This window comes from Poromitra crassiceps, assembly GCF_964638095.1.
Source record: "Poromitra crassiceps genome assembly, chromosome: 11".
Taxonomy (NCBI): Eukaryota; Metazoa; Chordata; class Actinopteri; order Beryciformes; family Melamphaidae; genus Poromitra; species Poromitra crassiceps.
Window position 1 is genome coordinate 15,027,993 of NC_139643.1, and position 69,289 is coordinate 15,097,281.

The window sequence follows — 69,289 nt, forward strand, 5'->3', positions numbered from 1 at the left end:
TGGAAAGAATGACTAAATTTTTTGCACGTGTGTTCAGCCGGAGGTCCTGAACTAGTGTAGCGAATATCGCCTCATTCCGTTAAGCCATGCCAAGATGAGATCCAATCAGGGTCGCTCAGAAGGCCGGGGAACAGCTAATTTGCCATAGCATTGCAACGGATGGATAGAATGACTAAATTTTTTGCACGTGTGTTCAGGGGGAGGTCCTGAACTAGTGTAGAGAATATCGCCTCATTCCGTTAAGCCATGCCAAGATGAGAGCCAATCAGGGTCGCTCAGAAGGCTGGGGAACAGCTAATTTGCCATAACATTGCAGCGGATGGAGAGTATGACTAAATTTTTTGCACGTGTGTTCAGCTGGAGGTCTTGAACTAGTGTAGCGAATATCGCCTCATTCCGTTAAGCCATGACAAGATGAGAGCCAATCAGGGTCGCTCAGAAGGCCGGGGAACAGCTAATTTGCCATAACATTGCAGCGGATGGATAGAATGACTAAATTTTTTGCACGTGTGTTCAGCCGGAGGTCCTGAACTGGTGTAGCGAATATCGCTTCATTCCGTTAAGCCATGCCAAGATGAGAGCCAATCAGGGTCGCTCAGAAGGCCGGGGAACAGCTAATTTGCCATAGCATTGCAACGGATGGATAGAATGACTAAATTCTTTGCACGTCTGTTCAGCCGGAGGTCCTGAACTACAATGATAACCTTAAATGGAAGTGGGCGAGGCCAAGGGGCGTCACCCCCCACCCTTCTGAGATCAATTTAGATAGTAAGTAGCCCTGGTGGCATGTGGGCGAGCTGTGTGTGGGCTAGAAGGCTGACACTTGGTGGTCGTAGAGTAGCAGGGGGTGCCACAAACATACCAAAAGATCAGCCTTCTAGCCCTCACCTCTCTTGAGAAACAGCCGTGTTCACCCTGCATATGTTGGTGTACACCGCGCATGCTTTATCATGTAATATGTAAAAGCTTATATCTCAAAAACGACTCAGGCTAGCAGGCAGTTCCACCTGTGCCTCCCGCCTCCCAAGACCAGAGGCAGGCGTGCGTCCCGGCCTCAGGGTTAGCACCCCGGAGGGCGCCACCCACTTCACCGGTGCCCGCACCCCGGCTCAACATTTCACCCGTGCCTCGCACCTCCCATGACCGGGGTCAGGTCAGCACGGCAGCTCCAGAGCCAACGACGTAATGATGATGACACCGCCGTGACATCAGCGATGATGATGTCAGAGTTCACCTGTGAGGTCATCAGCGATGGCAGACGGTCTAGGCTGACTGTGATGGCAGACGTGACTTTATGAGGTCACCGATGATGTCATACCTCCCCGGACGTTGTGACATCACCAACGGTGTCATACCCCGAATGTGGGGGGGTATAAAAAGGTGTTGTTCTGTTATGATATGCTTCTTGGTCCTATTCCCCTTTCTGCAATCTGTAAGCTCTATACGTGGCTTCTGCCTTGCTCCTATCTGCCTGATATTTCATTAAAGCCTGAAAAGACATCTCTGTGGTTCTAATCGACCACTGCCCGTGAGCCCTTACCTAAGATCCGGCAACTTCACACTTCACACAAGGCAAGCACATAAACTTCCTTACAAACTGGTCCTTCGAGCCGGCGTGCGTACCGGCCTCAGGGTTAGCACCCCGGAGGGCGCCACCCACTTTACCGGTGCCCGCACCCCGGCTCAACATTTCACCCGTGCCTCGCACCTCCCACGACCAGGGTCAGGTCAGCACGGCAGCCCCAGAGCCAATGACCCAAACTACCCAACCCCCGGTTCCACTGCCCAGACAAGGGCAACGGCCATTGCCAATGCCACCAACACCCGCACCCAGGACACGTCCGCCAACAAAGGTCGCCGACCCTGAGCATGCAATAGAGTGCAACGGGCACGGCTCCGCCGAGCCCGCCACTGGGATACACCACACTCAGGTAGGCATGGCGAACGTTGGGACCAACAGCACGGGGCACAGTCAGCCGGCCGGCGTCAACCATTCCCACAAGATAGCCGGACACGACAGCTGGGACCCCCCCAGAGGGCGGGACCAGCCATCACGATTACCTATTCCCGGAATTCACCTCCTGGCCCTGCCCGGGCTCATGGAGACAACTCCAGCCAAGGCCTCTAGGGATGCCAAGAAGTCCGAGCAGAGGAAGCCAAGAACGGGCCCCAAGCCCGTTCCCCCAGAAAGAAGCGGCCACCCGGCTCCCCCTGACGGATCAAGCCACCCTGCTCCCCCAGGGGGAACCGGGGGGGGGGGGGGGGGGGGGCGACTACACTGGGAAACCTCCATGGGGAAACCGTCATGCCCTCCGTAAGGTCTGCAAAGTGGTGACCCAACATGGGGACCAGAGGCTGGACACATACGCCATAATGGACGACCGCTCAGAGTGGACCGTGCTCCTACACCCAGCAGCACAGCAGCTGGCCCTTACAGGCCAGCCAGAGGACATGCCTTTGCGGACGGTGAGGCAGGAGCCCCAGATGCTTCACAGGGCGGCCGTCTCCCTCATCGTCTCGCCGGCAATTTGCCCAGAGCAGACCTATCGCACGCAGAGAGCCTTTACAACACAACTTAAAATCAACTAAATATCAATGTCTAATGATATTAGAATTTAACCTTGTGTGGACGTTAATGTTAAAACGTTTAACAAACGTTGGATTTTGGTTACTTAACAACACAACATAAAATCAACATAATCTCAACATCTCATGATGTTTGGATTTTACGTCATATTGACATTAACATTGGGATGTTTAGAAGACGTTGGATTTTAGTTATTTTACTTAACTTAAAATCGACTAAATATCAACGTCTGATGATGTTAGAATTTAACGTTGTGTGGACGTTAATATTGCAATGTTTAACAGACGTAGGATTGTGGTTACTTAAAAACATATTTTAAAACCAACAAAATATAAACGTCTAATGATGTTGGGATTTTACGTTATATTGACGTTAATACTGGGACGTTTAGAAGACGTTGGATTTTAGTTTCTTTAAAACACAACTTAAAATCAACTATATATCAACGTCTAATGATGTTAGAATTTAACGTTATGTGGACGTTAATGTTAAAACATTTAACAAACGTTGGATTTTGGTTACTTAACAACACAGCTTAAAATCAACATAATCTCAACGTCTAATGATGTTGGGATTTTACGTTATATTGACATTTATATTGGGATGTTTAGAAGACGTTGGATTTTAGTTACTTTATAACACAACTTAAAATCGACTAAATATCAACGTCTGATGATGTTAGAATTTAACGTTGTGTGGACGGTAATATTACTACGTTTAACAGACGTTGGATTTCAGTTACTTTATAACACAACTTAAAATCGACTAAATATCAACGTCTGATGATGTTAGAATTTAACGTTGTGTGGACGTTAATATTGCAATGTTTAACAAACGTAGGATTTTGGTTACTTAAAAACATATTTTAAAACCAACAAAATATGAACGTCTAATGATGTTGGGATTTTACGTTATATTGACGTTAATACTGGGACGTTTAGAAGACGTTGGATTTTAGTTTCTTTAAAACACAACTTAAAATCAACTAAATATCAACGTCTAATGATGTTAGAATTTAACGTTATGTGGACGTTAATGTTAAAACGTTTAACAAACGTTGGATTTTGGTTACTTAAAAACACAACTTAAAATCAACATAATCTCAACGTCTAATGATGTTTGGATTTTACGTTATATTGACATTAATATTGGGATGTTTAGAAGACGTTGGATTTTAGTTACTTTATAACACAACTTAAAATCGACTAAATATCAACGTCTGATGATGTTCTAATTTAACGTTGTGTGGACGGTAATATTACAAAGTTTAACAGACGTTTGATTTTTGGTTACTTAAAATCACAACTTAAAACCATCAGAATTTCAACGTCTAATGATGTTGGGATTTTACGTTATATTGACGTTAATATTGGAACGTTTAGAAGACGTTGGATTTTAGTTTCTTTATAACACAACTTAAAATCGACTAAATGTCAACGTCTGATGATGTTAGAATTTAACGTTGTGTGGACAGTAACATTACAACGTTTACCAGACGTTGGATTTTGGTTACTTAAAAACACAACGTAAAACCAACATAATATAAACGTCTAATGATGTTGGGTTTTTACGTTATATTGATGTTAATATTGGAACGTTTAAAGACGTAGGATTTCAGTTTCTTTAAAACACAACTTAAAATCGACTAAATATCCACGTCTGATGATGTTAGAATTTAACGTTGTGGGGACGTTAATATTACAACGTTTAACAGACGTTAGATTTTTGTTATTTAAAAACACAACTTAAAACCAACATAATATCAACGTCTAATGATGTTGGGATTTTACGTTATATTGACGTTAATATTGGGATGTTTAGAAAACGTTGGATTTTAGTTACTTTATAACACAACTTAAAATCAACATAATCTCAACGTCTAATGATGTTGGAATTTTACGTTATAATGACGTTAATATTGGGATGTTTAGAAGACGTTGGATTTTAGTTACTTTATAACATAACTAAAAATCGACTAAATATCCACGTCTGATGATGTTAGAATTTAACGTTGTGGGGACGTTAATATTACAACGTTTAACAGACGTTAGATTTTTGTTATTTAAAAACACAACTTAAAACCAACATATTATCAACGTCTAATGATGTTGGGATTTTACGTTATAATGACGTTAATATTGGGATGTTTAGAAGACGTTGGATTTTAGTTACTTTATAACATAACTTAAAATCGACTAAATATCAACGTCTGATGATGTTAGAATTTGACGTTGTGTGGATGTTAATATTACAACGTTTAACAGACGTTGGATTTTGGTTATTTAAAAACACAACTTGAAACCAACATAATATCAACGTCTAATGATGTTGGGATTTTACGTTATATTGACGTTAATATTGGGATGTTTAGAAGACGTTGGATTTTAGGTACTTTATAACACAACTTAAAATCAACATAATCTCAACGTCTAATGATGTTGGGATTTTACGTTATAATGACGTTAATATTGGGATGTTTAGAAGACGTTGGATTTTAGTTACTTTATAACACAACTTAAAATCGACTAAATATCAACGTCTGATGATGTTCTAATTTAACGTTGTGTGGACGGTAATATTACAAAGTTTAACAGACGTTTGATTTTTGGTTACTTAAAATCACAACTTAAAACCATCAGAATTTCAACGTCTAATGATGTTGGGATTTTACGTTATATTGACGTTAATATTGGAACGTTTAGAAGACGTTGGATTTTAGTTTCTTTATAACACAACTTAAAATCGACTAAATGTCAACGTCTGATGATGTTAGAATTTAACGTTGTGTGGACAGTAACATTACAACGTTTACCAGACGTTGGATTTTGGTTACTTAAAAACACAACGTAAAACCAACATAATATAAACGTCTAATGATGTTGGGTTTTTACGTTATATTGATGTTAATATTGGAACGTTTAAAGACGTAGGATTTCAGTTTCTTTAAAACACAACTTAAAATCGACTAAATATCCACGTCTGATGATGTTAGAATTTAACGTTGTGGGGACGTTAATATTACAACGTTTAACAGACGTTAGATTTTTGTTATTTAAAAACACAACTTAAAACCAACATAATATCAACGTCTAATGATGTTGGGATTTTACGTTATATTGACGTTAATATTGGGATGTTTAGAAAACGTTGGATTTTAGTTACTTTATAACACAACTTAAAATCAACATAATCTCAACGTCTAATGATGTTGGAATTTTACGTTATAATGACGTTAATATTGGGATGTTTAGAAGACGTTGGATTTTAGTTACTTTATAACATAACTAAAAATCGACTAAATATCCACGTCTGATGATGTTAGAATTTAACGTTGTGGGGACGTTAATATTACAACGTTTAACAGACGTTAGATTTTTGTTATTTAAAAACACAACTTAAAACCAACATATTATCAACGTCTAATGATGTTGGGATTTTACGTTATAATGACGTTAATATTGGGATGTTTAGAAGACGTTGGATTTTAGTTACTTTATAACATAACTTAAAATCGACTAAATATCAACGTCTGATGATGTTAGAATTTGACGTTGTGTGGATGTTAATATTACAACGTTTAACAGACGTTGGATTTTGGTTATTTAAAAACACAACTTGAAACCAACATAATATCAACGTCTAATGATGTTGGGATTTTACGTTATATTGACGTTAATATTGGGATGTTTAGAAGACGTTGGATTTTAGGTACTTTATAACACAACTTAAAATCAACATAATCTCAACGTCTAATGATGTTGGGATTTTACGTTATAATGACGTTAATATTGGGATGTTTAGAAGACGTTGGATTTTAGTTACTTTATAACACAACTTAAAATCGACTAAATATCAACGTCTGATGATGTTAGAATTTAACGTTGTGTGGATGTTAATATTACAACGTTTACCAGACGTTGGATTTTGGTTATTTAAAAACACAACTTAAAACCAACATAATATCAACGTCAGATGTCGTCAGTATTAACCGTCAACCTGACGTTGACATTAGACGTTGGACTGACATTGGATTATGGTCACGGACGTCACGACCTCCATCCAACCAAAGATCAACGTCTAATGACGTTGTGTGCCAGCACGCACGCACGCACACGCACACACACACACACACACACACACACACACACACACACGCGCGCGCAAAAGTGACGTATGTGTCCAGCCATCTGGCCGAGTTAGAGCCGAAGTCCCGAACACAGTGAGAAAACCTCCCGAAGCTGCTGCTGCTGCAGCGGGGTGCATATTGTCCGGCCAGCCGACCGAGAGGCATGCGAGCCGGGCACAGTTGGGGTGTGTGAGGTGGCTGGCTGTGGAGGTGGCGGTTTCTCCTCCTCCTCTTTTCTCCCGCACAGCAGAGCGGACCCCAGGCTGCACACAGCCCGGCGGAGCAGAGCAGAGCAGAGCAGAGCAGAGCAGAGCAGAGCAGAGCAGAGCAGAGCAGCGGTGCTGTGCTGTGCTGCGGAGGAAGAAGGAGCCGCAGCCTCCCCCTCCCTCGAGTGAAGAGAGCGTATCACACAGCGTAGAGACACACACACACACACACACACACACACACACACACACACACACACACACACACACACACACACACCGAGAGAGAGAGAGAGAGAGAGAGAGAGAGAGAGAGAGAGAGATAGAGCGTGTCACAGCGCAGACAAGCACAGTGGGAGGGGAGAGGGAGACACGCATGCGGGAGCCACTCCCCACTGTGACGTAGCAGGCTTTTTCTTGTCAAATTAAAAGTCTGTTATTTCCTTCTGAAAAAGGAAGGTGTTTTTCTCCATATTTTTTTTCAAACTTTTTTTTTTTTTTTTTTAATGATGCATTAACTTTTCAAATGGACATAGGGACAAGGTTAAGTATACATTTAGCAAAGGAATTACCCTGCTCCATGCTCTTTAACAAACAGAAATCTTGTAGTATGTTGTTTGGCACTAGCCATAGTCTTAATCATGCTGTATCTTCTCAATTAGCCATTCACTTTACTGATGGGTCTCCACTTACTAATGTCGACAAATTTAAATACTTGGGACTTTGGATTGATTCAGAATTTTCTTTTAGGCCTCATATTGATTTCATTAGAAATAAAATAAATGCTAGTCTTAGAATTCTATATCAATCATCTAATTGTTTTACTCTCAAAGTGAGAAAACGTATTGTTCAACAGCTTTTATTTCCCATTATTGATTATGGGGATATCATTTATCAGAATACCTCAGATACTCATCTGCAGTCTTTAAATGTAGTTTTTAATAATATTTGTAGATTTGTTCTGAGGTGTCCTTACCGCACACATCATTGCTTCATGTATGATTCACTTAACTGGCAACCACTTCACTCTAGGAGACATTTTCATTGGTTACTCTTTGTTTTCAAATGCATTCACTTTAACTATCCGTCATACCTAAAACAGCTTTTAGTTCCATTTAGATCATCTTATTCACTTAGGCATACTCAACAACCATTTTTTATTGTCCCTAAAATCTCTAAACAAATTGGGAGACGAGCTTTTAAATTCAAAGCACCATCAGACTGGAATAATTTGCCTGACTCATTTAGATTAATTACTTCTTTTCATATCTTCAAGACTTCATTGTTTGTTTTTCTTAAATCAAGTTGTTCTTGTTTTTGATTGTCTGTTATTCTATGTCTAGTATATGTCTATATAATAGTCTATACTTAACTATGTGGGAAAGCCTCGTTTGTATTGATGTCTGTATAGATTAATTGATGCTTGGGATGGTGGGAGAGCATTTATGTGTGTATTTGTTAATTGTTTCGTTGAATGTTACCTTTGTTTTGTATTCCTGAAATGTTTCATGTATTGTGTTCGAGGACCCTCTCGTAAACGAGATGCTGCATCTCAAGGGGCTTATCCTCAGACAAAATAAAAATTTCTATATATAATCGAGTCGCCTATGAGGATGTAATCCGGGGGCGGAAAAATTATGCTAGGGGCCGGGGAGATGTTGTTGACATTAGCTAGGCTAGCTGCAGCAGTAGCTAGGCTAGCTGTGTTAGCATGGGCAGTGGTACCGGCTAGCTCAGGTGGGTTAGCGGGGCTCAGGTGGGGGAGAGAGGGCGACGAGGGGGGAAGGTGTCGGGCTCGCTTTTCTTGTGCCGGGGGTGACAGGGATTTGTCGTGCCGACATTTCCTCGATACTTTTGAGGGTACCTGGCCCCGCTCGGGGGGTTGCTGTGCCGTGTGGGCGTCCTCGGCTGCCGGGTTGGATAGGTCCTCCAGTGGGCTGAAGAAGTTGGACAGAGGAAAAGACCCGAAGCCTTGGATGTCCTCAGCAGGGGAAAACCGTGGGAGAGAGATCCTTCTTTGCTTCTGCTTTGGCACAAGAAGCTCCGTGGCTGTTGCCGCGTCGAGTGGACCTGCTGTCGCAGGCGGGCAGAGAGATTCTCCACCCATCCCCACGCAAGTGGAAGTTGGCGGCTTGGTTCCTGAATGGGAATGACTGATAGCCCAGGGTCTACCTATGAACGTGGTACAGACCATATAGAGTGCTAGAGCTAGCTCCACTTGCGCTCAGTATGCTTACAAGTGGCGGTCCCTCGTGCGCTGGTGTGCGGAAAGGGACCTGGACCCAGTGTATTGTGGCGTACAGCCCATTCTCTGCTTCCTCAAAAGGCCTGTACGAAGCGGGCCAGTCGCCACATAGTCCGCAAGCTTCGCCCCCAGACGAGGAGAGTCTTCCCTAAGTGGGACTTGGTTACGGTGTTGGAGGGTCTCTCGGGATCTCCCTGCAAACGATTAACACAATCAGTCTGAAACACCTTTCGCTAAAGACGGAGTGGTGTTAGCTTTGTCTTCCGGCAAGATAGTTGGTGACTTGATTGCCCTGTTGGTGCAACAGTCATGTATGGTGTTCTCTGATGATGGGCGCAGGGTCACGCTTCGCCCTAATCCTACTTACCAGCCCAAGAACATTAGGGCTGGCTTCAGGTCTATGACCATAGATCTGGTAGCGTTTAACCCTCCTTCCTCGGATCCGGAGAAGAAGAGGAGACTCCAGGCGCTTTGCCCCGTACATGTGAATAGGACGCGCATGATGCACATTTCTAACCAGTTCTTGGTATGCCATGGAGCTCAGGCTTTAGGTAAGCCTCTGTCCAAGGAGTGCTTGTCACACTGGATAGTGGAGGCCATTACTCTGGCCTACACTGCCACTGGAAAGATTCCACCGGAGGGCATTAAAAGCTCACTCTACACGAGGTGTTGTTTAATCTTGGGTGCTATTGCATGGTGTAACGGTAGAGGACATGTGTGCTGCGGCATCATGGTCAACCCACCACACCTTTGTGAGGTATTACAGACTTGACTTGGGTTCTGGTGACTTGTGACTTGTCTCTGTCTTGCACTTTGATGACTTGAAAAGGTTTCTAAACTCTTGACTTGAGATCTTGTGTTTGTGGAAATGACTTAAATTCAAAGTGATGAGATTTGTTCCAGCAGACGACTGAATTTAAATTCAGTTTTCTGAATTTGGATGGAAGGATTTAATTTATTGAAGTTAAAACTGATTGTAGAAATCAAACCCATGATGCTCTTACCAAGTTTTTATCCCATTAAAACCATATTGAAAGGTCAGATAGTTTCTTCAAGATCTTCAATTGACACTGAACTTTGTTCTGACTTGCATCTAATTGCATCTAATAATGTTTGTGCTTACCAAAAGGAAACCCATTAAAATCAGTTTGAAATGATGTAATCTAAGAGGCAGAAGGTTGAAACTCTTTATGACGAGGAGGGGGGAATTATGTTGGTGACATTTCTACTTCATTAGATAGTGGACAGTGGCAGAGTGGACAGTGGCAGAGTGGACAGTGGCAAAGTGGACATTGGCAGAGTGGACAGTGGCAGAGTGGACAGTGGCAGAGTGGACAGTGACAGAGTGGACTCTGTCACCATCATCAGCCAGGACCTAAAATGGGAGCTGAACATCAGAGCTCTCACCAAGAAGGCACAGCAGAGGATGTACTTTGTGTGGCAGCTGAAGAAATTCAAAGTGCCAAAGGCCACGATGGTGCACTTCTACACCTCCATCGTTGAGTCCATCCTCACCTCCTCCATCACCGTCTGGTATGCTGCTGCCACTCTAAAAGACATCAACAGACTTCAGCGCATCATCCGCTGCGCTGAGAGGATAATCGGATGCAACCTGCCATCCCTCCAGGACCTGCATGCAGCCAGGACACTGAAGGGGTCTCGCAAGATCATGGCTGACCCCTCCCACCCTGGCCACAAACTCTTTAAGACACTCCCCCACGGCAAGAGACTGAGGTCTGCCAAGACCAGAACCACCCGCCACAAGACCAGCTTCTTCCCAACCGCCATCAGCCTCACCAACAAGGCCCGGAAACCCCTTCTGCCAAGGGCCTCACCAACAACCCCCCCCCCCCACACACAAACTCACTACCTCCTCCTAAACTCAACTGAACTCCCCCCTCCCCCCCCCAATAAAACTGGAACTCATACTTTATCTAATTTAATGCCTGTCTAACTGGGACTGTAAATTCATGTAAATTCCCTGCACATTAATGCCTATTTAACTTAGCCTGTAAATTTCATGTACATTCAATGTAAACTCTTATTTAACTCTGACTGTAAATTCATGTAAATCCACTGCCTATTTAACGTCTATTTAACTCAGTCTGTAAATCTCATGTAAATCCAACGTAAATTCATATTTATCATCCACAGAACACTTCACCACTCATGTACATATTGTATATATTGACTCGATTTGATTTGATTTGATTGCACTTGCAACTTTGCGATTGTCTTTAGTTATCTTCCTACTTCATATACAGACACATACAGACACTAAGACAAATTCCTCATATGTAACTTGCATACTGTGGCAATAAAAGTGATTCTGATTCTGATTCTGACAGTGACAGAGTGGACAGTGGCAGAGTGGACAGTGGCAGAGTGGACGGGAGGAAGAAAGGGGAGGACGTGCGACAAAGGTCAAGGGTCAGATGTGGATCCATGACAACATGAGCGGGCTGAGGAAACCTGCTGAGCCGAGGCACCAGAGAGGCTGCTCACATCTCCACCACACATAACGTACGGACACATCCCCAAATAATCACATATATATCCAGCCGGGGCGGCAAGGGGGGCCTAAGCCCCCCCTGGAAATTTCTTTGGAGAAAAACAAAAACTTAATTTATAACAACTAAACTAGGCTAATACACAAATATTCTGAAGTTTATTCTAAAAATATAAATTAATTAAAAAAATAATCCACTGATCGATGTATTGGTGCTCTGTTCATCAATAGTAGCAGTGAAAATTCCCAGCCTCCTTGAACACAGCATTTACACACCTCCGTGGCTGTCTGGCTGGCTGGCTGGTCTGACCTAGTGTCCTCTAGTAAGAGAGTGGCGTCAGCGGAGGACCAAAATGCGAGACTGATTAGCCAATGAACAGCCAGGAATGGGTCTCGCGCTACTTTTGCATGCTAAAATACAGCCGATAATGTACAATTTGATTCATTTCAAGGGATGAAAAACCCTTTCAAAGTACAACACTGTCTATTTTGATGCAACTCGACAGTGCTGCTTTTTTTACTCAAGAGTTCCACTTTCTACTTCCTGAAAAAAAACTGGTCCATTGGAGTGAATGGAGATGTCGGAACTCTTCTATTATACGGCTCTGGTCTGACCCATGCGCTGCACCGGGCTGGCCCATTTTTTTATAGAGGGGTTCTCCCCCTCCTGGCAAGTGATTATGGCATGGTGTGAGAGAAGAACCTCCCCTCTGCTCTGCTCAAAGTGGCCTGCTCCATCTCAAAGCGTCTCAACCGCGGAAGTTCAATTTACTTACATACATCAGGTAAAATGGACATAAAACAAGCGTCTAGCGTTAGTATCGCGCCTTTATATTGATCAAGCCTTTATGTTGATGGCCATCACAAAGGAGATTTATTTTGCTTTGTACACGGACTGGACTGGACAGCACAGGATCGAGCGCACTGATGTTAATAGGTAGGCATGCAGGGCATGGAATTTATATTTGTTATACATAATGGCTTTGTTAAGACTGCGTTGCCTACTGTGCTGTTGTGTTTTTTGGCCACCATGCCGTGCTCATGCGTGTGGTGTGAATGTGTTTCAGTGGGGGATGGCGTTTCTCTGAGGCATGTGAAGCTGCTGTACGCATATCAAACCTATTGGACTGTTGCTGACTGTTACATAACTGTCGTTCTCCCATGAAAGTTTGTTGTTTTAGATCACAACTTCTGCATCGGAAGTGGGCGCCTCTTTCAGGCCCCGTTTGTGTGCTCAGTCTCAGGGCGGACACTCAGACCACAAGGCCACTGAGCTGGTTTTGATAAAAGTATCAAAACGCCTGTTGTCCAGCTCAGTCACTATACACTGTATACTATACAGCCTTGTCACTGGTGTGATTGTTATATAGTGCAGTCTATATGAATGGTTCTATTTCTTTTTACTCTGGCACAGACTATTGATGAATGGATGTGCCTGCATGTGGCACTGTTTATTTACATATAGCCTATATGCAGTGATTAGCCTAATTTGTCTCTAAAATATAGCACATTTTAAAACTTTTGTGTAACTTGTGAATATAAACTCTTGATTTACCATCTAAATGTATGTGCTGCATATAGCCTTGTGTAACTGGACTCATCAGTCTCAACATACAGTATGACATAGGGCTAAATACACAGTCAGTCTTCAGCTCATTGAAGCACTTACATGCATAATGTTGGGTTGGGGATTTGGCTCTCAATGGAAAAGCAGTGGGCCCTCCTTGATTAATAGGATTAAAAGGTCAGTTTTCTTCTTTGTGCAACTTTCATCCTCCCTCTGCTAAAGAAGTGCGCGAAATAATTTTGCATCTAAAGAATTCTGCTGAAGGGCATGATGGAATAAGATCCATTCTCCTAAAAGAAACAATTGATTACATAATTGAACCCTTAACTTACATCCTCTCATTGTCCTTACAATCTGGAGTTATTCCTCAGGATCTAAAAATTGCCAAAGTCATTCCAGTCTATAAATCAGGTGATCCTAATGATTTTGGTAATTACCGTCCTATATCGATTCTCCCTTGCATCTCAAAAATCTTAGAAAAACTGGTGTATACTAGGATCTCAAACCACCTTACTGTAAACAATATCTTATACCCACACCAATATGGTTTTCGAAAATGTTACTCTACTGAGCATGCTTTATTACAATTAGTTAATAATATATCTACAGCATTGGATGACAAGAAATTTGCTCTTGGTGTCTTTCTTGATCTATCCAAAGCTTTTGATACCGTTAATCATGGAACTTTAATCTCCAAACTAAATAGATATGGGGTTGATGATGTTGCTCTCCTGTGGCTCTCCAACTACTTATCTGATAGAGAGCAGTTTGTTTATATTAATGGTAGCTCTTCCAAGAAATCAAAGATTGTCTGTGGGGTTCCTCAAGGTTCTATTCTTGGTCCTTTGTTATTTTTGATTTACATTAATGATTTAGCCTCCTCTTGTAATCATCTTCTTCTCCCAATCCTTTTTGCCGATGACACCAATCTTATAGCCTCACATCACAACTTTAAATCTCTGATCCAGTGTGTCAATGCTGAATTGTCTATTGTCTCTAAATGGTTTGAGTTAAATAAGCTTACTCTTAATGTTTCTAAATGCAACTTCATGATTTTTGGCAATAAAAACAAATATTATGCCACAGAGGATGCTACAGTATTTATAAATGGAAAGCAAATTCCTCAAGTATTAAATACAAAATTCCTAGGTGTTATAGTTGAATGTAATCTAACCTGGAAAGATCATATTAATCTGGTATGCAGTAGATCCATGAAAACTATTGGAATACTGAGAAGGGTGCTCCCATTTATCCACCCAACTTCATATCTCACTTTATACTACAGTCTTCTTTTTCCTTATCTCAACTACTGCAATATTGTTTGGGCTGCAACCTTTTCTTCATACACTAGTAAATTACTCGTTATTCAGAAGAGATTCCTAAGAATAATTTCTCACTCTGAGTATTGTGAACCCTCTGCTCCACTTTTCAGACAGTACTCTTTATTGACAATTGACAAGTTAAATATTTACCAAACATGCATATTTATCTTCAAAATTCTGAACTGTAAGCAAACTCTTCCAGTGTCATTACTCAACCTCTTTAACCTCTCTTCTGACTTTCATTCATACCAAACCAGACATCGAGACAATTTTTATTGACCATACTGCAGAACATCTAAACATCAATATTGCATCACTTTCAGAGGTCCCCAGCTCTGGAATAACCTGTCCCTGCCACTCAAAACAACTACATCCTTGACATCCTTTAAGAAACTCCTTAAAGAGCATCTCATATTGTCCTCACCATCTATATGTTTCTCCTTTCATATTTTATTTTCTATTTAACCGTAACCTTAATTGTCAATGTAATTATTGAATTGGTTATGTAACATTGAATTATCCTGAATCATTGTGTTTGTTTTGATTATACATCTTTCTTTCTTTTTTCTTTTTTTTCTTTTCTTGTTTAATTGTCTTTCCTATAAACTGTAGAAATTAATGTTTTATCATGGGAGAGGGCTCTGAATAAGCCCACTGGGCTTCCTTTCTCTCCCTGCACTGTCTTTTATTTATTTTTGTGTTTTTGCTTGCCTTTTTTTTGTATGGTGCTAATAAAAAAATCAAATCAAAAAAATCAAATCAATAGTAGAGCCTAATTTACACCCTATCAATCATATTATTATTATTTCTTATATTAGGGGTTCTCAACCTTTTTACAGAAGTACCTGAGAAATTACCACCATATGAATGTATGAGAGGGAGGGGCCCCCGCATACCACCAGTGGTACCTGCACCACAGGTTGAGAAGAGAACCACTGTCTATTTATGTAGAAAAAGTTAGCCCCCGCTGTAAATATTTAAGCCCCCCCTTAGCCCCCCCAGCCACAATTGGCTGGAGCCGCTACTGGAATGTCACTCCAAGTTCAGGTAATAATCCAGATTTCCATATATGAATCAGTGTCTGCTTTCCTCTCCTGCACAGGAAGTGATGCGTTTAACATTTCCGGCTTGCTTGGAATCAACAGAAGAAGAGCTGTGTAGTCAGCATGAGCAGTGATAACCAGCATGACTGAACAGAGACACTCAAACTCCAATAACAGAAAATCAAAGCTCCTCCCACACTGTTTGATTGGCAGGTGATCTGTAGTCAAAAAACTCCTCATCCTCCACTCAATCTGTCTCACATCCTACAAAACACTTGTTTGTACTTTCACTGCTGTGCTTTGTCTCTGTGTCCCTGTACAGACAATCACATGATGTCGTCCAGTAACAGAATAGAGTGAACAGTCATTTGCTGCAGTGTGCTGCCCTCTAGTGACAGTAGCCTAGGTAAACCCAGCCCCCACGTGACCTGCTCTCTCAGTTCCCAGTCACTAGGGTCTAGCGAACGGGCCATTCAAATCGATTGCTGGGGCGATTGAAAGACCCACGCAGACCCGCAGCCAATGAGTGATGGCGTGACTGCCAACATCAGTCCTGCCGTGATCGGCCAATCAGAGAGTGCGTCTTTGTCAATGACGTGTAACAGCTGCAGCGGCTTAGCACGACCTAGCCGTTAGCATTTGGCCTCTCTAAAGCATAGCTCCCGAGCTAGCTACTAGCTATATGGCTAGCTATATGGCTATGCAACTACGTTGAGGAAATTCAAGTGAAAACAGTTAATGTTAATGTGGGAATCATGGTGGAACCGAATAAAAATGTTTTTGTTTGATACTCTATTCTGTTGTATTGTCATGTGAGAATGAAAACAGCTATAGTAATAGTACTTCAAAACAGTGGTTCTCAAAATGTTTCCACATAAGGATCCTTAAACTGAATAATGTGATGCTAGGTCTGTTGATCAAAATAACACCTATATCGAAATCGGATTTTAGCGGACCATACAAGCCGGGGCTTCAGAGCTGATCACCTGGACACATTTTATGGCGAAATTATCTGATAAACCTGTCTGTGCAGCTCTGTGGTGATCAGCTAATGTCTTCATAGCATTGTGATTATGATTTAATGCATTATGGAAGATAAACGCTGGTTTAACATAATTAAAATAATTGACGCTTCTGGGCAGTAGACCATTTGGGCATGGTCTCATGTGTATGGTTTATTTAGCCTACTAAAAGTCCAGAGGACTTGATGAAAACAAAGTGACAAAATATCCTGGCATCGGGTACACGAAAATTAACGTTATTAAATGCTGTAACGTTAACTGTAATTCTCATGTGTATTGTTTATTTAGCCTACTCCATCTCTCAGCCCATTTTGATGCTGAACCAAATGACCAGTCCGGCTGCAATGATTGATTTGTGAGGCAGCATATGCCAATGGAAGGCTGGGTAGCATTAGCTAACGTCATCCAGGCTACAGTAACATTAGGCTATTATAGTTATGAAACGCTGATTCAAACGTTACAATAATAAGACACAATAGGAGCCAGTTACCCTACTGTAGCTAGAGAGTAATTTCAGACCACCAGATATCACCATATTTATGTTATTAAATGCTGTAACGTTAACGGTAATTCTCATGTGTATGGTTTATTTATAAGCATTCATTGATTGAAGCAGAGTGCTGGTCGGTTAAGTTTCTCTGTAGTCATGTCCTCTGCTCCAATCTTCAGTTCAGTTTCTTCTGTCTCTCGTCCAGCAGCTGCAGATGTCATCATTATCCACGTTATTGATGATTATTTATAAAAAAATCTCATTGTGTAAATATTTTGTGAACGCACCAATAGTTAGAGAAGGAAACCTCTCTTTGCATTTTATTTTGTTTTTTAATAAAAGTAGGCTACTTGTGATATCTCACGTGGCTTTGATTCATCATTGCAAATTTAGCCCAATTTGTAGAAAATGCAGATGTGAACAGCTAGGTTTAATGACAAATATGGAATATCACCCAAGGAAATACCACGGTTTAATGCCAACAGATAAACCATACAGATTTGTTGTAATTGTGAACACAAATAAGGGAGCAAAGACATGGTTTTCAAGTATAACACAATGTACAACTTTTATTCAAAGACAGGATTGAAAAATATAGGTCACTTGTATTCACTTCAGACAAGACACTACGTTAAAGTCTGAAATTTACCTAGATTTGCTATAAGAATTGACATTTCAGCTTGTCACCTGATGTCATTATTAATGGACAGTACAGTAGTAAAGATTTTGAAAATTTTGATTAATCAATCCAAGTCAGAAACAACATGTGCTGTGAGCCTTTTAGAATTCAAAAACCTTACTTCCAACAATTAACTAGCCTGCACTAACTACTGCACAGTAACGTGTACAATTATTGAATCCAACAGTCTCGTTCTGGAGCGAACCCCTCAGCTGAATTCACATTGGAATATGATATCAAGGCTTGATAGATTTGATTGTACTCATACAGCAGTGTGGAGCTTAACATCTAGCTAGGTTGCATCTGGAATATGATCTGGATTATGTATAATATACAGTATAACACTACGCTCACTATGTCATGACATTCACGTTAACGCTATAGCCTCCAAAAATCTACTGTAGCTAGCTAGCGTCAGCTACATCTGTAACCACGCTGAAATGCGAGTGCATTAACGTTATTTCTAGCTAGGTCAAACACACCTTACCGTTATGAGTGTGGCCGTTTTTGATTAACATTAAGTCCACGATGATTTCCAGAGCTTGATTTGTTTTGAAGGTTTTGTCTGGTACTATTCAATATGATTTATGCAGATAAGACAGCGTGTCCCTGATAACTAGATCATATCACTGTATAGATGATGACTGTTCTTCACAGCCACAAATATCTCTCCAGATCTGCGGCCAGATCTGCGGCCATCTGCAGCAGGGATCGAGGTTTGGGTCCTTGTAGACAGTTGTCCTGTTCCTCTTTCATTCCCTGACCACCGTCACAGGAGTCATTGGCAGAGGCGATCGATGTTCTCTCTTCTTGGAAGCTCTAATAATATAAAACGTAGCAGTTACTGTATGTTACATGTGGCTAACTTCTGACATGTTTTTCTAGAATTCATTAGATTGTTAAATGCTCCCGTAATCTAGCTAACGTTACCTCGCTAACCCCCACACAGCCGATGAGGAAAAGTCAGTCATTTATCGAATGTCTTTCTTACCAAACACAATTACGCTAGTTTCTGAGATAATATATAGTGTGGCATATAGGCTACCTGTGAATAACATATTCTTACCTGGAAATCACACATCGATCCGTAGGCCAGCTCTGAGTCTGTTTACATTTCGGGCGGAGGGGGGCTTGGTTGGTTGTAGCTGGTTGTAACCATTTGGGTGCTAGCAGTACTGAAATGAAAAGTGTTAGCTCATGCGCTAACAACAAAGGTCGCAGAGTGATGACGCCATCTGCTGCACTGCGCATGTGCTCTGTGCACTAAGCTGGTTGGATGACGGTTGCGTAATGGAGCGGTCTATCGGGGGGGGGCCCAACAACCGCAGGAAATCGATTAACAATGGTGGGATTCCAGACCCTAGTGACTGAGAACAGGTCTGAGAGCAGGTCACGTGGGGGATGGGTTTACCCAGGCTATAGTGACAGCACCCTTATTTTTAATTGTTTGCATGCTCAGTTTAAAAGTAAAAAAAAAAAAAAAAAAAAAAATGCTACAGCTGCACACTTACTGTTTAAACTTGAATTATAGTTGTTGTTTTTCTTTGTTCTTTGATGTGATTTTATGGCTTTTTGGCACCTATATGTAACCTTTTAAGGTTGAGATAATTGTATTATCATTATATGGTCCAAATATTTCAGTAAAGCACTTGAAACACTTGAAATATTCTTGCTTGGGTGGTATCATTCTACTTGAAATGATGGTCAAATGCATTATTTTTAGTAAAATAAGATGTCAAATTTTTCGGCCGGGCATCTGCACCCCTTCCTATCTAGGATGCACCCCTAGTCATGTTGTTCTGGAACCGGCCCTGGCTACACAATCTATGATATTGTAGGCTACAAATATACCAGGCTAGATTTTGTAACCTATAGGCTATTTCTCACTTTCTGCTGTGGCGCTGTGCTATCAGTCATGTTTTGGGTCCGTGAGGATATCAGTTACGATTTTCTTTTTCACTGTGAGAAAATGGACTTGTGACGTGCGGGTCGTTCTGCGTCAGAGTTCGCAATCCTGGTCGGGATCAGACTTGTGGGGTTGCCAATCCCAGCCAAGACACGTCACAAATTTATGGCAGAATGATTGCCTCGTCTGACATAGTGACATCGTGAAAGACAATACATATTGTGTAGTCTGAGCCCGGCATAAATTAACTGCACTGCCGTTTTCTCGTTAGAAGACTGAGATTCCCGTTTTCAAGGTTCGAATGTCATTGTTCTCAGCTGGCCAAACGAACTAACGGAGGAAACCCTTCCAGAGTTTGAATAAGCTGCTTCAAATACGCTCGGTATGAACGCACCCCCAAACAAAATCAAAAAGTACTGTTGGCTGACTCGCAGGTTACAACATCAGGAGGTTACGGTCATTACTGATGACCTTGTTAAATGAAGTCCTATCTGATCGCCACCTCGCTGGTCGCCATTTTAACCCCAGCAGAGGATTAGACCATCCGTTTTCATCAGGTCGCAGCCTCCTCCTCTGCCAAGCCCACTAAAGCTGAGAGCTTTGCTGGCAGACGGAGCGGACCGCTGGCAGACGGAGCGGACCGCTGGCAGGCGGAGCGGACGACGCTGTCCTTGTCTCGTCCTCTGTCAGGACCTCTAATCAGCGGCACCGAGAGCGTGCTGGCGGGAGACCAGGGGAGTGCAGGTGAACGGGTTGGGGTCGATGATGTGGAGATAGATGAGGCTGACTGTGCGTCACTCTTTGGTTTATTACAGCCTTTATTCTTTAATTCACCTGCCCACTAACTCATTCATATATTCATTCATTCATTCATCAGTTTCTCTCAATGAGTCTTCTTTCTGTTCGGCCAGTGATTCTCAACCCCTAATTTAGTCCCCATTGGAGCCATGGACCCCCATGTACACAGTCCATCATTCAGATGTTGACTCTCTGACTCAAATCTGAGTGAGAATACTTGTTATTGTTTCATAGATTTTGTACAGAATTCCATGACTACATGTCTTGTAGTCTTAAGATTATTATTATTATTATTATTATTTTGTCATTTTGCCTTTATTAGGATATGTGCTGGACAGTACAGAGAGTCCGGGAGGGAGAGAGGGGAGGACATGCAGCAAGGGACCACAGGTCGGATTTGAATCTGGGTCGGCTGCGTGAAGGACAACACCTTAATGGTACACGTTCTACCAGCGGAGCCACCGGGACGCCCCCATGTCTTGTAGTCTTGAGGAAAAAGTGATCAAAGACATTCCAAGTCAGCTCAAAATTCCTTCATCTAGCATATCAACTAATTTCCATCGTCTAGTCTGAGATTGCACTCTGCTTAAGTTATTTCTATGAGGGGATCCACACAGGGGAATTCCAACCAATCACTAGAGACCAATGTATCGGCCTGCATTTTATGTTCATTCAGTCAGGAGAACGTATAAAAAACATCTCCCCTTTAAATAAATGCCATTCAGATTTCAAAGTGCTTGGTACTTTTAATCATTTAAAGGCAGCCTCCATAGCAGGCGTTGTTATCAGCGCAATTGACAACCACTTGACAAGGGCTTAAAGTCCCTCGAAACCAAAATCCACAAAAACCTTCTAACTATTAAATTTAGGGTCTTATGTGAGTAATTGTGTGCCTCAGAAAGTAGTTGACATTACTTTCAACCCTAACCCCAAACATCGACACTTTTCTACAAGGTCTGGATTTCCATTTCCTCATTGAAGAGAGCGGTGCGCGCGGTGCTAAAATGCATGATCTTATCACATCATAAGATTTAATCGAATCACACACACGCATGCACGCACGTGCGCACACACACACTGACACACACACAGTAGCGCTGTGCACTCGCAGCGGCAGAGATCTCTTCCTCTCTGTCAGTAGGCTATGCGCCGAGCAACGCGCGAACACACACACACACACACACACACACACTCCATCTCTCTTTCCTTTTCTCTCTCTCTCTCCGTTTCCCTCTCTCTCTATCGGAGGAGACCTGCTGCAGACGGGACACGCCCACACAGTCCGCGGGAGAAAATACACTCTAAAATCTAATTGATTCTCATGACTTTTGCCATGACTGTCAAACCTAAATTTATATACTTTGCGACGTTCATCATTGTTCAAATTTGGCTGGTGGCTTATTAACATAGGTTCCTGTGATGTGATGAACTCAAAATGCTAAATAATAAAAAAATATTTCTGGTTTCCAGGGACTTTAAGGCCCAATTATACTCCATTTTCATATGAAAATAAATGTGTCCGTTTCAAACGGTGTAATCGTCACTGGCCACATACTTCCACGTCTTTCACGTTGGTATCATGTTAAGCAATACATCCACCAGTGGGTTTAGAGAGTCAAATGTGTGTGTGTGGTTCTGCTCCGTTTCATGCATATCGGTAAGCATTCAGAGGACGGACTGAAATATACGCACGAAATGAACGCAGAGTATGGACAGAAGGCTCTGTCCATCTCCGTCTTTAACGTAGGCTGCATTCTGTTCCACAGCGGACTTCACACTGTATTCCCTACTCCTTGCTCAGGAAATGTCGGTTAAGGGGACTTCCCTCGACAAAATTCCTCTATTCGGAATCGAACACCCTGCAACGTCACCGACGTCAGTTTACTTCCTCTGTGCGGACCATTATGACTTAATACATCCACATTCACGTCAAGCAGCAAAATTACTTCACAATTTAAAAAATGATGGCAAAAATTAATACAAACCTCTTCTAAAATTGCATAAAAGTTAATTTGATCAGGTGGCCTGTGAAGCGCACCAATTAACAGGGGTTTGGCGTTAGGGAACAGAATATCTATCCAAACGGCCTCTATAAGGACGTGATCGAGGTTGGATCGAACATTAAAACAAAGATCAGATCTAATATAGACACAAACACCGGCGCCATGGCGGTTCCTGTCCTTCCTTATCACAGTATGGCCTATGAGTTAATTGAATTATCAAGCCAAGTTTCAGAGAAAGTTATAATTCCAACCATTTTTGAGGTGAATAGTAACCTAATCTCGTCCATTTTATTGATGAGGCTCCTTAGGTTGAGGTGAATGATGTGAAGAAAACAGCGTGTCCATGTCCTCGGGGGCCCACAGACTGGATGGGCGGTCGGGGATCCCTGCTCGCACTTGCTCATGTTTTCCTGCTGATGGACCACAGGTCTTGGGCATGGATGGAGAGGTCCCGCTGGGTGAATGACGGGCTCCGTCTGGATGGGCTGTCAGAGAAGCCCCCGCCATAGTCAGCCGCTCCTGGCCCCGGATCACGCCACCTCTGCTCCTCCCGCTCTGGTTCCAGCCGGGGCGGATCTCCACCATCGCCGCCTCTCTCGGTCGCACCACCTTGTAGATGCCCCCCATCTCAGGTCTCGCCCTGTTGTTATCGAAGCTGGAGACAGATGGTAAATGAGACCAGCTGCCTAGGCTAACAGACAGAATCTATCAGTCAGTTGGAGCAAAAACAAGAAAAAATAACAAGCAGATTACTAGTTACTATAACTAGTTAAAGTATAGTTACTATAACTAGTTACTCCCAACACAGCTCATGATTCAGTGGGTGACTGGTTGGCTTGGTTCAAGCCTTAAAACTAGTTATATAAGGATTTTTCGAAATCGTCTATGGAGAAAATGAATGGGGAACTCTCTTCCAGTGCAAGAAACTTCACGTGACTGTTCAGCTCTATAGGCTACACTGTCTGCGCGCGCGCACACACACACACACACACACACACACACACACACACACACACACACACACACCATTATCTGACTGCACGCCCTCTGGTGGTAACACTGTTCATTGCCGTATAGAGAGTGCAGTCTGGGATTGATTTCCATTCTAAACTCTCATATAAACTGACTTGCTATAATCTTCCTATATGGACTTAGACTTTAGTTTTGATCATATCTGTCTATAGTTGATCATATGATTACTGTCATTATTATTTGTAGGGGAGAGAGAGAGGCAAAGACAAATATCAAAGAGAATCCAACAATCAATACTCTTATCAATACATTACATCACTAATGCCTGATCAATAATCAATTTACAGTCATTATAAATAACCTACACACACACACGCACACTGCGCGAACTGGTGTATGCTTAAAAGCGTCAATGGCTGCATTTCCCAACAAAGAAGCTTCTTAACTCATTGAGTGCCAGCCAATTTTGGAGAACGGAAGCTCCCAGTGCCAGAGTTTCAGAGCGTTTTCAGTGATTTCTCGAGGCCCACAGAATATTGTGTGATATTACTATGTAAACACCGAACACGCACAAAGAACGAGGAGACTCTCTTCTATCATCTGCAAAAAAAGTTTATTGATCCCATTTTCCGTTCTTTAGTTATGAGCCGGAGAAGATAGGCTGTTTTGAGCAAAAAAGTTTTCAAATTATAAGCTGAGATATTCAGCCTTTTGTGAAATGCAGCATTTCAAGCACATTCACTGACGCTAGCTAATATTTTCTGATGTAGTGACGTGGTGTAGTTCTGTGGAGCCTGCGTGCCCCACCCCCCTCTCCCCGCCTCAGCTGCAAACTCCTCCCCACACGCACCCAGTCTATTTTCGGAGCCTCCGTTTTTGCGCCGGGCGGCTCCCGGCCGTCTCCCAGCGCGACAAGGAAATGCCAAACGGGACTGCAGGGATAGGTTTGGCCCTTCGGCGTCGGGTGCTGCCTTTCTGACGGGTAATCGTGTGGAGAAACTATATGCAGACAGACAGACAGAGGCAGAGGAGCTCAGTTGTGTGCGCGGATTGACTGATGTTCGCAGCCCGACGTCAGCTGCAGACAGAGCAATCTATATGGCTCTGGCTGCAGCATGCATCGGCTTTTTGCTGCAGTGTTCCGGACCTTTCTGTAATCTGGAGAGCACTGTCGCCACCTAATGAGTCCGTAAAATAGGTTATACACCTTCAATAGCTCCCATATTTGTACAGGAGATGCCTGATGCTTTGATCCACGTCCCACCGTCAAAAAACGCAATTGACGAACATGTTCGTCCTTGGCACTCTACGTTACTAAACCAATTGACGAACATGTTCGTCCATGGCACTCAATGAGTTAAGGAGTTAAGAAGGAGTTAAGAAGGCTCCAAAGAAGTGTTTCTCAAATGCCTTCTTAACAGCCTTCTTAACACATCGCTAAAGAAGGCTCTTAAGAAGGGTTCTGTGAAAGGTGCTATATAAATCCACAACATTCTTATTATAAAAAGAATGCATTCTGATTAGAGGAATATAGCCTATGGTAAAACATTTAAAACACAAGTAACCATATTACATAGAGGAGAGATTTTCAAGTGTTCCCCAATTGTTGGCTTCTTACGGGAGCCTTAAGAAGGGTCAAAGAAGCTTCTTAGCGCTAAGAAGCTTTTGGGAAACGCAGCCAAAATCATTATTAGCCTACAGCAATACAAACCAGACTTCACACACACACACACACGCACACACACGCACACACGCGCGCACGCACACACACACACACACATTTGAAATATGTATTTATGTCCACATAAATACAAGTATGCAAAGGACATAAACAGTAGTCAAATGCTGGGAGTCAGTCAGTTACATGAGTGCCCAGACGGCAACCACAATACATACACACACACACACACCCACACACACACACACACCCACACACACACACACACACACACACACACACACTTTAGTATTACATAATAGTAAATAATAGTGAAATAAGCAGAATGGGTCAGATGTGTTTAATGTCAGATGTTGATACTTATATGCACACTACACATTCATCTCTTCATTAGCTCATATCAACAAGATATTCTTTGATTTGAGGAACATTGTCACATGTTAAGTAAAAGTTATATAAAAAGTATAGAATAAAATGTTTGAAACCAATATGATCAAACACAAATAACCTGTCAATCATCAACAACAGAGTGAATATCATGCAGCAGCTGTCTTTGGTCATCAGTGTGAGTGTTTCTCTCTCACTCCTCTATCTGACAAGAGACATTGAGGCAGGAGGCTCATAGAACGAGAACCAGAATCCAGGGTAGACTGGTTCAGTGAAGGTGGAGTGGAAGGTGTAGATGTGGATCAGTGTGTCAGAGGAAACTCTGTAGAAGGACAGAGAGCCAGCGGGCCAGTCCAGATACACTGCTACTTTGTCAGAGGCAGACCAGGAGATTCCTGTGGATACTTCTGTCTCATTGTGACAGGCAGAGTAACCACCATCCGAGCAGTTCAGAGTCCATGACTTTTCATTCCCTCCAAGCCTGCTGTCAGCACGCTGTCCTCTCCTACTGATTCCTCTGTAAGTCACTCCTATATCAACCACTCCTCTCCTCTCCACCTCCCAGTAACAACGACCAGTCAGACCATTTCTACACAGCAGCTGAGCCCAGCAGTCAAATCTCTCTGGGTGATCAGGATATGGCTGCTCCTCTCTCACCCTCGTCACCTTTCTGTTGTCTTCAGACAGGAGGAGTTTTCTGTGTGCTGTGTTTGCGTCCAGTGAGAGTTCACAGGCCCCTGATGGAGAGAACAAGACACAATATAGAAACTCTTTTTATTCTAATAGAGCTGTTTATTATTTGTTGATTTATTAACACTTTGACCTTTATTTTCTTAACAGTTTCATGTTGACACGTCACCATGTAAATTAAGCACTGTATACGATGCACATCCTACAATCAAATAGCCGAGGTGGACGGGCGGGGATTTGTGTCACCAAAGTGACATTGGGCCGCACTTTCGTGACGGCGATACCACGCCAACCCCCCCCCCCCTATCACACACACACACACACACACACACACACAGATACTCGGTATAGCGCCACCTACTGGCAAACACATGAAGTGGTTTATCTCAATAACCATTCCTCAGATCGACTTCAAACTTGGGGAATGCGCATAGGGGAACCTAGTGGATTTCAGTGCCGAGTTGTGTGCTATTCAGCATAGCGCCACCTACTGGCAAACACAAAAAGCGCTTTATCTCGATAACTGTTAGTCCGATCAGCTTCAAACTTGGGGAATGCGCTCAGGGGGACCTGTGTCTATTTCTCTGTGAAACCAACCAATGGGCACTCGCAAAATTGCTAAAGGACCTTCCCACCAGCTTTGCTCAGAGCAATCTAGTAACTGAGTGGGAGGAAGGGGCCTTGCACTATGTTTGAATGCATACAATGTGTGTGTGTGTGTGTGTGTGTGTGTGTGTGTGTGTGTGTGTGTGTGTGTGTGAAGGAGAGGGATTTTATTCTCAATGTAAAACAGAGCAGTGTTCTACTGCAGTGTAGAGCAGTGAGATACACATCCAATCTCTCATTTTGTGTGTGTGTGTGTGTGTGTGTGTGTGTGACTGTGTGTCTGTGTGTGTGTGTGTGTGTGTGTGTGTGTGTGTGTGTGTGAGACTGTGTGTGTGTGTGTGTGTGTGTGTGTGTGTGTGTGTGTGTGTGTGTGTGTGTGTGTGTGTGTGTGTGTGTAGGAGAGAGATTTTATTGTCAATGTAAAACAGAGCAGTGTTTTACTGCAGTGTAGAGCAGGCACCGAGGCAGCACTGTGCGTGGTCCCGCGGATCGAAATCAGGTTCTGGCAGCAAATCACTTTCTGACACAACACCGGCCAGTATAGGCTATACAGTAACCATTGATAGTATACATAACCTCTCTCCCTGCACCATTGCACCATGCAACAATAGCTCAACCCGAGTGGACAATTCTGGTATAGGCTATTGAAATAAAATCTCACACATCCCTACCCTAAACGAACATTTTTAAATGTGTATGTTATAGCCTATATGAGCGAAACGACTAATTAAAAGGCTACTAATTACAAAAGCATAAATTTTCGTTACGAATCCGAACTGGTTCATCCTCCAATTCTCTCTTCCCTCTCTCGTACTCTCCCCCTTCTCTCTCTCTCTGACTCTCTCCCTCTCCCCATCTAGGCTATCTTTTCTCTCTCCCTCTTTCTCTCTCTCACTCTAGTCCCGAAGCGGATAGAGACTGAGAGCTGAGTCTACTCTGAGTGAGGAGGAAGCTGCTGACGTGATGCTGTGGTTTTATGGGCATAACCACACCTCCACAATGCTTTTGGGCATAAAACACGCCTATACGGAGATGTGCGCCGAGATGAGGTGAAGCGCAGCGGGCCGACACGCCCACAATTAGGGCTTTGCGCGGCGCTATTCCAGCGTAAAACAGGCGCTAACACAAAATTACCGCCGTTGGGAAGATAGGGCGAGCTCAACTCGCTTTTCGTGACGTAATTTGCCCCGGAAGTAAGTTCCGCATCCATTTTCTTTTTGATAAATTTGACATTTTGATAAATCCAAGTTTTAAGGCTCGAACCAAGCCAACAAGTCTTCCAGAGAATCGTGAGTGACCATAAAACATTCGGTTTAAGCGAGAACAAAAAATAAAAACGGCGGGAACATTTTAATTTCCCCCCCCTGTTGTTATTTGCGGCCTTGCCTGCAGCTCGGCTGCTGTGTGACCTTGCGACCTTGTGACCCATTCTCTCTCCCTCTCCTCACTCTCTCTCCCCCTCTCCTCTCTCTCCCTCAGTCTCTCTCGTGAGCCTCGTCAGTCTCTCTCGTGAGCCTCAGACTGATGACATCACTGATGACATCATCACTGGGACTTTGTGTGTGTTCCCTCTCCCTCAGTCTCTCTCTCATGTGTATGTGTGTCACTGATGGCATCATCAGTGATGTCACAATGATGTCACAATGCCTATGTATGACATCACTGATGACATCATCACGATTACATCATCAGTCACTGATGTCATCAGTGACATTATCACTGAACTATAGCCTTGTGTGTGAGTGAATTTATGACATCACTGATGATGTCATCAGTGACATCATCACTGAATTATAGCCTTGTGTGTGTGTGTGAGAGTAAATTTATGACATCACTGATGATGTCATCAGTGGGACAGACAGAGAAACAGACAGACAGAGCCCTAGCTCCCATTTATATACTGATGACTAGTCGATTCCTAGGCTTGCCTGCTACGGGGCCTCGCTGGTGGCCTCGCCCGTCCTGCAGCACGCCGAGCTGTCCCTGCAGCTGGCCGCTGCATGGCCTTGCTCTGTCTCTGGCCCTTGCCTCTCTCACTGGCGCATCCCGGTGGGGTGGTGCTTATAGTCAAAATGTAGTCTAAAAGTATTAGTATTGAACATGTCACTTGTCCAATTTGCACTATTCAACACTGCCTTCTCAGGGTCCCAGAAACACACTCGCCAAGTTTGAAGTCGATCAGATAAATGGGTCTTGAGATATGTGATAAACATAGCATACTGTAGCCTACAAACAGTCAGTCCTCCAATTATTAGGGAGATACACACTTACACTTCCTAACTCCTGGTTTCAACCTCTGGACTCCACCATGGTCCACACTGTGGGGGAAACAAAGGCAGACCAGAATATTCTATTTGATGACAGAAACAAAACGTTCTCTATGAGGGGTTTTCCATCACTCATCTCCACCATTAAACATTTTTCGATACTCCTCGGCTTCTCAGTGTGATAGAGAAAATATTTGTGACTCTCAGCCTAGCCTAGCCTAGCAGATGTTGTCTCTCTATACCTGAGAGAGTCAAGTCTCCAGTGTGGATCCTCCAGTCCAGCAGAGAGCAGCCTCACCCCTGAGGCTCCTGGATGATTGTAGCTCAGGTCCAGCTCTCTCAGATGGGAGGGGTTGGAGCTCAGAGCTGAGGCCAGAGACGCACAGCCTTCCTCTGTGAGCAGACAACCTGACAGTCTGCCCGTGCGAGCATGCGCACACACACACACACACACACACACACACAAATCAAGCCACGTCCGATTGTATTAGAAACCTACTGTGAAATTAGTTGTGATAATGCCGTCAAGTTGTAGCAGAACAGGTAACTGCCTCATACAGTTGGTTTGTCAGCTTTGTGGTTTCATTTGCGCTAGTTTGAGAGTTCTTCACTCACTTTGTGACATAATATTAGAAGTCATCTGTGGTATTTTAGGTTTCAACAACTGAGGCAGCACAGAGAGGAAAGAATGAAAGAAATGTCCTCATGGAAAGTAATTCACAGAGGTTACGAAGTGCTACATGTTGGTATCACAACTGGTTTTAAAATTACATATGCAGAGAAAATCATCCACAGGTGTGAAATGGTTGTCTGTTGAAAAGGCTGGGGGATACTGACCTGAGAGTCTCCAGTCTACAATGTGGACTCTTCAGTCCAGCAGAGAGCAGCTTCACTCCCGAATCGTGCAGCTCGTTGTTACTCAGGTCCAACTCTCTCAGACTAGACGACTGGGAGTTGAGAATTGAGGCCAGCGCTTCACAGCTTCTCTCTGACAGCTTACAGTTACTCAGCCTAAGGAAGAATTAGTTATGAATAAGAAGTTTGAGAAGTCCTGTATAAATATTACATTTCATATTGAATACATCTAAGAATGATGTCTTAACTTATTATGGGAAAACTGATGACCTCTTGAGAGCTATGTATTTTTACCTGTAGGTGCTATTATGTGTGCTGATGTCAAATGTAATGTTATGTCACACCGTAAAGACCTCTGTGCCATGTATGATTGTATTGTGGGAGCTGTGTATGAGGCCAGTAGGCCATACCTAACCTACTCTAAGACACTAATGCTCTAATGCCATGTTCAGACTAGGAGGCCAAATCTGATTTGTGAACTTTAATGAGCCTATCCAGATTGGTTTTATGAGTCTGGACGCTCCAAGTCTGATTTGTGTCACTTGTCCCAAACCACATATGGAGGTAGTTTCCAATCTGCTTTCGACTGATGTGACTTTAATGTGGACGCACTGATCACGCGCTGATGTGTCTTTTGCAGGGGAAGGGGACTTGAAGAGCAGAGAGCAGACATGCAAACACTGCCAGAAACATTGTATGTTGGCTCATTGACTCATTGTATGTGGACACACATTTCCGACTTGAACACTTGCCCAAATCAGATTTGTGGCAGTGCGGACACACTCCCAAATCAGATTTGGGAAACCAATCAAGATAATGATGATTAATGACTTTAGCAGCAAATCGGATTTGCCTGTAGTGTGAACATGGCCTAAGACTGCTCTACAAAGCAGGTAACATAGGCTATGTTCACACAGCCATCCTTAGTGCTTGAATCTAATCTTTTGCCCCCTAAGTGACTCAGATCAGTATTTTTCATGACTGTGTGAACAGTACAAGTCAAATTGAAAGTTACTTTTTTAAAGACGACCTGGGCTACTTTCAAACGTGGTAAAACATCAGATTCAAATCTGATGTTTTTGAAAGTGAACAGACATCTGGCCCGATCTGACTTAATGCTTCAATGTGACTTCTTCTTCTTCTTCTGTTGAGTTTTATGGCAGTTGGCATCCTTAGATGGTGCATTCCCGCCACCTACTGTATTGCTAAAACTATAGTGCAAATACAATATCAATAAAAAGTGTCCACCCAAAATGCCCCCATTCACCCCAATATCCATACTGTGGCCCAGACCAGTCGTCTAGGCCGAAGCGAACGCTTCATTCAGTGTTTTCGTCAAGTCATCTCCCGAAATGTATTCAATATCGAAAAATTTCCTGGCAGCGTCCACCACTTCAATGTGACTTTTATGTCATTCCAGAGCGACATTCGTCACTATTCTGCGCTGGCAGGAGGAGGGAGGGGGAGGACCAACATGCGGGCATTGAAATTAAACCGTGAACAACAGATGAAACAACATCGTCAGCTACCGCCATGTTTACTGCTGTCTTCTTCTGGGTTTACGTAGAACAGCAGTGCGCTGCGTGTGACGTTATTGTTGTTGATTGATTGATTGATTTTTTTTATTTAAGTGTCATGCTTCGAATGAAGCCCAGCCCAGATGGGCTTACAGGACACTTTTACTGTTCATCATTTAAACAAACAATGATCAAAACATAAAACCAACAGAAACACCCAAAATACATACAGTAAAGTTAGCATGAAAACCACCACCTGAACCTACTTAAAGAGCTGTGCTTGCCTTCTATTCCAGGCGCTAGAGATAAAGTTAGCAGTCTTAAATACCTCAGTCTTAAACAACCACTCCAACTTCTGTTGAAACCACTTGTTCTTCTGCGCATGCGGGTCACTTCATGTCTGTGATTTGTTCACACTGGAGTTGGATATGGGCCACTTTTAAAAGGTCTGTGTGAACAGCCACACAAAAAAATCAGATGTGAGCTTCAAGTCAGATTCAAGCACTAAGGATGGCTGTGTGAACCTAGCCATAGAGAGCCTGGATAACTATAGGCCAATTGCTCTGGCCAGCGTGTTATCCAAGGTACTGGAAAGGATTTTATTAGATTGTGTAAGTTGTTTTATTTCTACCACAATCAGTTTGGTTTCAAGGCTAAGCACAGTACCGATCTGTGTATATATGCCTTGAAAGAAGTGGTGTGCCTGGCAGCATAACATGTATCCTGGCATACTGGAATGCCAACGAGAACATGCAGGTGAAATGGGGCAATAGAGTCTCCACCCCCTTTGGTGTTGGTAATGGGGTGAGGCAGGGGGGGTTACTCTCCCCAGCTCTTTTTAATCTGTACATGGATGATCTATCTGACCAGCTATTTGTAGAACTAAAGGGGACAGGGATCTCATTTTTCCTGTTTTTTATTTGTCAGAGAATGTTCTATCTGTCTGTGATCAAACACAACTATCTGGGTGACTTTATTACAGATCAAATGTCTGATGATGATGTCATGTACAGACAGCAGCAAATGCTATATGCTCAGGCTAACATGTTGGTAAGGAAATTCCACTCTTGTTCTGATGTTGTTACTGTACCCCTATTTACACTGCCCCCTTGTAGGTTAAGTATAAAAAGCTAGCCTCCTCAATCTTCAGGTCACTTACAATGATTGAGTATATTGCTGAAAAAACCCAGGTGGAGTAGTGCAAGTGAACTGTTTTGTAATGCAGGTGTCAGCACTTTTCAGGCGCTTTAAAAAAATGCGATGTATACATTTATTTGTCGTCTGAATGGTTCTCAGAATTCCATTATCATGCTGCTGACCAATCCTGCTATCAGTGCTGTGAGATACCAATCACAGATGAGAAATTTTTGGTATAAGTGCCTTTTATAGTTGTACTGAGTTTGTGTGTGTTCTTTTCAATGGTTGTCTGTTTTTTCAATGGACCTTGTGTCTGATAATAAAGTTGATTGATTGATTTGATTACATCCAGTTATGCATGCACCTACAGAGATTTATTGGAGGCTTTGACCACTGGCAGCAGCCTCAGAAGAGCCTCCTCTGAAGCAGAGTATTTCTTCAGGTCAAAAACGTCCAGCTCTTCTTCTGATGACAGTAAGATGAAGACCAGAGCCGACCACTGAGCAGGGGATATTTTGGCGGTGGAGAGGATTCCTAATCTCAGATGCTGTTGGATCTTCTCGACTAGAGAACGGTCATTCAGCTCATTCAGACAGTGGAACAGATTGATGCTTCTCTCTGGAGAGGGATTCTGACTGATCTTTTCCTGGATGTACTGGACTGTTTCCTGATTGGTCTTTGACCTACTCCCTGTCTGTGTCAGCAGGCCTCGAAGGAGACTCTGATTGGTCTGCAGTGAAAGGCCCACTAAGAAGCGGAGGAACAAGTCCAGGTGTCCATTTGGACTCTGTAAGGCCTTGGCTACAGCAGTCTGGTAGAGGGGCATCAGTTCAGATTTGTTCCTTGATAGTGTTGACCAGCAGGATGTTGATTGATTTTCTGACAGTAGATTGACACCAGTGTTGATGAAGGACAGAAAGACATAAACTGCAGCCAGAAACTCCTGAATGCTCAGATGGACAAAGCAGAACACTGTGTCCTGGTTCAGGCCATGCTCCTCTTTAAAGATCTGTGTGCATACTCCTGAGTACACTGCGGCTGATCTGATATCAATCCCACACTCTGTTAGGTCTGCTTCATAGAAGATCAGGTTGCCTTTCTCCAGCTGCTCAAAAGCCAGTTTTCCGAGAGAGTGAATCATCTTCCTGCTCTTTGTATTCCATGGTGGATCTGTCTCAGCTCTCCCATGATACTTGATGTTCCCCTGTTTGGATTGAACCACCAGGAAGTTGATGTACATCTCAGTCAGGGTCTTGGGCACTTCTCCTCTCTCTCTGGTTTTTAACACATGCTCCAGAACTGTAGCAGTGATCCAGCAGAAGACTGGGATGTGGCACATGATGTGGATGCTTCGTGAAGACTTGATGTGGGAGATTATTCTGCTGGCCTGCTCCTCATCATCTCTGAATCTCTTCCTGAAGTACTCCTCCTTCTGCGGGTCAGTGAAGCCTCTCACCTCTGTCACCACATCAATGCACTCAGGAGGGATCTGATTGGCTGCTGCCGGTCGTGTGGTTATCCAGATGCGAGCAGCAGGAAGTAATTTCCCCTTGATGAGGTTTGTCAGCAGCACGTCCACTGAGGTCAACTCTGTAACATCAGTCAGTATCTCATTGTTCTGGAAGTCCAGAGGAAGTCGACACTCATCCAGACCATCAAAGATTAGCACAACCTGGAATTTGTCAAACCTGCAGATTCCTGCTTCTTTAGTCTCAGGAAAGAAGTGATGAAGAAGTTCCACCAAGCTGAACGTTTTCTCTTTCAGCATATTCAGCTCTCGGAAAGTGAAGGGAAATGTGAACTGTATGTCCTGGTTGGCTTTGTCTTCAGCCCAGTCCAGAGTGAACTTCTGTGTTAAGACTGTTTTACCAATGCCAGCCACTCCCTTTGTCATCAATGTTCTGGTTGGTTCATCTCTTCCAGGTAAGGGTTTAAAGATGTCTTCACCTTTGATTGTTGTTTCTGGTCTGGCTGGTTTCCTGGATGCTGCTTCAATCTGTTTGACCTCATGTTCATCATTGACCTCTCCGCTCCCTCCCTCTGTGAGGTAATGCTCTGTGAAGATCTCATTCAGAAGTGTTGGGTTTCCTGCTTTAGCAATCCCCTCAAACAGACACTGAAACTTCTGCTTCAGAGTGGATTTGTGATTACGTTGGCACACTGCAGCAAGAGATTCTGAAAGAACAAATGACATCAATCAGTGGATGTTGGTGTAAATATGAGTGTAAACATTTCTCTCATTTCTTTTCCTAACCCCATGGCATCTATTCTGCTCATCACTGGTGGACAAACAGGTCCTGACTTTATGTGCTGCCAAATGTGAAATGCAACTGTGGTGGCATTTGTTTTTAAATAATATTGTATTCAGAATTATACACACACATGAATAAATCAATGATTTTAGCTGATGATTCATGAGGATTGTGCATATTACTTTGTAATCTGGAATAGAATCGATCTTTCTTGAGAAATGTCTATATTTAGCTATATCATATATCTCCCATTTTCCCAACACCATCATGTTAAAGCTGTTGAAGCCTCTTACTGCTCTGCAGAGAGTCAGCCAGCTCCTCCTGCTTCATTCTCCTCAGGAAGAGCAGTGTGATGTTTAGAAAAGGCTCTGCGCTGCTCCTCCTCTGCTCTTCCTCCTCACCATCCACCTCCTCCTCATCCTCCCTCTGACTCTCTAAGGATTGTGGGTAATCTGGACTCAGAACCCTCTGGAATCTCTTCAGTTCCTTCTTCACAAAAGTGACGATGTTCTCCTCAAGCAGCTTCAACAGAATAATATTTGAATTAAACTTTCTGACAAAATAATAATAAAATAACATCAGATCTGGCATAGACTGAAAGCCCACTGGTCTAAAGAGTGTAGCTTGAAGACAGTTGAGACCAGAGTGGTTGTTCTGTCTTTCATTTGTAGCTGCAGTAAAATGTAAAGTAAAATGTGTTTACATTTACACACCATGAATATGGAGTCCAGGTCTGTTTGAAGCTCCTGGACAGACTGACCACTGGGAACCTCTGACCTCTCCTGGTGGACTCTGGAGAAAACATGATGTATTACAGTACATACATACACACACACACACACACACACACACACACACGCACACACGCACGCGCGCACACACACACACACACACACACACACACAAAGCTGTGATGATAATATGTGATGTTTTGAGAGAAGAAACTTAAGGTCCATTTATGTTCCATTTTCATACAAACATAAATGCGTCCGTTTCAAACGGTGTAACCGTCACTGCCCGCATACTTTCATGCGTCTTTCACGTTGGTATTATGTGAATAATTAATCCACTAGTGGGCAGTAGAGAGTCAAATGTGTGAGTGTGTGTGGTGCTCAGTTTCACAGAAGGCTTCACCTGTATGCAAATCCGTATTTAACTTTAGCAGAATTGGGCCTTAAATCAACAGAGTATCCTGACTTCTTTCCTCTGTTCAGTAGAATCAAATAATAAACTCATCTGTTTTCAGTTCTTACTTTTGCTCAGTAGACTGCTGTCCATCTTTGAACTCAATAGGATGACCCATAGACCGGTCACTCTTTATGGACACACAGCTGGGTACAGGGGAGTCTGCTCTCTCCTGCTGGATCCTGCTAAGGAAGATAAAACAGGCTGGTGGCAGTAAACATGTTAGAGAAGCAGGTTTTGAATATGAATAATTCTTTCTCCAACCTGTGCAACTACCACCACTTAGACCTTGGCTTGAGCAAAGATCTCAACCCCCAGACTGTTCTGGTAACTGCTCAGTGACCAACAGCAGAAGACTGTGGTTGTACCAAGCAGCTCTGGTATCTGTAACTGTATGGATGTGAGGCAGAGCAATGCTGCAAAAGAACATGTATGCAAAGTAAAAAACCCTTCTTGGTAAATACAGTCATTGTTAAAAATAAGAATATAATCGGGGGGAGGAGTCGTGAGGTGCATCAGAGGATAGAGGATTCCGGGGATCCTTGGGTCCAGGCGTCCATGAAAGGGCCGGTACCGGTACCCCAGCCCGGAGGCCCATCCAACTAAATTTGAAGGCTGCCTGCCAACTTCACTTTTGATAATTTTGTTTTCATAATGTGTAACTGTATTTGTATGCAACTTTCTTCATTTAAAGCTTTTCCTCTCACATGACCGAGTTGACCCACTTGACTGCGTCATGTGACTGCTTCATGCATGTATTTAAAGATGGTGTCTTCCTATGTCACACTGTCTGAGCAAGGGCACGTTACCTGTTGGTGTAAAATAAATACACTCAACTGGAGCCTTGCAGTGTGCAAGCTTTATTCCAGTAAACAACCAGTTCCTGCCTCGAGCTCTGCACCTGCCCTATTCAGGCTTGGATGTGCGTGTCTCGCCTTTTTTCCATGTGTTCACCTATATGACACGGCACTCCTGGGACTCCACTGCAACCTGGACCACGTGATACTGCGTAAGATTCCCTACGCCTTTTTCTACGCTATTTTTACGCTACATTTTAACTTTTATCATGACTGACTTGTTGTCGAACACTTTTGAATTCACGGAGCAGGATTATTCCCGCATTATGTTCAAAGACTCTCTCTTCAACGACACTACGGTGAGCTCTACTAACAACGGGTCTATCAAAACCCTATATAAGCTCAAAGATAAGGAGGTATGTCAATACTTACAGGCAGTAACTTTAAGTGACTACCTGAGAGCCAAGAGAAACCCCCGGGGACTACGGCTTGCTAAAAGCCCGATCATTGGGAGTGATAACGAAGAGTACATCAAACGTTGGTGTGAGCAGTGTTGGGAAGTAACGAGTTACTAGTTACTCGTTACTGTAATAATATTACTTTTTCCAAGTAACGAGTAGTGTAACAAATTACTATAGAATATAAGTAATAGTATTACCGTTACTTCAAGATAAAACAACTCGTTAGTCGTTACATCTTTTGTTGAGTGAGTCTATTCTGTGATGCCGCTGCGCTGCAAAACGACACGCAGTCGGCATTCACTGTCACAAGCAGCATGGCTTTTAACGCTCCCAAAACAAGGTGACGTCACCGCAGAGCACATTCAGAGCACCCTCTCTGCCCTGCTGAGCCGAGGAGGAAAATCCGTGGCTGGATATATTCCCATGACTTTGTTTCTGTAGGGAAGAAAGGTGACACGAACATCAAAGTCAAATGTAAACGGTGTCCAGGACAGGTAGGCTACTAACACTCTTTCCACTGTGAAAAACACGAGCTCAAACTTCCTAACGTTAACATTACGAGACGAGAGGACAGCACAACAGAAACCGTAAAACTGTTAAAATACAGAGATAACGTCAAAACTCACAAGCTGGTGGACATCAAACATTGTTGTAATTATTGTCAGGTTAATGTTAATGTTGCAGAGCTAACGTTATTTGTGACACAAACTTGTTAAGCAAAGATGTAGCCTATACGTATTGAGTTTGCATTGGCAGTGCATACTGCATTTCTATAAAACAGAAGCTGTTTAAAAGATTGCATCTTGTCAGTCATCACTTTGAGCCAGGTGTGCTCTTCATCAAGCATCTCTGTAGGAAGCTGTGCTCTGGCAAAGCGATTAGTTTAAATGGAACGGCACATAATAGACCTAGTTCACACATTCGCACCGCAAAGTCTGCATTTTTATGAGAAAAACGCCATGGGCCTTTTTCACAACGGCCATTTGTGTCTAGAAGACAGAGTACACAGGTGCAACCAACTAACTAATTAGGGCTCCAGCACTGGACCACCTAAATGGACTGGAAGTTGGAAGCCCTAATTAACATCTTGGTGCACCTGTGTTACCTCCTGCCTTTTAGACACAAAATCGCTGCAGTGAAAAAGGCCCATTGCCATTTGTGTGGAATGTAACGGAAAAGTAATATAACGAGTATGTAACGAATTACTTTTGGCATGGAGTAATAAGTAAAGTAATAATATTACTTTTGAAAATAGTAACGAGTAATATGTAATATATTACTTTTTTAGTAATCAGTGCCCAACACTGGGTGTGAGATACTAAATAAGTGCTCATTCGACCTCATGGCACTAACTATTCAGGAGATATCCTCCCAACTGGCGAAAACAAAAGAGGTTAATCTACTCCAACAACAACTCAAAGACGAAATTACCCGGCTGTTAAACGAATGCGAGCAGAAACAAACTGAGCTGCAAAAAGAGATAACTTTATCTAAAAAGATAAAGCCATCAGAGCACAGAAACCGTGCTTACTAAAGTCATAAATGATATCAGAATGAACACAGACTCAGGCAAAAATTCAATTCTAGTGCTACTGGATCTTAGCGCTGCATTTGACACTGTTGACCACTCAATTTTATTGGACAGACTGGAAAACTGGGTTGGGCTATCGTGTACGGTCCCTGGTTCAAGTCCTATCTTCAAGACAGGAAGTACTTCGTCTCCATTGGCAATTACACATCTGACCTAACTAGGATGACTTGTGGGGTGCCTCAAGGATCCATTATGGGCCCCGTTCTCTTCAACCTTTATATGCTCTCTCTAGGCCTAATTATGCAAAAAAACAAAGTAGCCTATCATAACTATGCAGACGACACTCAGTTGTATATAACTCTTTCCTCAGCTGACTATGCCCCCATAGAATCATTGTGCCAGTGCATTGATCAAATAAATAACTGGATGTGCCAGAATTTCCTACAGCTAAACAAAGACAAAACAGAGGTGATCGTCTTTGGCCCCAAAGAACAAAGGCTTAAAATCACTGTACGCTTTGAGTCTCTATCCCTGAAGCCTAAGGATAAAGTCAAAAATCTTGGAGTTATTATTGATTCCGATCTCAACTTTAACTCCCACATTAAGTCAATTAGAAAATCAGCTTTTTATCATCTTAAAAATATAGCAAGAATTAGGGGATACATGTCCAGACAGGATCTAGAAAAACTAATTCACACCTTCATTTATAGTAGGTTAGACTATTGCAATAGCCTTTTTTCTGGTCTCTCCAAAAAAGAACTTAGGCAACTTCAACTCATTCAGAATGCTGCTGCTAGAGTTCTAACGAAGACTAAGAAAGCTGATCATATCACTCCAGTTCTTAAGTCCTTACACTGGTTGCCAGTGTGTCATAGAATAGATTTTAAAATACTGTTATTAGTCTATAAATCACTTAATGGCCTAGGCCCAAAATACATAGCTGAATTGCTCCCACGCTACGAACCGTCTAGAACTCTTAGGTCAACAGGGTCCAGCTTATTAACTGTCCCTAGGATCAAATCAAATCATGGGAAGGCTGCATTTACCCACTATGCTTCTGCTAGCTGGAACAAATTGCCTGAAGACCTCAGATCTGCCCCAACCTTACTTACTTTTAAAAATAGACTAAAGACTTTTATGTTTACCGTCGCTTTTAACTGCTGACAGCTACTACGCAAACCCAATGAGTCCTCTATTAATTTTTAGCTCTTTCTGCAACTGCTGCGCCTGTTGCTTAATGCACTTTTTATACTCTTTTTTTTAAGTTTTGTTGTGATGCTTTTAACACGTTCACTGCCAATGACGTATTAATACGTCAAAAATAATCCAACGGTTGACTGCCAATGACGTATTAATACGTCAAAAAAATGAATTTTTTTTTTTGACCGTGGGATGTGCATCTAACCCTTTTACATCTCTTATATAGTTATTGGAGCCACCGAACGTTTACAACCCATTCCACCGAGCCACTAAGTGGCGACAGTGCTCTCCTGACTAGAGGAAGGCAAGCACTTCACAGCAAAAATGTAATAGTGTCCACTGTCCATCCAGCAGCCATTCTCATGAAAATGGATGGGGGAAAACGCTTTCGTTTTCGCGCTGATTGCTGGCGATGCGGGATTGCAAATTTGCATAATAGATTACAGGTGGAACACACTTTGAAACACGCAGCATAAATATGACCAGAATCGCATCAAAGCTCTCAACCAAAACTCCACGAAACGAGCGAGTCCACCCAGACTTCCTCAAACAGCGGCCGCGCAAACAGGCAGCAGCCAGGCAGCAGCAACTTCGTTGTGACACGCCCGCTGGAGAGCCAGGGAGGCAGGAGGAGAACACACACGGAGGGAGGAGTTGGAAGCAGAGGGGGGTTTCCTGCTGTTATGGAGGAAATTACTGTTCAAAACTATTGTTTAGATGTCTGACTCTTACTGATGCCAAAAATGAATGGTTAAAGTGACTGTTCTATCGAATTTCACAAAAAGCCGTTTATCTCTGAATAATTTTTCTGACGCTGAAACCATGCTGTATTCAACTGCTAATGCTTACATAACTACTAACTCTACAAACTAACTCTTTTAGACAGAGAAAGCACACATTCTATTAGTTCTTTTGAGATATTGTGTGTTCACAAAATCTTAGCAGAAAAGAATCCTCGGGTCTTGAAAGATGAGCCAGAATCCTCAAAAAACCCCTCTGGCAGAAGCTAACTACAGTAAAAAAAAAAACGTCTGGCAGTGAATGTGTTAAATGTCCATTTTATTATCTTCTTTTCTTTTCTTTTCCTGTCAACCATTTTATGTGAAGCACTTTGAATTGCCTCTGTGTATGAAATGTGCTATACAAATAAACTTGACTTGACTTGACTAAAAAGATTTGACCGTGACACAAAAGACTATGAACAAGGTACAGTTTATCAGTGGAAACAGAACCTTCAATCCACACAGAGAGACCCAGGACAGAGACAACGCTGGAGAAGAAGAGAGCCCAGACGCTACAGTCCATCTGCATCCACTTCCTCACGCGACATGGAGTCTGGATCCAACACCTCTCGACATGATCTTTTTTAGACCGCGAGCCCCCTCGACCTCCCTTTGGAGCCCAACGAGGAGGAAAAAAAAACGGAGGGGCCGCAGTGTTCCACGGAGGGAGGATATAAACGTCATTAACCTGTCAAGTAAGCCTATTTTGAACACTTGCATCTCTGCTCTTAACACATTCACTGCCAGACGTTTTTTTTTTTACTGTAGTTAGCTTCTGCCAGAGGGTTTTTTTGAGGATTCTGGCTCATCTTTCAAGACCCGAGGATTCTTTTCTGCTAAGATTTTGTGAACACACAATATCTCAAAAGAACTAATAGAATGTGTGCTTTCTCTGTCTAAAAGAGTTAGTTTGTAGAGTTAGTAGTTATGTAAGCATTAGCAGTTGAATACAGCATGGTTTCAGCGTCAGAAAAATTATTCAGAGATAAACGGCTTTTTGTGAAATTCGATAGAACAGTCACTTTAACCATTCATTTTTGGCATCAGTAAGAGTCAGACATCTAAACAATAGTTTTGAACAGTAATTTCCTCCATAACAGCAGGAAACCCCCCTCTGCTTCCAACTCCTCCCTCCGTGTGTGTTCTCCTCCTGCCTCCCTGGCTCTCCAGCGGGCGTGTCACAACGAAGTTGCTGCTGCCTGGCTGCTGCCTGTTTGCGCGGCCGCTGTTTGAGGAAGTCTGGGTGGACTCGCTCGTTTCGTGGAGTTTTGGTTGAGAGCTTTGATGCGATTCTGGTCATATTTATGCTGCGTGTTTCAAAGTGTGCATCCAATCTATTCTTGGAACCCCCCACCGTTGCCACCGCTGTGCATCAGCGCGAAAGTGAAAGCGTTTTCGCCATCAATTTTACAGTATGAGAACGGCTTCCTCGCGCTTTTCCCTCCAGTTTTGGGTCGCCTCTTTCTACTGTGGAGAGACATGTCGACACTCAGTGGGTCGGTAAAATAGATTATACACATTCAATACCTCCAATTCTGGTGTAGGAGACGTAAAAGGGTTAGATCAACGTCCCACCATCAAAAAAAAAATCGATTCTGAAAACGTGTTAACACGTCCTTGGCAGTGAACGTGTTAACAAAGGGCTCTCATTTTGTCCTACTACCCATTGTCAGGACTTTAATGTTTTTGTTGACTTACAGATTTTTTTTGACACCTACGTCTAAAAGAGTTTTTTAAAGATAACCAGAGCTCTCATCTTGTTTCCAACATGGCCGCCCCTCCAGGGACTCACGGCGCTGCTGTTTCCAGAGACACAGAGAACGAGAGAAACGAGAACATTCCCGCAGTCAACACATCCAGACTGATTACACCTTTCAGAGGTAAATCCACATTCATTCATCCTAAACATAGGAGTGCATCTGTGGACACTTACTGCAGATTTGTGGAAAAAAGACAGCTATCTTGCTAGGTAAAAAGAGACAGTACAAAATCACACACAACCTAACTCTGAATTCACTGAACTGGACAACATTAAAAAAGACAAATCAATTGTCATTCAAAGTGCTGACATCCTCAACAGAGACGCGTACACCCAGGAAATCACCAAACAACTTCAAAATGAAACTTTTTACAAAAAACTTCCTGGTAACCCTCTCACAGCATTTAACACATTGAGTGCCAGCCATTTTTTCATCCTGTAGGTAAGTTGTGCCAGGTTTTTTTTTGAGGATTCTGGCTCATTTTACAAGAGCCGAGGATTATTTTCTGTTAAGAATTCATGAACACCAATCATCTAAAAATAACTAATAGAATGTGTGCTTTCTCTGTCTAAAAGAGTTAGTTTGCAGAGTTAGTAGTTATGTAGATATTAGCCGTTGAGTACAGCATGGTTTCAGCGTCTGGAAATTTATTCAGAGATAAATGGCTTTTTGTGAAATCGATAGAACAGTCACTTTAACCATTCATTTTTGGCATCAGTAAGACCGTCAGACATTCTAAACAATAGTTTTGAACAGTAATTTCCTCCATAACAACAGGAAACACCCCTCTCATTCAAACTCCTCCCTCCGTGTGTCTTCTCCTCCTTCCTCCTGGCTCTACAGCGGGCGTGTCAGAAGCGCGTTGCTGCTGCCTGCCTGCCTGCCTGCGTGCCTGCCTGCCTGCTTGCCTGCGTGCGGACGCTCCTTGTGCGAGTCAAGATGGGCCGGGGAATGCGTGGGCGATGGGCAGATGTTGATTCTGGCCTTTCTGAGGTGTTTCAAAGTGTGTTTCACCTATAATCTATTTTGCAAATCGCTCTCCGCTCTCTGTGTGCTGCTGCCTGCGCGCGGCCGCTCTCGGGCAAGACAAGCTTGGAATGGATTACTGTAAAATCGCCTCGCCATTTCCTTGAATGGCTTTCTCCCGCGGCAGTTTTTTCTTTGATTTCGCTCGTCTGGGGGAGCACTGTCAACACTTAGTGGGTCGGTAAAATAGATTATACACATTCTCTTGCTCCAATAGTGATCTCGAAGATGTAAAAGTTGTTGATTGATGTCCCACCGTCAAAAAAAAAAAATGTTTATGTAAGACGAGAAATCTCGGCTCTGGCACTCAAGCGTTGGATTATGTAAGACGAGATACCTCGGCTATGGCACTTAACGTGTTAAAACCAAGGTACATGCATGTCTCGATGACCTTCTGGATAGAGAGGAGATCACTGAAAAAGAACATTCTTTCATGCTGATCAACTCACCAGTTACCCCGTTTTCTACACCCTCCCCAAAATACACAAAATCTATACTGACACCCCACCAGGCCGACCTATTGTAGCTGCAATAGGCTCCCTCACGGAGAACATTTCAGCTTTTGTCGACCATTTTCTCCAGTCCTGTGTTACCTCTCTCCCCTCCTACACCAAAGATTCCATGGATTTTATAAAAACTATACAGGCTGTTCCACCTAGTCACGACCATCTTAGGCTTGTCACCATGGACATTGAGGCGCTATATACAAACATTCCTGTAGAGGGGGTGCTCAGAGCAGCAGAACACCTCCTCAATTTGTCAGAGCAAAGCTCCAACACACCCGATCCACCTAGCACAGTGTGCATACTGGAACTCATGGATATGGTGTTGTCTAACAATTTTTTTATGTTCCAAAATGACTTTTTTCTGCAGGTATCTGGAGTCAGCATGGGCTCAAAGATGTCCCCCAGCTTTGCTTCGCTTTACGTTGGACTCATTGAACAGGAGATGATTCTCAACCCTGACAAGAACCCGTTCCTACAATATATCTCCACCTATAAAAGATACATTGATGACATTTTTTTCATATGGACCTCTACAGAGGATAAACTCAAGGATTTTCATAATTTCATGAACACTCAGAACTCACATCTAGAATTCACCATGGCTCATGACCCCTCCCAAATGAATTTTTTAGATATACTCATCATCAATAATGGCAACCTCAGCACCAGTTTATACAGAAAACCTACTGATAGGAACTCACTACTGCATGGACAATCATATCACCCCATACCTCTCAAAAAAGGCATCCCGCTTTCACAATTCAACAGAATACGCCACATTTGTAGTTGTGGTTAGGACTATAACTCTAAGTTTAGAAAATCAATGCAACTAGAAGGTAAAAGTATTAGGAAAGGTTTATTTACAAAAACAAAGTCTCACACAGACACTGTGGTTCACCCCCCTCTCCTGCTCCTGGGGAATGACCCCCTCTTCCTGTTAGTCACTTCCTTTTATAGACTTCTTCTGAAGTCCCACAACAAAGAGTAGCTTTATGCACTTAGCGCCCCCCTACGGCTAGGAGGGGTATTACAACAACATCTAAATTCTCTCTACATAGTTCAGACTGTGACTTCAACAAATACAGTACAGACCTACAAAATAGATTCCTCACCAGAGGTTACAAAAAGGAGTGGGTGAAACAAGCTTCAGACCGGTTTGCTCAGCGCCCACAAGCTGAATGCCTACATCACACCAAACCCATCGCCAGAGAAAACAGGATTACATGTGCGTTTCAGTACTCACCTCTGGCTAAAGACATGTCTGCTGTAATTAATAAACATTGGCATATTATTTCCACAGACCCAGCTCTCAGGGGACATTTGGACCACCCATCTCGGATCGTCTACAAACGACCCCCCAATCTCCGGAACATGTTGGTGAGGGCTGACTGCCCACCCAACCCTCCTCCCACTCCACTCACGTTGCTGCCGCCTGTTGAACCAGGGAATTACATGTGTGGTAACTGCCAACAATGCAACTTCACTCGAAAAACCAACAAATTCTATCACCCACACACAGGCAAAACCTTTAATATTAAGGGGATTATTTCATGCAAAACCAGTAATGTGATCTACATGCTAAAATGCCCCTGTGGCCTGATGTACATAGGTAAAACCTCTAGACCTCTGAAGAACAGAATCTCAGAGCATAGAAGCAATATCAGAAACCATGATCCCAAGAGCCCTGTTGCTAACCACTTCAATCATATGCACCATTCTGTTGCCTCTCTCAGCTACACTGAGAGCATGTGCAACTCCCACGGAGGGGGGGTGACATTAACAATCTTCTTCTAAGACGCAAGCTCTTCTGGATTTACACTCTGGACACTCTGGCGCCCACGGGCCTCAATGAGGAGATGGACATTCGTCCTTTCCTATAACTGAACTTTTTTGTGTGTCGCATTTGGAAGATCTCTCTTGTTCTCTCTTTGTAACTTTAAGTACTCGTGGTCCTGTTTTTTGCTATTTTTACACAGATTTTAAGACATATAGAGGCGCCTCTCTAGCGTACCCACACCTTATGACGGCCCACTAGCCTGATGGTGGTGTTGGGCCACACTATTGAGCTTTTTTCCTCCTATTACTGTATGTACATATATTCACACATACATTATATATCTCCTTCACATATGCAGATTTCCCCCTCAGGAATTAATACCACTTTGGAACTAATTTAAATTAGCAGCACAATGCATATGTGAGTGGTCCTGCTTTATCTGCTACTTATATATTACCTGTACTTTTCTATTTTTGTATACTGTCCTTCTGGGCAGCTTTAGTATATGCCCAGGCCCACTTTATGTGGGAGATGTGTTTTTCTCTGTGGTCACAGACTTGGCTCTGTCCACATAAAAGTTGGGAGTATAGCCAATTTACCACTAACTGTGCTAACTTCACTTTTGATAATTTTGTTTTCATAATGTGTAACTGTATTTGTATGCAACTTTCTTCATTTAAAGCTTTTCCTGTCACATGACCGAGTTGACCCACTTGACTGCGTCATGTGACTGCTTCATGCATGTATTTAAAGATGGCGTCTTCCTATGTCACACTGTCTGAGGAAGGGCAGGGTGCTGCTGAAACCTTACCTGTCGGTGTAAAATAAATACACTCAACTGGAGCCTTGCAGTGTGCAAGCTTTATTCTTTCCTCTACAGTACCAGTTCCTGCCTCGAGCTCTGCACCTGCCCTATTCAGGCTTGGATGTGCGTGTCTCGCCTTTTTTTCAAGGCTGCCTGATAAATAATCTAGTTGTCTGAATGCTCTTCTTTAAAACATAATACAGACATCCTTGCAGGAGGAGAGGATAAACTAAATCAAGAGAGTATCATGACTTCTTTCCTCTGTTCAGTAGAATCAAATAATAACAAAATCATCTGTTTTCAGTTCTTCCCTCTGCTCACTAGACTGCTGTCCATCTTTGAACACAGGAGGATGATCCATAGACCAGTCAGTCTTCCTGGACACACAGCTGGGCTCAGGGAAGTCTGATCTCTCCTGCTGGATCCTGATAGAAATAGGATTGACAAACTAACTAGAGCCAATCAGGATTTGGACCAGGTCAGTTAAAATTCCAGAAGCAGATAGAATAATGTTAATATCTTGGTCATCAGCGGGACACCCCCCCCCACACACTTAAATGCTTTGCTACTTTTAAAGTCGAGCTGAAATGAAAAAATGACAATCACAGCTGTCAATCTTCATGGCTAGAAGGAAATTCCAAGAATGCTTGCAACATGGCTAAATGTGCAAACTTTGCCATAAATGTTAATATAACAAATAAACATGTACAAAAAAACTAAGGGTTCATTTAATGTAGATTCAAAGGATATGTAATTGGCTCATTAACTTACATTCCACATTCCATCACTATTATACTATGTTGAGGGTGGATTGGAGGCGGGAGAGAAGAATGGTGTGATTGATGGTGTCGAAGGCTGCGGTGAGGTCCTATTGTATTCCTTTATCTTAAATAAATATCCCAAAGAACAATTGGGATATTTTTAAGGAAAATGACCTGGGAAAGGAGACAGAACAATGGCTACATCAGGTCAGGTTCTTTGATTGCCTTGTCTGTTTCACTATATGTGAATTTGTATTCCTCTTGCCTTTAGTGTTGTCATTCAATTCATGTTTTTGTGGTTGTCCTCCAACCAAATGGGGTGATGCCCCTAGAGGCCCCCAAAAATCGTGCATACAATCTCACCTGGCACACCTGTGGTGAATCCATATAATTACCCTGTTTGTTTCATTTTATCATTACACCCTGAAGAAGGCAGAAGCCGATACGCGTTGGTGTATTTTAATTGTTAGCCCATCCAAATAAAGGCTTTTTATATTCAAAACCTCCTTGAGTGCCTGGACCTGGATCATTCATGCTCTAAGTTTTCCTCTTCTTTTGAAACTCTGGATATTTATTGACACGATTTTTGCCAAGCTGGATGCGCTACGGGGGTTTAGGGTTAAAATCGCTAAACCGGAAGTCAAACTGTGGGAGATTGTTGCTCACTTCACTGAGATCAACGGGCTACAGTATGTTGTGTCTGTGTCAGCAACGTAACCGGGGGCTAGGATGATTACACCGGAAGAAGCACCCATATTTCACGTAAGGCATCATGGCATCTAGAAATAAGGTGGATATGCTTTTATTCAGCAGTGTAACTACCATATATGCAGGGAACGCGACTGCATCGGGGCCCGGCGTGCTTGGGGCCCGGTCGCCCAGCTCGTGTGTGGCCGAGCGTCGGCCGGGCCCCTGCTGTATATTGCAGCGCGTGCACCGGGTCCCGCCCAGCTTTTTAAAAAATAAATATATATAGTAATCCAATTTCACCGGCCCAGCGCTGCACTGGGTCGGCCTATTTTTATAGAGGGGTTCTCCCCCTACTGGCAAGTGATTATAGCATGGTGTGAGAGATGGACCTCCCCTCTGCTCTGCTCAAAGTGGCCTGTTCCATCTCAAACACCGCGGAAGTTCAAACAATGTCCTTGCACGTCAATATCTACAGGTAAAATGGACATAAAACAAAGGTCTTAACGTTAGTCTAACGCGCCTTTATATTTATAAAGCCTTTATGTTGATGGCATCACAAAGGTCTTAACGTTAGTCTAATGCGCCTTTATATTTATAAAGCCTTTATGTTGATGGCATCACAAAGGTCTTAAGGTTAGTCTAACGCACCTTTATATTTATAAAGCCTTTATGTTGATGGCATCACAAAGGAGAGACTTTATTTTTCATTGGACATGGACTGCATCATTGAGAACAACGCACTGATGTGACTATGGAGGGTGGATCGTGCCTAAATCAAATACAATACACACATTGAAATACTATGCACACATTGAAATACAATACACATATTGAAAATACAATACACATCTGAAGAATACAATACATGTGTAACAATAAATACAATACCAAAATGCTTAAATACAATACACCTTATTCGATTGACGTCACTCACGTACGGGCACACCCACCGCCGCCATATAGTCGACATAGCGCTGCAGCTTTAAGTGACAACCTATGTGAGAGCAGCGTTTATAGGAAGCTATATATAGTGTATATATACATATGTATAACATACTGTATGTTCTTCTTCTTCCTCGTGTCCGACTTTATCGCCATTGACTATATCGTATCCTTCCAATGGTTGGCACATGCGAGCGCGGCAATGTTCGGCTCGGCCAGATCAACTCCAGTGCATTGTGGAGCAGAGCTGCAACTCATGAGATGTTCCATGGTTTGGGGGTCGCCACACACACATGCATCCAAGCTTGTCACTCTCCATTTCTTCATGGACACTTTGCAGCGTCCCTCCCCAACCCGCAGGCAATTTAGGGTTTTCCAGATAACCCAAGGTTGGTCATGGCCGGTAGCCGCCGTTAGCGTTACCTGTATCGTTCCAATTGTGTTCGGATGGTGACCTGCGTTAGGCATGGCTGTAGTAATGACAGCAATTAAGTCCCCGTGGTTTGTTTCTATCTCTATCGTCCACAGACGTGAAGGGAGCGAGACGGAGGATACGTCAGCAGCACAGGAGATGTGTGGATAGTTAGGAGAGACAGGTGAAACTTTCTGACAGCTCCTCACAGCAAAGTCTGTTCACCTCGTTTTTTCTTTTGTTTATTATATTATTACAGGCATCGGCAGCATACAAACAACAACTGTGGGGTTTTTATTGCTGTCATCACTATCGCTATTTTGTAATGGAACAGAAACGACAATAAGGCTGTTACTATAGTGCAGCTGCAGGACGGTATGTCAACAATATGGCGCCGTCCGGGGTTAGCGAATAAGGTCTATACACATATTGAAAATACAATACACATCTTGAAAATACAACTGTATTGTATTTTCGATATGTGTATTGTATTTTCAATATGTGTATTGTATTTCGATATGTGTATTGTATTTCAGCCTTGAAAAAATTTGGGCGTTTTTTTTTTTCTTTTGCAGTTTGAAGACAGATTTTAACAACATACAAACAAAACAAAAGCTCAGACACAGCTGGAAAACAAAGCAAAGCATACTATTGATTGACAATTATAATATGGTGCTACCACCCATATAAGGGTGCTTACATGCTTATAATCAATCAATCAATCAATCAATCAATCTTTATTAGCAGACACAAGGTCCAATAAAAAACACACAGTAAAAAAACAACAACAACAACACAACATCAAACAATTACACAATTAACATCAGCACATCAAAAAATACTACAATAAGAGCCTGTACCAATGAGCCCAAGTGCTGGACTGATACTTAATTGCACTAAGACTGGGCTGAGTCAGAAGCAAGATTATGATATTCTGAGAAACATTCAGACGACAAATAAATGTATAGGTCAGGTTTCTCAGTAGGGCATGAAAGGTATTGACCCCTACATCACAAAACATTTCACTGGCACTACAACACCTTGGCCTCCCAAGCAGTATTCTCATACAGTCATTGTAGGCCACCTCCAGTTTCTGAATGCTAGCCTGCTTAAACTTGACCCACAAGGGGGCAGTATAAAGCGATGTACAATAGGCTTTGAACAGGGTTATCTTAATCTCTGCAGAGCAGAAATAAAACTTATTTCTCAGCATATTTGCTTGTGCATACAACATACATCGCTGTCTATACATGTCATCGTCATCACTCATATGATCATTAATGATGTGGCCCAGATATTTAGTACTGCTACACACATCCAGCACATGTCCTGACAGATAAAAGGATGGGAAGGAGAGATCCCTATCATCTCTTGTCCTGAAGATCATAATGACACTCTTTTTAGCATTGTACTTTACATCAAACTGTACACCATAGTCAGAACAAATATTTAGCAGCTGTTGGAAACCCGCACTGCTTGGCGACAGTATGGCCAGGTCGTCAGCATACATAAAGTGATTAATGACAGTGTTACCAAGCACACATCCAGTTCTACAGCTACTGAGCTGCACAGAAAGGTCATTCATATAAAAATTAAAGAGCACAGGAGAAAGAAGCCCTCCCTGACGGACACCATTCCCAACGCCAAAAGGAGCAGAGACCACGTTGCCCCACTTGATCTGCATAGTCTGGTTTGCATACCAGTATGCCAGGATTCTAATCAAATTGCAAGGCACTCCCCTCTCCCTCAGCTTAATAAACAATTTCTGGTGGTTTACATGGTCAAATGCCTTAGAAGCATCAATGAAACTCACTAGGACCGAGGAGTTTTTACCTTTATACATGTCAATAACTTCTTTCAGTCCATAGATGCAAAGGTCAGTACCATGCTTGGCTTTAAACCCAAACTGATTATCAACAGTGCCTAAATATGGATTTAAACGAGATAGTAAAATTTTCTCTAAAACTTTGGAGAGTACACTAGCAAGTGCAATTGGTCGGTAATTGTCCAGGCTACCCACCTTGCCTGTCTTATCCTTGATGACTTGCACCAAGGTAACAGACAACATGGAGTTTGGCAGCAGCCCATGTGACATGAGGCCTGTAAAACATATGGCGAGCAGAACAGACACCCTAGGGCTTGTATACTTTAAATGCTCTGCAGTGATATTATCTGGACCGGCTGCTTTATGATTAGCCAGCTGAGTATAAAAGCATATGGGTTCCCATACAAGGGGCCAAGACAAACCAGCTGAGCAAGTCACCCACCGCCCCTAACCTCATCAAGGTAGGCCAGAAACGGGTCCCAAATATGTCACTCCTACAGTATACCCTAATGTAATCTCAATAGCAGCACCAGTCTCCTTCAAGGAAACAAGATCAATAGAAATCATTAGGCTACAGACCGCTTTATAGATCCACACTGTTACAGCAGGCAACATCAAACTTAATTTCAGTTTAATTCAATCACACAAATTACACCACGCACCCCCATATAGATAAGATTTTGTTCCAGGGTCCCCCATCTGATAAGAGTTTTGCTTTTAGATGTTTTATCACAGACATTATATGAAACCCATGACCAAAATAGTCATACATTCTGTGATTGTGTTACTTATGGATGGAAGTATAGTGAACATAGATTAATCCCCCCTTTTTGCTGGGGACCCCACTTTGAAAACCACTAGCTTAGGCTACAACTGTTGCAAGAAGGTGAATTTTCACACATTTTCAATGCAGATTGAGGACAAATAAGATGGATTGTCATCTGGTGCATTTTAACGTTAGGCGCACCCAGGAGAAAGAGAGTTGAAGTGGGAATAATTTCTGGCTGAGCAATGTAATGCACCTCAAAATAAAGTAAGATATTTAGGCTACAGTTAGTCTGTCAGTAAAAGGTTTGATGGATTAACAAATCAATCAAAAACACTTCACTACGTCCAACATAGGCTACAAGTTTCGTTTCATTCCATTGAATTTGGCAGCGCGGAACGAAACATGGAACGAAACGCGGAACGAAACATGCAAATTTCATGTTTCGTTCAGCGTTTCGTTCCATGTTTCGTTCCACGCTGCCAAATTCAATTAAAAAATGTGCGAGTTTAACATCGCCAAATGGCGGGCTATTCAGCATAAAACAATATAATACGAAAAAGTAGCACTGCTTGGTGGACGCCGAATTTAGTAGAAGACCCGGATAACTCGAACTTAATTGACTTACTTGAATATCCATGCTGTCTGTAGCCGGTGCGAGTGCAGCCGATGAGGTTAAATTATCCCAGTGTTTGCTTCTGAGCCTCTGTGAGCCTCCGTGTACCACGCTGCCCTCTCTAAACTCAGCGTAATACAATGCAACGACTGTCTGGCTTGTGAGCTAACTTACTGCTTGATAATATAAAACATAGGAAAAGAGAAAGGGGGAAATATAGGTGCTACTGTCTGTAAATCTATCTATTAGCCTGTCAGGTCTTCATTTCCTCCATTTCCAATGGAGCGGATTCAACAAGATTTTCAGACGTAGGCCTATTCAGCATTGGACAATACAGAATGTCAATCTTAGCAATCTATCCAACAACAACCAATTAGGTTTCACCTGGTTTCACCAGGCTAAGGGCGTGTTCCGCTCCAGCTCAATCTGATTGGTTGGAAAACACATCACTCTCATGTGTTCTCTGTGAATTGCAAGTGTTTTTCAACCAATCATATTTTTCTAAATATAATAATAAAAGATAAATTACCAAATAAATAAACGCCCACAGGGCGAATGTTTTTTTAACTACCGGTACCTACTCCAGGCTGGGACCAGGGCCAGAGTGACTCGTCTGCATGGAGCTCTCCTTTCCATCAGTCCCTTACAGGTCACTGTTGTTGAAGCATTTTAAGAATATAATGAATGAAAAAATGAGCGTCTGCACATAAGAAAGAACACATTTGATTGATATTTTATTATAAAAAAAATATGAAAAATGAAAAATGAAAAATAAAAATAAATATTTTTTTTTAATATAAAATCCCCAATCTAATAGAGGACCATCCTCCTATGCCTCACTGGAAAAACCTCCTCTGATATATACATACTGTGTGTATATATATATATATATATATATATATATATATATATATAGCTATCTATCTATCTATCTATCTATTATTATTATTATTATTATTATTATTATTATTATTATTATTATTATTATTATTATCATCATTATTATTTTAAGCTAAGTAAAATGAAGTGGCTTGTCTTAAGCACATGGCACACCAATCAAACATTCTCCAACAAACACCAACAAACACCAACAGACGATTGTCTGTGAATGTTGGCAGATGTTGGAGATTGTTTGAAAGCATGGCACACCGACCAAACATATTCAGCACAACAGTTGTTCTAATTTCAGCGAAATGGTGGCGGTAATGCAACAATAAATATGCCAACTGCCGTAAAACACCAAAGAAGAAGAAGCTGACCAAATAATCGTGCATTCCTTTATAACTGGGGACTGGTAATCTTACGACTTCAAAGGTCATGAGCTGGGCGGTGACGTCATCAGAGCTGGTATTTCCCATTCCAAACTTGTAGGAGCTTCAGCAGCCCCAACCTAAAAAAATCCAAGATGGCTGCGCCGCGCAACAACAGTAGTAGTAATCGTAGTAATGTTGTTTAGCACTTCTGTTTTGTTTGTGTCTCATTAAATCAGCTGTACACACAACACTGCCTAACTTCTATCTGTGTGGACATGAGGCTGCAGTGTTTATATGCGCAAAATGCAGCGAAATGCCATGTTGTCAATTGTTATTGCTAACAATGGCTAGCCTGGCTAGCGACTGGATCTGACCAATGAATAGTGAACTTCCCAGCTCAAGTTTTCTGCAAATGGAACGCTAACAAAACGGATGTGATGTCATTTAGCCTCCACATCCCAGTTATTTTGCGATAAAGGAACGTACAATAACTTACGTGTTTACTTCGACCTAGACTGCTGATGCTGACAATAGTGCTGCACGATTTGGGGGAAAGGTGCGATTAGCGATTATGGTGGACAATATTGCGATTTGCGATTGTGATTGCGATATAATAAACAAGAGATCTAGGGATGTGCCGGCATGAGTTTTTGACGGTATGATAACCTTGGACAAAAATACCACGGTTTCACGTATCACAGACTAAAATACATGAAATATGTTACAATTTAAAATATATTCAAACTAAATAAATAAAACAATTGAAATAAAATTATCTTTACAAAAAAAATCAAACATTTTGAGACATTTGCCTGTCCCAAACATGTAAAAAAGAAACACCAGAAAAATAGAAACTGCACTGTGTTACACATAGAAGATGACTCAGGCTGGCAAAGTTAGTTACATGTCTGTCGAGTAATACAATGATACACCCCGTTTATTTATTTTGTAGCGACAGATGGCCTTAAACGCCACACTCACGTGACGCTTCTTGAGAGAGTGGTGAGGTAACGTGCATCTTTCTGCAGACTTTATCGAGGGACCATGAAGGCGTCATGTGACAGGCAACGCTAGTTGAAGCCTGGAGATGCTGCTGATGGCAGCTGCAACAGTGTTTTCTCTGCTATCAACCTTGTTAATCTCGCTATATTCTTCATCACAGCGGGTCATTACCCACTGTGCACTTAATCGTGCACTAGTTCTGCATAAGCACCTGCAGCTCTCTCCTTATTTTACTGACGTCCTCACTAATCACACGGCTGTTTACATGTGTTTCTGAACGGCTAGCTAGCTATTAGCATAGCTCGCTGTTAGCGATCATGGATGTTCTCTCTCTCCCTCTCAGTAAGATGTTATGTTTGTGAACCTTGCTGCGCATAACATTACTTATTTGCGGGAGTGCATGGGTCTCCCGCTAGTGTTGATGCCCAGTGTGATGGCACATGGCAGAGAAACGTGTTTGCTGCGTCACGTGTAACATTAGTTTAGAGGAGGCTCTGACCAAACTGACCAGACAACACCGAACACCGAACAAGCACGGATTGAACATGTTGAATCCGGGTGAACATCACCGAACATCGCCGAACACACGTGTGTTCGTGTTCGTTCGTGTTTGTTGGAGAATGTTGGATTGGTGTGCCATGGGCTTTAGACCTGCCGGGCCATCATGAGGGCCAGTTCTGACCCCCAGGCCATATAATAAAGGATTCTTTTTTAATAATAGGTTATTTTCAGAACAGCTAGATAACATCAAACTCATCAGTTATAAATGCTTACCTTGGCTCAGCAGAGGGCTGTCCATCTTTGAAGTTGAAAGGTGGATGCATAGACCAGTCACTCTTCATAGACACACAGCTGGGTACAGGGAAGTCTGCTCTCTGCTGCTGGATCCTGATAGAAGTAGGAATGACAAAAGAAGAGCAGTTTGAACTTCAAGAAAATCTGCATTTGGACCAGAATGTCACCAGTTCAAATTCCATAACCAGATCAGTGATCTGTGAGGAGAGTGAATGAGTAACGTTCTCTGCTGTTGCTACAAAACGTTCTCTACACAAAAAAGGATACAAAAAAAGAGCAGTGTTATGAATTATTGTTAAAATATTGATCATCTTCAGAGGGAATGTGTTCATTAAAATGCTTTGTTACTTTAAACATTATCTATAGTGACATTTTGTTGACTTTGTTTCAGAAGAAGGTTGCCTTTTAAAATAAGTGGATCCATAGACTGGATTTCTAACTGGTCTTCTTACTTATTTTCAGGAGAGCTAGATAACAAACTCATCTGTTTTAAATGCTTACCTTGGCTCAGCAGAGTGCTGTCCATCTTTGAAGTTAAGAGGTGGACCCATAGACTGGTCACTCTTCATGGACACACAGCTGGGCTCAGGGGAGTCTGCTCTCTGCTGCTGGATCCTGATAGAAACATTAGAATACAGTCAATATATCTGTGTCTTTATGAACACAATAATGCTAACATACTGAAATAACAATAACTTACATATTTTCAGAAGGATGTTTATCTTTAAAGTATGGAGGATAAACCATAGACTGGTCACTCTTCATAGACACACAGCTGGGTACAGGGGAGTCTGCTCTCTGCTGCTGGGTCCTGATAGAAACATTAGAACACAGTGATGATAACTGCTGAGCTGTAATGATGTCACTGCTGAGGTGTAATGATGTCACTGCTGAGCTGTAATGATGTCACTGCTGAGCTGTGATGTCACTGCTGAGCTGTGATGATGTCACTACTGAGCTGTGAGATGAGAACAGTAATGAACAGTTAGAGATCCTATCTTACCTCTTAGCTTTGGTCCGGCTGTCATGTTCTCCAAACAGAGAGAGACCCTCCTCTCTCTCCTCACACTGACTCATAGAGGAGCCAACACCTTGACACAAACACATCAACATGCTGTTAGCTGGACTCAGTCATGACTACAAGCTTTTCTTACAGGATAGATCACTTCTGCTGTGGGGAGGGATCACTCCTGACTGTAAAATGACTGACCTTTCTGCTCTGGCTTTAAAATGTCTTAAAGGAACAAACCAACATTTTGGGAGATTTGTCTATTTCTCTTTTTCCCGATAGTAAGACAGATAAGATAGATGCCTTTCCCAAAATGTTGCTTTAAAACATTTTAATTTTTACTCTTTAATTTTACAGATACTGTAGTCACCCTGTTTATGATTTGCACTTTTGTTTTTCTTCAGAAATAAAAATGTGTTTTACCTTGGAAGATGTTCCCCTGTTGAATTCAAAGCATCCAGATTAAGTCACAGAGACTGTCAGCTGTAGAGACAGAGACACATAGAGAATATGCTGTTTATTCTCCTTTGTCAGTTCTCAAAAACAGTTCATACGTCAATATTCCTAATTCAAGATAGAAGAAAAGTGTATTACAGAAGCACCATAACTTCCCAAAATCTTTAAAAAATCTCTCTTAACTTTAAGTTACCCGCTAGGTCTTGTCTCATGCAGACTGTCACACATTTTATTTCTGTTGACAAAATGTACTATTTGAAGAAGGAATACGTTACAAAATACATTTGAGGGCATGTATTCAGTATTCTGTAGTGGCATACATTTTAAAAGTAACCCTCCCAACATTGCCCACGGCTCTTTCTTTCTTTTTTTGTCTTGGGAGCGGACGTTAACCATTTTTTAAGAGTTGTGTTCCAGACGTAGATGTATTTATCTACGGCTGGCTACTGTGAGACTGAGGCAGAGTACCACAAGTTCTACTTTGTGTCCACTAGATGGAGACATTCATCACATCATCTACAGTGAACTAAACAGCAGACCAATAGTAGCCTACCTCTCTGCAACATTACAGATGTAATGCATGGATGAGCCATTTATAGAGTATGGCTTGTATTTACAGTTCAACGACAGAGTGAGAATGAGAGTGTGGATCTAAAATCTGTCTGATGTCACAGTCTGCAATATCAAAAAGGTTTCTGACTGAGGTGCAACATGTGACAGGAAGTTAACTCTTCCATTTTACTAACAAGAGATGTTACTGTCCTGTGATTACATTGTTTTACTTTGCACTTTATTTAGTCATTTATTGTATTTGAACATATTGCTTCATGGTGTTGGTTGTAATAATAACATCCTTGCTAACTCATGTCTTATAAGCTAGTTGAAAACAGGACACCAGTGAAACCTGGTTAAGTAAGTAAATATATTACATTAAAATATAGTTTCCACAATATTGTTGATGAAGCATCTTTAATGTTGAACTTGTGTTTTTGAGAAATAGTAAAGACATCATCTAAACCTAAATAGGGCATGTGCAGAGCAAGAGGTAAAAACTGTAAAGAAAAAGAAAGTTTGCACACTGCAGGGCTCCAAAGTAGAGTGTTTTATTCAGACCGGTGGTAACGTTTCGGTCAGCACCCTGCCCTTGCTCAGACAAAATTACATTAGACAGACGCCATCTTAAGCACCCACATGATGCAGTCACATGACACAGCAAGTGGGTCAGCTCGCTCATGTGACAGGAAAGGTTTAGAATTGAAAAATTGTATATAAATACAAATACTGTACATAGTGAAACCAAAATAACCATCACAAGTGAAGTTAACACTGTTAATGGTAACAAAGCCATACTTACAAAATCATGTGGACAGAGCTAAGTCTGTAACCACAAAAACACACATCCCCACATAAAGTGGGCCTGTATGCAATACTGCCCAGAATGACAGTAGTGCAGTAATAGAAATATACAGAGCAATAAACATATAGCAGATAAACACCACTCACAAATGCATTGAGCTGCTAATTTAAGTGAGTTCCAAAGTTCCTGAGGAAGATATCTGCATATGTGAAAGGAAATATATATATATATATATATATATATATATGTCAATATGTGTACATACAATAATAGGAGGAAAACACTCAATAATAGTGTAGCCTAACACCACCGTCAGGTTAGTGGGCCGTCATAAAGTATGGGGACGCTAGAGAAGCGCCTCTATCACAACAGAGAACAGGATCACATGTGCCTTTCAGTACTGACCACTGGCTAAAGAGATGTCTGTTGTGATGAACAAACACTGGCATTATCTCCACAGACCTCCACAGCTCTCAGGGGACACTTGGACCATCCACCTTGGATCGTCTACAAACGACCCCCCAACCTCTCAGGAACATGCTGGTGAGGGCTGACTGCCCACCCAACCCCTCACCTACACTCACGTTCCTCCCACCTGTTGAACCAGGGAACTACAAGTGTGGTAACTGCCAACAGTGCAACTTCACTAGAAATACCAATACATTATATCACCCACACACAGGCAAAGCCCACACCATCAAGGGCATAATTTCATGTCAAACCAGTCATGTGATAGATAAAACCTCTAGGCCTCTGAAGAACACAATTTCAGAACATAGAAGCAATATCAGAAACCATGATCCCAAGAGCCCTGTGGTTAACCACTTCCAGCTCAGTGGCCTTGTGGTTTGAGTGTCCGCCCTGAGACTGGGAGGTTGTGAGTTCGATCCCCGGCCGAGTCAAACCAAAGACTATGAAAATGGGACCCATGTGCCTCCCTGCTTGGCACTCAGCATCAAAGGGTTGGAATTGGGGGGTTAGATCACTAAATGATTCCCGAGTGCGGCGCTACTGCCGCTCACCGCTCCCCCAGGGGATGGGTCAAATGCGGAGAACAAATTTCGCACACTCAGGTGTGTGACAATCGTTGGGACTTTACCTTTACCTTTCAATCATATGCACCATACTGTTGCCTCTCTCAGCTGCTGGGGATGAGCCGTACCATAGTGTAATTCCCCTTTACGCCATTGGTCAACAAAATGAAGAAAAAAGCATTGCAGCCTGCAGGGAAGGTGGAGTTTCATCTCCACCTTGCCCACATCCTGTGCTGCCTTTACAACACATGCAAAGTGGAGGATTAAACATGCTGTCTATCATTTGGAGGGAGGTCAGTGCAGTAAGAATAATGACATGAACTATAGCATTTGTATAGCATACACAATACACTTGAGACTGTGTGTTGTAGGAGCATTCTGCATTGGCTTCAAGAGGAATCACAACCGTTTCTGCAGCATTTCTGCTCGCAGTGGCTGGGAACATAAATGCGTTTTTTTTACGTGATTTCTATAAAACGCTTCAAAAGGCATAACAGTGACTAATGTTTGTGATGATTATCCTGCTGAACCAAAATGTGCACTCCTATAAACTTTTGTTAACAGACAGACCTTATTTGATGTATTTAAGTGAAATCCCCATTCTAAAACCCCATAGACTTTTCCACTGACACACCAAAATGGCAGCGATTACTGATTAAGCCTATGAAACATATCATCCCTGCGGTGCTCTATTCTCCTCTGAGAGAGAGCCTGGAGGTGACGCACGGTTAGTGTCAAGTGTAAACTGAGGGAAACCCTCTTTATTATTTTTTACTGTGGTCAGTTGTAAGTTTTAAAAGTATAAGTGCACAGATTTATCTTGATAATGTGCCCAAGTCACAGGTACGCCTGCCCACGCAGTTGATACAGGCCGCACGTGGTTATGGGTCGAATTTGTCCTTGTTAGTCTAAAAATAAGATAATGATATCTAAGTGCTAACAGTCTCACTAAAGAGTCAGTAGAGTAAAATTGTCGGTAAACTGCTGTTACAATACCTTTAGCTGGAGAGGATAATCTGCGCCACACCAAACAAGAGACAGAGAGAGAGAGAGAGAGAATAATCTGCGCCACACTGAACAAGGAAACGATGAACCCTGGGGGTAGAGAGAGAGAGAGAGACAGAGGAGAGATAGAGAGAGAGAGAGAGAGAGAGAGAGAGAGAGAGAGAGAGAGAGAGAGAGAGACACAGACTGTTTGAATCAGGATGCATCTGTTCTGTCAGCTGGTCTGCTGTCAGTTTGAAATGTGACTGAGAGGGATTGCTAACATTTCATTGCTTTGAGTAAACATTACATACATTAGGGTGACTTCAGGTATTATGGGACACTTTTTGACTTCAGGTATTATGGGACACTTTAGCTATATAGGGTATATTTTCATGCCTGATGAGTGAAAATAATGTTTTTTTTAGCTGAGCTCTACCTGTAGTTTCATAGGGCTCAGCAAAAAAAGACGCTGCTACAACAATTGGTTGGCAGTTGTGGTAGAATGTTTGATTGGTGTGCTATGGGCTTTACAGACATTGATAGAAACACTGCTTATCCAACAATGTGTTCTCTGATCGCATGTCATCTAAATACATTTACACACAAGAAGACGATGATGGGAGTGAAAAATAGTGGTTAAAATTTGTTATATTTTCTAATGCAACTTTAGTCTCGCTGGCCAGCCTCCCCTCCCTACCGTGAGATGAGTCTGGCGGCGCAGGTCTCCATAGTGGGATTGCGATGGGCGGTGCTTGGGGGCAGTGCCCTTGAAAAATAGTTTCCAACAATCCAATTTGCCATTTTCAGCGTGTAGCAATGAGCTAGCGTGTAGGTTTCTGCCGTTAGCTTGCTATCTAGTTAGCACTGTTGTTTTCACTGCGGGGCAGGGCACTATTTACAGCGACACACAGGGAGGAGGGAGCGGAAGCCGCTCTGATTGACATGGTCTGAGCCAATGACAGAGCTTGTAATAAGCGGCGAGCAGACATCCGGCAGCTACTGAAATAGTCGCTCCAATGGGAGAGCAGCTGTAGAGCAGGGGAGGGTTTATCCCAGTAGCCTGTTTCCGTGCAGCCAGACGACTCTCACGGAAGGGAGGGGAGGCTGGCCAGCGAGACTAATGCAACTTTGACCTCCTTTTTGTTAAAGGAGCTAAATGCTAGCCTGGTAAACCGTACAGTCAAGTGAACTCGTTCTGCGTTTCCGTCTGCCTCCAGCCCTGGGTGGGCGTTTTCAGAAATTACAAAGTGCTCTAGTCAATCAGGGACCTGCCTCGTATTTAATATAACCGGCCAATCAGGAACGCCGCTGGCAAAACAGTAATGGCTGCCTCCATAGCTCTCCCGCTTGAGCAGTAACGTATTGCAGAAATAGACTAACAGCAATTAAACAAGAACAAGAGTACGCAACAGCACCAAGATTCAAGATTCAAGATTCAAGATTCAAGATTTTTATTGTCACTCCATGGTACAAGTATCACGTGTGAAATTCTTGTGCTGTGGACTCCGTTTACAACATAGTACAAATATAACGGGGCATATGAGTGCAAAAACAACAAGAGACACAACAAGCAATAAGGCAGTATAGTGATAAGACAAGTCAGAGACAGTGGCATATTCACTGCACATAGGTGCACATGTCGTGTGCATGTGCCAAATTCTGCGTATTTGACATACAGGTGCAAATAGCATATTCCTTATTAAACATACAATTAAACTCGGCATTTTAAATTTGGCGTATTTGACATACAGGTGCAAATAGCATATTCCTTATTAAACATACAATTAAACGTTAGACATACGTAATGGTAGCAGCTACAGTATGGTACAGTGCGGCTACTACACTATTTGTGTATGTTAACTCATTCATGGCCAGTTTAGGACTGCCAATATTTAGCACAGGCCAAAGATTTTCATAATTGTTGGTCATCTTTCAAGACCCACAGTAAATTATCTATTAGCACCAGAGTGATTTGCAATACCTCAAAATGAAGATGTAAGTCTCTGGGTTCACCAGGGAAAAAAAAGTGAGCTTTTAGCATGTTCTGTACTCTACTTATATCCATTTATATACACCCTGTTTTCACCCAAAAGGTCTCTCTGAGATGACAAACAGGAGAAAAGGCAATTTCTGTAAAATACACATTCTCAGGCAGAACTCGCTCTCAATTATTTTATTTTGAACTGTATTGACATCAGACATGTAAATACTATTCGTTATGACACAAATGAAAAAAAAAAAATATATATATATATATATACACATGAAGTGCTTTTTTTTTACATTCAACAATACAGCAGTGTGAGTGAGTGTGCAGACAGACACACACACAGACAGACAGACAGACAGACAGACAGACAGACACACCGACAGACAGACAGACAGACAGACACACACACACACACACACACACACACGATCCCCCTTCGTTGCGTGATTTCTAACCCCACATAGGATAAGCAATAACCACGCCCTGTGGCGCCGGGATTGGCCAGGAGCAACACTGGAGGGCACGCAGCCCAGCGATTTCATGAACCAACTGAATAGCTCTTGAGAACGGACAGCGGGCTGCTGTGACTGCCGCTTCTGCCTGCTGTTCGTGTGTTTATTTTGTTTTGTTCTGGTCCACCCGTCCTCGTCCATGTCTCCCTGTCCTATCCTCCCTGCTATTTGAACGTTCCCGTTTTCCCCTCGGCTATTCAACATGTCCTCACCGCCCTCTGATCGATCATTTCCTCATTCCCCCGATGATCAAACGCATCTCTGGATTACTTTCTCCCGTTTTCTCCCGGCTGGCACACAGGAAAGCGACCAGCTCCTGCAGCGCGCCGAGGGGCGTTTCAATGGCGTTTCTCCTGTCTGCACAAGGAAGCGTTTATACGTTTTCTGCTTTTCCTCCTGCTCGATTTCAAAACAACAGCTGCGGTATGTGTTTGTTCACGTGTTGTCTTAGATGCTAGGGACCTGATACTATGTCACAGGCTGAGGAAGTGTTTGAACTACGCGCTGCAGTAATAAAAACAAAAACACGTCAAACACGTCATTGGCCCTCTGGGCTATTCCTGATAACACGTCAAAGACGTCATTGGCCCTGAATGAGTTAAGGAGTCTCGTGGCCTGCGGGAAGAAACTGTTCCTCAAGCGATTTGTGCGTGCTTTCGGGACCCTGTATCTTCTCCCTGAGGGTAGCAGGGAGAACAGGCTGTTGTGGGGATGGTTTGTGTCTTTGATGATCTTCAGGGACCTCCTGAGGCACCGCTGTTTATACAGTTCATGCAGATCTGGCAACTCACATTCTGTTATGTGCTGGGCCGCGCGTCTCACTCTCCGTAGCGCCCTGCGGTCCATGGTGGTACAGTTCCCGTGGTGAAGCCGCCAGTCAGCAGGCTTTCAATGGTGCCTCTGTAGAAGTCCCTGAGGATTTCTTTCCTTAGCCCAAATTTCTTCAGGCGCTTGAGTCCGTGTATTCGCTGTTGGGCCTTTTTGACGACAGTGGCGGTGTGGCCGGCCCAAGTCAGGTCCTGGTGGATATTGACTCCCAGGTACTTGAAGCTGTCCACCCTTTCCACCACTGTGCCGTTGATGGTGATTGGGGGGTGTGCCCCCCCCCCTCCTGTAGTCCACAATGATCTCCTTGGTCTTGGAGACGTTCAGAGAGAGGTGGTTGTCCTGGCACCATTGTTCCAGGGCCCCCACCTCCTCTCTGTAGGCCGTCTCGTCGCTCCCCGAGATCGAGACACTGCTGTGTCGTCTGCAAACTTCACGATGGTGTTAGAGGTTTGAGTCGCCACGCAGTCGTGGGTGTAGAGGTCGTACCAGAAGGGGCTGGAGACGCACCCCTGGGGCGCTCCTATGCTGATGGTCAGTGGGAAGGAGGTGAGGTTGCCAGCAGAGTTTCTCGGCGTAAAATACATTTCCGACTGGATTTGGATTTGACTGGATCCGATGCTGATTGGCTGAAGGACTGGCTACTTCCACGAACTGACTGAAATGACAGCGCCGAGTGCAGACCGATCCACGAGATGAAGCAAAATGTGAGTTCACGTCTCCGGATGGTTTTAACCAGGCTAAATGTGATATTGGGCCCTAATAGTTGTCATCAGAACAGTAGCTGCTATCTATGTGGTGAGACAGTGGAGTTCTACTGTGCTGAGCAGTGAAGGAAGTCGCTCCCCCTCTGTGTGTTTTGAAACCCCAGGTGTGTCTTTGGTTGGTTGTGAGTGTGGTGTGCGTGTTGTTGTTGTACATGTCAGTCCCTGCTTCTGAACCCCCATCACCCCCCCCCCCCCCCATGCACGCACGTTTATAAATGGACAGAGAGCCACCCAGCAGCGTCACTTCCTGCTTCAGCACTGTACCAGAGATTTTCACCCGCCATTTATTTTCCCATAGACATTTCCTAAAATGCTTATAAAAATAGTTTTACTTGTTCAAACGGTTCAGATATATTTAGAAACAGGAGAGATCGCATAACATTTCACTCAGAGCAAAACGTAAAAAAAATTAGGTTTAAAGAAAATATTTTTTCAATGTTTTTTTAAGTTTTGGTCTGAGTGAAATCTTCTATGGCCCCTCCTGATTCTAAATATAGCTGAACAGTTTGGTTTGACCAAGTAAAACTATTTTTTATAAGCATTTTTACGAAATGTCCTTGGGAAAATAAATGGCGGAAGAAAATCTCTGGTACAGTGCTGAAGCAGGAAGTGACGTTCACTTTGCCTCTCTATACTTAGGGCAAGCCATGACTGCGATTGGAAAAAGCGGCTGTGCCTACAGTATGAAAATAAGGTTAGTCTCTGTTGGGACCGTGTATTTCCTGGGTTTTTTTTTCAGTGCGAGCGGTTCGGCTGTGTGGCTCGCTCTGCATGTCTCCACAGCACAGCCTGCTCAGACTGCCTAGACAGCAGACAGTTATAGCAGAGCGCATATGGTGTCCTAATTATACATTTTCCTCTAGATTTTTTCTGCACCTTAAAGTTCAAACTTCACCTATGCTTTTCACAGCAACTGGTTTTGAGGTGAAATCAATAATGAGGGCCCTGGCACTGAAACACCTAAAGGAATGGAACCATCATTAATGGCATTGGTTACACCTGCTTTACTTCCTGCTACCACCTCAAATGGTTGCTGTGAAACGGGTCTATACGCAGCAGCAGTCTCTGTAGGCCCCAGTCCTCTCATGTCTCTCACGCATCTTTTGAAATTGTCGAGGGGACTCCCAGCATTGGGGCCCCAGGTAGTCAGGCCAACCCCCCCCCCCCCCCCCCCCCCCCCCACACACACACACACACACACACGCACACACACACACACACAACACCCCTGCTCATGTAGCACTTCCTGTGTTGGGTAAGCATAAAATGTGGTTTCCTCTGTAGCTCCAGAGCAATCTAGTAAGAGAGTGGAGCCAGCGGAGGTCCAAAATGCGTGACATAGTAGCCAATGAATAGCCAGGAAGGGGGGTTGCGCTACTTTTGAATCCACTAAATAATGCTGATAATTTACAATGTGATTCTTTAAATGTCTGACCCTTTCAAAGTACATCACAAACTGTCCACTTTGCTGCAACTCAACAGTGCTGCTTAATCCAGAACCTTACTTCCGGGAACTTTTGTGAGGTAAAAAAAAAAGGTCCATTGGAGTGAATGGAGATGTCACAACTCATCTATTATACAGCTCTGTACAGTAGCTCCAAACAACTCGATACTCACATACTAAGAAGTGAAACTGTCAGTTTGCTCCTCTTCACGTCTCTCAGATTCAAACCTTAGCTGAACTCACTTTACAGTTTTACATCCTGTATCTTAAAGGAGAATTTGCATTTCTTTTACACCCCGGACCTTATTTCCAGCTTAAAATATGATGTTTTACTCACCCAGATAACTTTGGTATCATTCGGATCCCCATAGGCCAAAATGGGCGAAAACGGGGCATACAAATTACACACTGTAACTAACATATTTTCTGCAACATAGGTAGCGGTTCATATCCTCATTTGTCAATACATTTGTATGTATAGCTTTACTCTTGTGGTTTTATATTTGATTATGTTTCTTTTTGGGTATGTCCTTTTGGATTTGTTTTGATGTAGGAGTTGCCTGTGGACATGTGTTGAAGATTAGCGTTCCGCTAGAAACACTTAACACTGTTGTTGTGCATACATGTATGTTACATCTCCAACGCTCTGTGATGTCAATATCAAATCAACTGAACCTAACCTAATAATATCTCGACGTGAATCTGTCTATTCTCCTCATTGTATTTGTATGCAGATACACAACAGTTCGCCCTCCCTCCCTCTCTTGCTCTGTCCCTCCCTATCTCACTTTCTCATTTCAGCTCTCCCCATCTCCTCCCCTCCCTCTCTCTCTCCTCTTCCTCTTCCTCTCTCCACCGGAATACTAATAGACGTGTCGCTCTCCTCATCACCCCTCCCTGGCATGACTCAAACAACCCTCCCTCCTCTCTCTATTCCCAACTCTGTGTTTGGAAGCTGGTGTTTCCCATACATTCCTCTGCTTGAAATCTTCAGCATGACTTTTCCTCTGTCTCTCCTTCTCTTTTTCTCTCCATCTGCCCTCCCTCCCTCCCTCCCTCCCTCTCTCTCTTACAGACTCTCTCATCCAGCTGCAGACGATGCAGATGCACTCAGAGGGAAACCTCACACTTGCCCAAAGTCAACTTTGAATTACAACAAAGAACTTTATCGTCATCAAAAATACCTGTAAGTGTCTCCTTTTCTTTGACATTGTGCTGTCATGGTGGCGTCTGCCTGTCTGTGGAAACACTCTTATAAACACAATAGTAAGTTGAAAACATACATCATACTTGCAAAACCTGAACATGTAGCCACTGCATTCATTCGATTCTGCTTTACCAGCTAATTTTTAGGATAGAATATACAACCTCCAAACAGTAGCTTTGCTCACCTGGCTGTTTGGGCAGCAGAACTTAGAAAGAATGTAGAAGAATGTAGCTGAAAACATTTGGTGGAATCAGTGAAGAGAAGCATGTGTGATCGTCAAGTCTTTACAGACACCTCAAGCTTGCTGGGTGGGGGTTCTTCCTTCTGAAGTTTAGCCAATCTCACCAGCGAGAGCAAAAATTCAGTTTTGATTTCCCAGTCGGACATTGGTTCCCCCTATAGAGTCCAGTCCATAACCTGGGTAGATTTGGAGCACCTAAATTTGCATTTAGATGAGGAAAAACTGATTGGAACAACTCTAACTCCTCGACGGCATAAAATACAGAGCTCTATATACTACAGTATAGTTACTATACTGTAGTATATAGTATATCTGCCCGTGTGTTATGAGAAGTGTTGTCATATATTCACTAATTAATGCATCAATTAACGTACTTAATGACCTCCTTTTGCATGGCTGGTTGTGTTTAATATGTCATGGTGATTATGGCAGCTCAAGTGCCTCTTGCTTGATTTAGTCCAGAGGTTCTCAAAGTGGGAGGCGGGCCTCCCCAGGGGGCTCCAAGCAGATTCAGGGGAGGCTCAGTGAATGGAAGTGAAACAATATTCCATTAGTTAAAGATCAACATAGAATAGCCTAAATGTGTGTGATTCCCAGAGTCAGAAACAAATAAATGCAGAGCTTTATAAGTAAGTTGATGTAGTCTGAAGTCAAACAGCAATATCAGGCCCTTAGGCCCTTCCTGCCCCCGCCTCGCAGGAACCGTGAACCACGTCTTAAAGGGATACACACACAAATGCTGCATCAGGTATCAATGGGTTAAAGCTAGAGTGAAGATCCTGGGCTCATATGAAACTAGAAAAGCTAAGGATGATGATTTCTGTGAAGCGCTTTGGGTGTCTAGAAAAGCGCTATATAAATCCAATCATTATTATTATTATTATTAAGGAATGCCACAACGCTCCAAAATTAGGCACATTTTTGGCGAGGGATTTTTTTTTTTTGCATGGCCATTTTCAAATTGCCCCCTCACCATTTTTAACACGCGCCCTCAGTCACTTCATCCTGGAGCAGGTACGTCCTGATACGATACCATAGGTTGAGGCCACGTCTCGTCATAGACGCTGGCTTAGCTGGCTCAGCCTGGCTGGGGGCGTGGTCAGGGTGGGGTAAAAACCCCCGTTCTATCCATTCAGCAAAGTTAGAATCTAGCTGATAGCCCAGCCCAGGCAGACACGATCGGGGATTTAACCAGCGCAGTAAACGCACATCTGAGCAGACGTCTTGTGTTCTGCCCTAGAACCCCCAAAGCTGTAGCTTAGAGCCGCAGTCTTTTGGTGAGTCAGCCCATGAGATATATGGGCGGATTTACCCCACTCGCGCGCCAGCAGTTTAACATTTTGTGGGCGTTCCCACACATGCAGACTGTGTCTATAGGCATCGGTCCAGGGGTCCACCAATAAAGGCCAAAACCAATGACACACATGTCCATTTTCTTGGAATCAAAATGGACAAACAACACATTTCTGCCTGACTCATCCTGCACTTATGGGCATAATCAATATTTCACCCAATGACATTTTGAAAACTGTTGGAATCAACCGCACCCTCCCCCCATAACCCCCCCCACCCCCCATCCCTAACTTTCTGCCATTTGAAATACGTCAATAGACTGAAACAGCCACTTCAGCCAGTCTAATGGAGTCTGCTGATGGTTCTTGGCTGCAACTCACCGTTGTACCCATATACCCACAGGACAGGACG

At 42.8% G+C, this 69,289-nt stretch overlaps 1 protein-coding gene across 1 annotated transcript; it reads right to left on the reverse strand.

Moving 5' to 3' along the window:
• Positions 1 to 25,497: 25,497 nt before the first annotated feature.
• On the reverse strand, positions 25,498 to 60,680 carry LOC310785515 (NLR family CARD domain-containing protein 3-like). Its single transcript, XM_083646609.1, has 11 exons — positions 60,609 to 60,680; positions 57,189 to 57,248; positions 56,760 to 56,847; positions 36,118 to 36,234; positions 35,578 to 35,656; positions 35,158 to 35,386; positions 32,981 to 34,787; positions 29,941 to 30,114; positions 29,346 to 29,519; positions 29,108 to 29,154; positions 25,498 to 26,277 (listed from the first exon to the last, which is right to left on the reverse strand). Exons 3-11 carry the CDS (start codon positions 56,831 to 56,833, stop codon positions 25,742 to 25,744), a joined length of 3,237 nt encoding a protein of 1,078 aa, XP_083502735.1. The 5' UTR covers positions 56,834 to 56,847; positions 57,189 to 57,248; positions 60,609 to 60,680; the 3' UTR covers positions 25,498 to 25,741.
• Positions 60,681 to 69,289: the final 8,609 nt, after the last annotated feature.

Excerpts from the sequence above, each read along its gene's own strand:
- LOC310785515 (XM_083646609.1), bottom strand. The coding sequence starts at position 56,833 with ATGAGTCAGTGTGAGGAGAGAGAGGAGGGTCTCTCTCTGTTTGGAGAA. Across the intron at positions 35,387-35,577 it reads ACCTGGACTCCATATTCATG|CTGCTTGAGGAGAACATCGT; the intron begins GTGTGTAAATGT and ends ATTCTGTTGAAG. Across the intron at positions 34,788-35,157 it reads GGCTGACTCTCTGCAGAGCA|AATCTCTTGCTGCAGTGTGC; the intron begins GTAAGAGGCTTC and ends TTGTTCTTTCAG.